Source organism: Scyliorhinus torazame, chromosome 4 (assembly GCF_047496885.1).
Source record: "Scyliorhinus torazame isolate Kashiwa2021f chromosome 4, sScyTor2.1, whole genome shotgun sequence".
Classification (NCBI taxonomy): Eukaryota; Metazoa; Chordata; class Chondrichthyes; order Carcharhiniformes; family Scyliorhinidae; genus Scyliorhinus; species Scyliorhinus torazame.
In genome coordinates this window covers 177,527,943-177,600,031 of record NC_092710.1, presented here as the reverse complement: position 1 = coordinate 177,600,031, position 72,089 = coordinate 177,527,943, and positions in this window count along the sequence as shown.

Here is a 72,089-nt window from a genome sequence, read left to right as displayed (position 1 = left end):
TCCATCAGAAGATCCCACAGGAAATTCATGCTGGCATAAAACCAATTTTTGGGCACCCAGCCAAATATTCTATCCACCCACCATTGAACCTCCCAGCAGGAGCATGGGAGACATGTGCCTGTAATTTCTGTAGAGAAGGACAGCATAGACAAGTGCTGAATGAAAACTGAGTATTTTCCTACAACTGGGAAGGTGAACAGTCACCCTGGCTTGGACTCAATCACCTTGGCAGCTTCAGATACTGGAACAGTTCAGCAGACAGGGAAATTGTTTAGAAGGGTTATTTTTGTTTTAACTCAAATTATCGAGGGAGAATGATGTGGCCTCTATTCAAAGATCTATTATTGTACTTAAAGCCTAGATTCCACCAGCTGCCATTTCCCTGCAATCTTCACAAGGACTGTGCATAGACCTGCCTGAATCAGGCTGAGCCTCATTGAACTGGGAAGAAAGGTGAATATATTGCCTATTCACCTTCATCCTGTTGTGCAAATCACCTCACACCACTCTGCCTTGTCAAGCTTATTCCATCACATCCCTCGCTGTACCTTCTTAGCTTATATATGCACCCATCCTTATCATTTAATGCACTCCCACAGATAGCCATCTTTTTATTCACCACTCTCACTCACGTTCAATATTATGCTATTTGATGCCAATCCAATCCATGATCATTACCCTCATCAAATATAAGGCATTCATCGGGCGAGCACTTGCCATTATAGTCACTCCTAGGTTTTTTTAGTCCCCTTATTGAAGAGAGTACTGAACACTAGGGAGAGGATGAGAACCAGAGAGAGCTCTCTACAGATTTTATAGCTCACAACTATCAAGGAGGAAATTCTGGAAATCAGTGCTGACTTGGTTTCCTGGCCATGGAGATGAGAATCTCCCAGCTAATGGGTGACAAAATTAAATGTTGAATGGAATGTGATCATCTTCACTATGATAAGTTGCAAGATTGTCAATATAACTTTCCTGACGTTTTCTCCACCTGGGTCATCTTGTCTTCATCAGGAGTCGAAGGTCCTCATGGACAACGAATCCTCAGAAGAACTGATCCTTCTGAAGGTACACCATCACAATATTTATTTTTCCCATGCAGCAGAGCAGGCTCTCACAATTTGGTGGATCCAGCAGGGCAGATAATTGAGTTTTCACCTGGTGATTCACACTATACAAATCGGGAAGGGCAGGAAGTTGCGGCAGAGAGAGTTGTGGAGATTGTGCCCAAGTGCACAGTAATCTCCAAACTCTGCTTATAGTGTACTCTGGAGACTCACAATGAGAAAAATAATTATTGAGTAGCAATAGAAAACCTGTGATGTACTAAGTGATCTTCCAAATACTGCCCACAACTGCAGAGAGAATGAAAGTGTCCACCTCAGGCATGACTGTGTTGATGTCATAGGGCATTGTGAAGATATCTTCATCCATGGCAAAATGGCTAACATCAATATTGGCACTTTTAATCCATGAAGGCCTTGACTAGGGACATGTTGACTTTAGATGCCAACATATCAGATGTTTTATGTAGGATGATAGGATGACCTATACCTTAGACTCAGCCTTACTGTGTCTCTCTGATCTGCACCAAGTTGCTTTCCAGTGGCTAGCCCGTGAGAGGGGTGATACAAATGGAGAAATGAAAGTGAGGAATCCATTCTAAGTACTCCCACTTCTCACCATTTGCCCTCTTCTACTTAATCTGCACCTGGAATGCCACTTCTCACCCATTGACCAAGTCTGTTCTTGCACAGATACAGATTGTACAATCCTTTATGGTGCTAGAATGTGATCCGAAATTCAAGGCCACCAGCCAAGACCATCTCAGGAGCCAAAGCAGGGATCTAAACTTTGCTGAAGCGACAGGGGTTGCGCCAAATAGGAGCAGCAAAAAAAGGAAGAGTAGGGATTTGTAATTGCACAAGAGTTTGCACATGGATGTAGAATTTGCACAGAGTGATCACAAGGGACGAAGGGTAAGATGCAAAAGGAATATTTTCTTAATACATGCTTTTAACTACTTCACTCCCTGAAGGGTCTCCTAACCTAACCTACACTCAGGTCGGGGCTTTTATACACAATGGGCTCCCTCTTTAAAGGTGAAGCCCCGCCCTGTTACCGGGAAGTCGTGCTCGATAGATGTCACGGGAACTGGGATGGTCCACACTTCGTGACCTCCGTAGAGGTAGTAATAGGCATGTGAGAAAACTGTTGGCTGAAATTGTCCAGCTTTTCCCGACAGCGGGATCTTCCATTCCCACTGACAGTGACCCCCTTGCCATGGGTTCCCTGCTGGTGGAGGGTGCGAACAACTGGAAAACCCGTTGACAGCTGTGGGACCAGAAGATCCCACCACTGGCCAATGGTTGGCCTGCCCTGCCATTCCAAAACAGGCCTCCGGGCAGAACATCCCACCCGTTATTTTATGGAATTTTTGTTTTCAGTAGAATCACATGAATTTTATTGTTTTCCACCACTTCCCCATATTGCATTTTCTCGGTCACCTATTCAGTTGCTTGTTGATAAATGAAGAGATATGAATTAACAGGGATCAATGGGGAGATGAGCAATGAGTAGTTTCTTGGTAGTAAGACTTCTTTTTGCCAGTGGGATTGGCAGGAGATTGCTGGTGAGATTGCATCCATATAGAATGCAGACACAGCTGTTTAAAACATTATTAAATCTATCTGTCAAACTCCATGCATTCAAATCTAGGGGAGGGGATTCTCCAAAGCCGCGCCGGCTGGGAGACTTGGCGTTCGCGCCATTTTTTCACGCGATGCCAGTCCAATGCCGGCGCGTGATTCTCCGAGGTGCGGAGAATCGGCGGAGTTCGCGCCAGCGCATTTGGCGCGGCGCCGGTCGCTGCCCGCTATCCGCGGCCAGGCCGCCGATTCTCCGGCCCGGATGGGCAAAGCGGCCGCGCGTAAACGGCCTAGTCCCGCCGGTGCCGTCCACACCTGGTCGGTGCCGGCGGGTACTCGGCGCGAAGGCTTGGGAGGCGGCCTGTGGGGGGGAGAGGGGGGGCTCCGTTCCCGGGGGGGGCCTCCAATGGGGTCTGGCCCGCGATCGGGGCTCACTGATCGGCGATCCGGCCTCTTCCCCCCCCCGGGCCTTCTTCCTTGCGTGACCGGCCCCAGAACCCCGGCGCGTTGGTGAGGGGCCAGAGTGCTCCACGAGGCTACCGCGCATGCATCGGTTGGCACCGGCGCCACTGCACATGTCATCATTGGCGCCGGCACAACCACGCATGCGCGGATCCCCCGGCGCCCAGTTCGCGCCAGGATCTGCGGCTAGAGCGTCGCGAACCACCCCAGCGCCGTGCTGGCCCCCTGTAGGGGCCAGAATTCTACGTGGGAGCGGCCTGTCCATGCCGTCGTAAAACGCGACGGCGTTTGCGACGGCGTGGACACTCTGCCTCCATTTCGGAGAATCCCGCCCAGGTGTGGTATTTTCTATAGCTAAGACCCAGGGAACTACAATTAATTATTGGCCTACGTAAAATATAATCATCTTCCAAAAAATTTAAAGTAACTCTAAAAAAATAAAAAGACATATTTCACATCAGAGAACACTGATAAAGGCGAAATACTCTTCACATTAAAACAATGTTATACCTCCAAAAGGCTTTGCAGGGAAAGTTTCTAAAAAATGCTCAAATATCTAGGACTGTTTTTTTGTGTGGGAGATGGGAATTGGGAAAGGTCACGGCTCCACATATCTTTCCTTGTTAAGGAGATCTCCGGCCAGCATATTTTCCTTCCGGGAAGGCAGTGGCAGGATAGAGCTGGTCGTGCTGCCTCTGGAGGCTGCCCTGAAGCATCAACAAAGGCCGGCAGGCTGGAACACCCAGCTTTGTTTACTGGGATATCGGCCCAGTTGTAGCGATAAATATTCGGTGCTCAAACACTCACCTCCCCACCCACCCTGCATGCCACCTCATTGTCCCTCCATGCCCCATGCTCCTTCCATGTCTGCAAATACCCCAATCCTCTCTCCATTTCCCTCTCCATGTCATTTCATATCTTCCACATCCCCTTCAATGCACTCTCATATCATAGAATCAGAGAATCATAGAATTTACAGTGCAGAAGGAGGCCATTTGCCCCATCAAGTCTGCACCGGCCCTTGGAAAGAGCAACCCACTTAAAACCATGCCTCCACCCTTTGGACACTGGGGGGAAATTTAGCATGGCCAATCCACCTAATCTGCACATCTTTGGACTGTGGAAGGAAACCGGAGCACCCGGGGGAAACCCACGCAGACACGGGGAGAACGTCCCATACATCCTCTATATTCACTCTCCCACTTAGACCTCTTAATATTTTTAGAAACAAACACACGAGGCAGTGAAAAAAAACTCTTCAAGGAAACAGCAGCAGATTGCAAGGTGATAGAAATGTCAGTCAAACAAAGCTTTGCCTCCCTTATGCAGCTGTGTATAAACATTTCTTGTTGAGATCTGAGCATACTCTTGATGCCAGCCACGTACTCATGAGGTCACCTGTTGAGCCTGCTTTTGTTGATATAGCTGCCAAATGGAATAGAATCCTTACAGTACAGAAGGAGGCCATTCGGCCCATCAAGTCTGCAACGGCCCTTGCTCTGATAGAGCACCCTACCTAGGCCCAATCCCCCACTCCCAGCCTCGTAACCCTACCTAATTTATGGGCAATTTATCCCGGCCAATTTACCTAACCTGCACATCTTTGGACTGTGGGACGAAACCGGAGCATCCGGAGGAAACCCACGCAGATACGGACAGAACGTGCAAACTCCACACAGATAGTCACCCGAGGTCAGAATTGAACCTGGAACCCTGGAGTTGTGAGGCAGCTGTGCTAACCACTGTGCCACCATGCCGCCCCATCTTGTACACCTCTATCACAACCTCTCAATCTCCCCTTCTCCAAACAGAACGGCCCGAGCTTTTCCAACCTACCTTGTGACTAAAATCCATGAACCCTGATATAATTCTGCTAATTCTTCTCTACACTGTCTCAAAAATCCTCACATAATTCGTGAAGTGTGGAACAGAACCAGATGCAATACTGCAGTTGGGACTTAACCAGAGCTCAATAATTTTCAGCAAAATACCCTGCTTTTGTAGCCAACGAACACAATCTACTGGCCACGTTGGGTCCGAAAAGCGGCACAGCATGGCCGGCAGGTGCCGGGCGATCTCTCTTCCTGGATCTACACGGCTCACCAAGCCTCGCGTGATCTAATTGGATCTCACAAGACTTCCATTGTGGATGGGATCAGTATCTGGCAAATCTGCATATTCTAAAATGCTCAGCCCCTTCACCTTGGAGACCTCAGGCGAGAATCTTTCAGATGGAACAGCACTTGAGAGGGGTCTCCCAGGGGATCGGAGGCCCCCAGGTGGCTCTGAGCACCTTGGCCAAGATGCCAGGCTAGCATTTTATCTTTGCCGGGGATTAGGCCCGGGCATACCCTGCCCATGTGAGGTGGGCGTGAGGACCCCTTTAAAGGCAAGTTGGAGATTTGGGGGAAGGATCCAGGCATCGCGTTGGGGAGGGGTGTTCAGAGGTTGGGACGCCATTTAAAAATGGCGTTCCGATCTCCGAACGGAGCACCTCAGTGCAGGAAACGAGACTAAGTGCAGCCTCGGCGGGGCATTCCCCGCTGAGGCCCCAGATTGCAACAATGTGGGAGGCAGTAGTATTATGGTATTGCCACTGGACTAGTAAACCGGAGACCCAGAGTAACGTAGATTGTGAAATTTCAATTCAATAAAAATCTTGGATTAAAGTTCTAATGATGACCATGGAACCATTGCTGATTGTCATAAAAAAGCATCTGGTTCACTAATGTCCTTTAGGAAAGGAGATCTGCCATCCTTACCTGGTCTGGCCTACATGTGACTCCAGATCCATTGCAACACAGTTGACTCTTAACTGCCTCCTCAACGGCAATTAGGGATGGGCAATAAATGCTGCCCCAGCCTGCAACACCCACATCCCATGAATGAATAACAAAAAATCTTGTTAGATATCGTGGTGTTTTTCAGTGCTACAAGCACCGGGAAACACCCAGCTAAACGCACTCGACATTGGACTCTGTTGCAATTTGTTTAGAACGTGCCCAATACCTCTATTTATGAAGCCCAAAATCCCATATGCTTTTGCTCACCGCTCTTTCAATGTAATGCCACCATCACAGTTCAATGTACATGCCTAATCAGAGGCCTTCTTGCCATTATGTTGCTTCTCCCTATCCCTGCTTCCAAAATGCCTCTCCATTCACCTGAGGAAGGAGCAGCGCTCCGAAAGGTAGTGATATCGAAACAAACCTGCTGGACTTTAACCTGGTGTTGTAAGACATCTTACTGTGCTCACCCCAGTCCAACGCCGGCATCTCCACATCCAAAATGCATGACCTCATACTTCTCTATATTAAACTGCATTTGCCACTTGCTTGCCCATTCGACCAGCTTACCTAGGTTCTACAAACAGAGAAACAGAGGAATAGACCATTCAGTCCCTCGATCATGCTCTACCATTCAACAAGATTACTACCGCAACACAATCTTCCCTCGCCATCCCCGTATTTCTTGATGTCATTCATATTTAAAATTTATCAACATTTGGTTTGAACATGCTCAATCTCTGTGCCTCCACAGCTCTCTGCAGTACAGTATGCTCAAGATCACTAACTTCTGAGTGAATAAATTCTTCACCTCAGTTCTAAATGCCCTGACTCTTATTCTGAATCTGTCTCCTGGCTCAACACCTCCCAACACCCTACCGGCATATACCCTGTTGAGCCCTGTAAGAATTTTGGACACTTCAATGAGATTACCTCTCATTCTTCCAAACTCTAGAGCAGTGTTCTTCAAACTTTTTTTCTGGGGACCCATTTTTACCAACCGGCCAACATTCAGGACCCACCGGCCGACCTTGGTGACCCACGCCGGCCTTCGCGACCAACGCCGGCCGAACTTCATGACCCACCATTTTCTCTTACCTTGTTTGCTGCTGACAAAAATGAAGGAAATGGTTCTGGGTCCCTTTAGCCCTTGTACACGCTCCTCCAATGGAACCTGTTGGATGAAGGTGAAGCCTTCCGGTGTCGGAAAGTATGGAGTCTCCATCTGTCCAAAGTTCTGTATTTTTTTCCTGTAAAATTTTATCAAATAAACCCCCCCCCCCGAACTTTAAAAAAATAAAAATAAAATGAGTAAAATAAATGAAAAAAATGAATAAAGCCCCCCTGAACTTGTAAAAAAAATAAAATTTACAAAATGATTGAAAAAAATGAATAAAATAAATGAATAAATGAATAAAAACCACTGCAGAACTTGTAAAACAAAAAGCTGCAATCATTAAAAAAAATAGCGGCCGCACTGCGCATGCGTACCCGATCATCATGCGCAATGCGGCCGAATTTCGTTTTTAACGTGTTCGCGGCCGCTTGCAGCCGGCGTTATGAAAACCCGGCTGCTGCGCGGGGATTTGTGCAATCGGGAGCACCGCGGACAACGGCTCCGCGACCCTTCCGACACCCGCCCGCGACTCGCCCACGGGTCACGCCCTCGACTTTGAAGAACACTGCTCTAGAGAATACAGGCCCAGTCTCCCCAATTTCTCCTCACATGACTTCCCATTGCAGGTGATTCGTATCATCCTCACTGTGCCATTCCCCTCAGTTTGGTATCATCGACAAATGGTCAAATTTTATTTGAGTGTATGTGTACAGTTTTTGTCTCCTCCGTTAATAGAAGCGGGTCAGAGAAAGTTCACTATGCTGATTTCGGGGATGAAGGCATTGGCTTATATTGAAAGGTTGAGCAGGTTGAGCCAATACTCAATGAAGTTTAGACTGATGAGAAGTCATTTTATTGAAACAAGCAAGGCTCTGAGAGGATTTGACAGGGTCATACTGAGAGGATGTTTCCCTTGTGGGGAATCTAGAACAAGGCAACACAATTTGAAAATAAGCAGTCTCTCATTTAAGAAGTCTTACAACACCAGGTTAAAGTCCAACAGGTTTGTTTCAAACACTAGCTTTCGGAGCGCTGCTCCTTCCTCAGGTGACCTGTTTTCGGAGCTTTCGGAGCACTGCTCCTTCATCTGAGTAAGGAGCAGTGCTCCGAAAGCTACTGTTTGAAACAAACCTGTTGGAATTTAACCTGGTGTTGTAAGACTTCTCACTGTGCTCACCCCAGTCCAATGTCGGCATCTTCACATCATTTCATTTAAGACATAGATAAGGAGGAATTTCCTTTCTCAAAGGGTTGTTAGTCTTTGTAATTCATGTCCACAGAGAGCAGTTGAGGCGGGGTCGGTGAATTTATTCAAGGTTGAGTTAGACAAATTTTTGACCGACTTGGGAGTCATGGATTATAGGGACAGGCAGTAAAGTGAAGTTAAGGCCACAATCAGATCAGCCATGACTTTTGGAATGGCAGAGCAGGATCTGTGGGCAGAATGGCCTAATCATGCTCCTATTTTTCATGGTCTTGCAACATGAATAAGTTGTCAGAATACTCTTGTAACTTCATCTGAGTATCAGGACACTAGCTTATTTCTATTATATGTTCAATTAATTTCACCACATCGTTTTATGTCTGCCAACATGTATTATTCCTTCGACAAAACATTGAGCAAGTGATGGCTCTCTTCAAGAAGCTAATAGGAAATGCACCATAGCATAGTAATGTAATATACTGTCTGGATCCCCTCCCAAAAAGAAGTGGCTGCCATCCATTTTGCATCTCTCCCTGATGGTTCTTTATATTAGCAGCTATTTACAACTATTAAAAACCCATCTCTAAAATTGGCGGCAGGAGGTCAGAGACTCCCAAGTGCCATCTACAGTTTCTGCATCCCTGTAAACAGCGTTGGCATAAAATCTGAAGATAGAATTGGCACAAAAACATGACCACTGCAAAAGTCCTCCTGTTCCTATTTATTTATGTTGTGAAGTGGTTTCATCATGCCTTACCAGTATAGAGCATCCTTCATAATTGGAGAACTTATTGGAATCAAAGAAAAGTTTCAACAAATAACTATGAAAGATGTTTTCCACTTTTGGAAGTTTAAGATATTTTACCAGTGCTTTATTAATTTAACCACATTGGATAAAAATGCAAATAATTTAATTTTCCACTGGCTGAGTTTGTTCTCTCAGAATGTGTTAGTGTAACTAGTAAGGGAGGGGTTGTCTCCGGCATTGTTTTTTTCTTTCCTCTCAAGTCATTTACACAGAATAATAAGTATCGATATTGGTCCAGCTCTGGGGAGTAGGAAATTCTAAGAAATGAAGCAAAGCAGCAAATTTGCTGTCCAGAGATTAGGGCCTAGACAGTTGGAATTATGGTCACCAATAGTGGGGTGATGGGAATAGGGAATGTGTAAGATGGCAGATTTGGAGGAACGCTGAGTTCTTGGAGGGTTGTGTCACAATATCCACTCATGTATATAATGAGATGCAGACAGGCAGTGATTGATACACAGGATAACCAATGAACACACATGACACATAACAACCAATCAGCAGACACGTCACCACCACTATAAAGCACACAGGGCATTAAGACTCTCTCTCTACAGGACACAGCTACTGAGATAGAGTGCACAAACCAGTGAGCACTATCACCATGAGGTAGAGAGTTAGTCTGGTCAAGCCAGTAGGAGGTTATCAGTTAGATTGATAGAGTGTCAACTCACAGCAGATTATGTACAGCAATCAGGAAGTTCAATAAAACAGTGTTGGACCATCTCCTGTGTCAGAAGCCTGTTTCTAGTTTCACTGCATCCAGTTGCAGTCAACATTGAACCAACTTACTTAACACATCAGGTTGAGGTTGTAGGGCTGGAAGATGTTTTAGAGATGGGAAAAAATTACGTAATGGGAGGGATTTAACAACAAAAACCTTGAAGTTACCATGACAGAGCATATAATTTACAATTGAACAGTAATGATGGTTTTTCAATGTTTACTGCTAACTTTTAAAGGTGCACCAGAGCCAAGCATTGTTAGTTGGTTCAGTATAATGCAGCTGGAAATTTCCAAACTAAAGCTTGCTGATGGTAGTCTTGTGATTTGGTGGGAGGAGGGGTTGGGCAGGTGCTGTCTTGGTTGTGTGAATAGCCTTAAATAGCATAAGGAAAAGTGAACCATTTAACAACTGCCACAAAACTCATGTTGAACAAATAATCTTCCGGAGTTAACACTGCTTCATTGCTTGAATGACACTAGCTGAATGGAGTAGTCTAATCGGTACTTACAAAAAAACCCAACTACTTTGGATGTCAGAAATCGGAAAATGTGTAAAACATCTATTTCTAATTGTCACCTAATCATTTAATTTTCTCCGTTGGAAAACTGGTGCACGTCTGAATGCTCCTAAACTAGCAATAGCAAGTTGTGCGAGGTAAATCGCAGAATCACAATGTTACAGCTCAGAAAGAGGCAATTTGTCCCATTGTGTTGGCACCGACTCTCCAAATAAACAATTCATTTACTGCCAATCTCCAACCTTCTTCCCCATAAGCCTGCATTTCTTCCTTTATAGAAAACAGTCTAATTCCCTTTTTAAAAATTAATTTAGAGTACCCAATTAGTTTTTTCCTTTCAGGGGCAATTAAGCGTGACCAATCCACCTACCCTGCCACATCTTTTGGGTTATGGGGACGAAACCCACACAAACACGGGGAAAATGTGCAAACTCCAAAAGGACAGTGACCCAGAGTCAGGATCAAACCTGGGACCTCGGCACCGTGAGGCAGCAGTGCTAACCACTGCGCCATCATGCTGTCCCTAATTCCCTTTTGAATGCTTTGATTGACTCTGCCTCCACCAGACTCTTAGGCAATGCATTCCAATCACTGCCTGAATAAGTTTTTCCTCGCATCACTTTTGTTGCTTTTGTAAAATACTTTAAATCTGTGCTCTTTTACTTACGATCCTTTCACAAGTGGGAACAATTTATCCCTACTTTCCTATCCGGACCCCTCATGATTCTGAATACCTCTATCACACCTTCTCTTAGCCTTCTCTTCTCCAAGGGAAACAGTCCCAACTTTTCCAATCTATCTTCATAACAGATATTAATTGTATCAATGACTGGCCTCTTTTTAGAGGGTAGAGGTTTGGAAAACATTAAATAATATAGAAAAGGAAAAATAATCTCAATTTTACATTATCTCACAATTTTGATGCCTGTTTCTGACAGAAAACAAGACTGTAAAGCGTCCCCCTACACAAGCATACACACGCATGAGATCAGGGACATCACAGGCATAACCCCATTTTTTATCCTTGAAATAATGGATGACCAGCATGATTCTCCTTGATCTCAATAAGAAAATAAAACTCCCAACAGTTAGAACTGCAGAAACCACTACAGAGCTTTAGTGCCCAATTCACTCTTTCTGATGAACAAAAGCACTTTAAACTAGAATGGTCCCCTTCAATTATCTTATCTGGAAACAGAAGCATAATCCTACCGATTTCAAGATGTATGAAATGCTTAATCAGAGGTGGCTAATCATTATGGTAGTAGATCAAATGGTCCTGTTGAAACTTTATTTGAAGTAAGGCAGAACAGGTGATAAAAAACATTATCTAAAGAAAAGATGCTTACATGTTGTTGATCATTACAAACAAATTACCCTTACCAAAAATGAAGCCTTGAGCTTTTAATTAAATAGCTGCCCTAATGGTGAGCTAATATTGAAAACATCTAAGCAGCTAATGTCAGACCATTAACAAATGGTGTAATAAAGTGGTTTGTTTGTTTGGAAAGGGTGTGTTTTTACTCCCAAGTCTTCTGGAGAAGCTTTAGGAATGTGTGATGGTAGCCACTCCATGTTTTATCTCCTGATAAGACACTCCAGCATGATCTGAGTGACAGAGTTTAAACAAATACTTGCAACTGTCCCATTTGTTATTAGACATGAGACAGTTGAACTGAAATACACTGAAATATAAAACTTGTCATAGTATGAAAAGCAACACACAAGAATTGATTCAAACTTATCTCCACTTCTTTAAGTAATTTCAGTAATTATAATTGCTGCTGCCTATTAAAAAGAACTCTTATAAAAGACCACACAAGTAACATAACACATAGGGAAACTATTAATTTAACTTAATTTTTGAATGTAACAAAGACCCCTTTTATTTAGGATTCTTTAAGGTGACTATTTTAACTGCATAATGCAGGTACAGTATATCACTCACCTCTTTTGATCATCACATTTGAAAAAAATGAAATGAAAATGAAATGAAAATCGCTTATTGTCACAAGTAGGCTTCAATTAAGTTACTGTGAAAAGCCCCGAGTCGCCACATTCCGGCGCCTGTTCGGGGAGGCTGATACGGGAATTGAACCGTGCTGCTGTCCTGCCTTGGTCTGCTTTAAAAGCCAGCGATTTAGCTCAGTGTGCTAAACCAGGGCACTATTTTAGCAATAATGTACCAAACATTCCTGCAGTGCAATATTTCCTGTATTTAAAATTACCATACAATTACTACAGTGCAGAAGGAGGCCATTCAGCCCATCAAGTCTGTACCGACCCTACCTAGGCCCACTTCCCTATCAGCATAACCGCTTAACCCCTATTCACCAAGGTGGCCAATTCACATAACCTGCACATCTTTGGACTGTGGGAGGAACCGGAATACCTGGAGAAAACCCACGCAGACTGTGCCACTGTGCCGCTATTTCAACTGTTAGTGCTTGGAGTGATTTGCTGTTTAAAATTATGTACAAGTTTTGTTGTTTTCAACCCACCACTTTGCCGTTCTTGTATTGCAGGCATCTTTATGGTATCGTTTGCGACCCAGCGGCTACAGGCCCATGCATCAAATTTGGCAGGTAGTGTAACCATTATTAAAGTGTATCCGCTGATTTCTCTGTCTATTGAGCAGGCCATCTCCAGTGGAAGGAAGGAAAGGATCTGATTATTTTAGTGAAGTACTGATTTGAGTTTCCTAAGAGAGAAACTCATTGATTTATTTCAATGAGTGTCACGTTGTGATTTGATCGTGAACATTTCAGAGATTTGGTGTAGGGGTTTATCTGAATGTTCATCCTTAGTATTTAATACATTCTGCTACAGTAAATAAGAATATGTAAACAAAGTTAAGTCCGACAGTTTTAGAGAAATAAGAGAAGTTTTAAATTTAAAAATGCAATGGTTAGGTGTGTATGCGGACCTTCAAATCAACTTTGATTAAATGTTGCATTTGAGGTTTTAGATAAAATTAAAGCGTGCAATACTGAAATAAATGACAGCGTGGACAGGAAGTGGGCAAAAGGACAATAACCACACAGTAATGGCTCATGATGCTTGTCAGACAGTATGGGCAGAATCTTATCATATTTTTTCAAAGCCTTGGTTCCTCGCCAAAGCCCAGACCTGCCAGTGGAATGGCACCCCCCCCCACCCTGACTGTGGCAGCACTGGACCAGTCCGCAGCCGCCAGGTGAGATTCCCGAACATTGTGCCCCACGTCATCGGGGACTCAGCCCATCGGGAATGGAGCATCGGGGAGGGCTACACGTGACGTCCTGAGGCCATCCCGATGGCATGCGGTGTACTCCTCGAGTACGCCATTGTTGAGGGGGCGGAGCATCGGAAAAACGGCACTGCCCCTGATTCCAGTGTAAAAACGCATTCTCCGGCCGATCGCTGAACGCAGCTTCGACGTCGGCAGTCGAAGAATCCAGCCCTAAATCTCTGAAATCAGTGTGACACTCCTTTTAAACGCCTCCCCAGCACTCCCCTACACTTGTCCCAAGTGTAGTCGGGGCTGACTGCCAGGAAGACAGCACCAAGATTTTCAGAAGGCGCCCTTACCAAACTCCTGGATTGTGTGGAGCAGAGGCTCAAAACCCTCTACACGCCTTCCCGCAAACATCCACCCCTGCTTGGGTGGCAATGGCCGCAATCGTGAGCGCCAGCTTGTTGCATAAGGAGGTGGTGTAACAGGATAAGTGTGCCTCCTAATGTCTTCTGCTGCACCCCTTCACATGCCCATCACACCTCCTTGGTGGTCTCTCATCATTCACTTCACGGATTCCCAACTTGACATGACACCCTGCCAACCCCCCCCAATTCCCCTCCCTGCCTCCCCCCCCCCCCACCCCCCCCCACCCCAGTCCCTCTCCATGGGTCCCCTCAGTAGACAATCTGCTCCTCAGATTCCCACTCCCACTCATAATCTGCTTTTCACATCCCTGCTCCCATTCACATCCCATGCATGCCAGACTGTATCACCACCTGACCAGGCTGGACACCCGCTTACACGCTCTCCATCTTTCATTGCAGGACAAATTTGAGCACAACCGCAATGAGCAAGCACAGCCTGCAGAGCCATGCTCCAGCTGAGAACCCTAACCGCCTTTGTGGAGGGAGCCCTTGAGCTGGCACGTGAGGAGCAGGACCGCACCTGTGCAGAGGATAAATTGGGGACAGCAAGCAAAATAATAACTGTCAAGGCATGCAGCCATGGTGCAAGCCTCACATGAATTAACTTTCTCCCCTCATTTATCTGGCATGATGCACTAATGCAATCTCACTTCCTTTGCAGATTAATTATTTGACCAGCCCGGACCATCCTCGTGCTATCTGGAGAGTACAGGCCCAATCAGTACTGAGGGAGAGACCTTGGAGACAAGTATCGAGGAGGCATTGCAACTGTCACCCACAGCCTCCACCAGCACAGATACTCACATCTTGGTAGGATTAACTAGTAGGCAGGCTTCTGGGTCACTGGCAGATGAACACCTCACAGCTGAAGATCCACAGCAGGCAGAGGAAGGAACATCCCAGGGAATGGGCACTCAGAGGGATGACGGAGCCCAGGACTCAGCTGAGCCACTGCCAATGATGTGCATCCCCTTGTGTGCGTGGGTTTCCTACGGGTGTTCCCACAGTCCAAAGATGTGCAGGTTAGGTGGATTGGCCATGATAAATTGCCCTTAGTGTCCAAAATTGCCCTTAGTGTTGGGTGTAGTTACTGGGTTATGGGGATAGGGTGGAGGTGTTGACCTTGGGTAGGGTGCTCTTTCCAAGAGCCAGTGCAGACTTGATGGGCCGAATGGCCTCCTTCTGCACTGTAAATTCTATGATATTCTATGATAATCTATGAAGTCCTGTGGTAAACCACTGTGTTCTGATATTCGGGGTTGTACGGTAGAACCTGCACTACAGGTTCACATGTGGCCCCTGCATGCTAGCTCCACCCAGGAGGTGGGTTATAAATATGCGTGGCCTCCAGCTCGCAGCCATTTCTTCAGCTGCTGTAGGAGGCCACACATCTGATACTAATAAAGCCTCAGTTTGAATTCAACTTTGTCTCCAGTTAAATTGATCGGGCCTCAATTTATTAGTATCAGATTCAGAAGATGGACTCCGGATCAAACCAGATCGCCTGCAGCTGGATCCACACGCAAGCGACGCCAGAAAGGACTTTCAGCACTGGCTAGCTTGTTTTGAAGCGTACATCAACGCGGCTCTGACCTCTGTTCCAGAGGCTCAGAAGATTCAAATCTTGTACACCATACTCAGCTCCAAAGTCTTCCCGCTGATCCAGGATCCGCCCAATTACACTGATGCCATGACTCGACTCAAAGAAAATTACGAACAGAAGACGAACACGCTCTTCGCCAGACGCGCTCGCATCGCGTACTCAACTACCTGGTGAGTCAATCGAGGACTTCTGGAGGACTCTGATCCCACTAGTTCGAGACTGTGACTGCCAGGACGTAACAGCTAAGGAGCACTCCGATCTCCTTATGCGGGACGCTTTTGTAACTGGGATTAGTTCTGATGTTATCAGGCAGCGGCTCCTAGAAGGGGCCACCCGTGACCTCGCAGAGACTAAAATACTAGCGCTCTCCATGACGGTCGCCCTGCGCAATGTCCAGTCCTACACCCCGAATCGCGCGCCCCACTCCTCCTACGCTTCATGGGCCCCACAGGCAGCCGCCCCAGCGGGGGCGCTACCTACCCAATACGCCCGCGCTACGCACCAGCCAGTGATCTCCGGGGGCCACCGATGCTATTATTGCGGCCAGCAAATACACCCCTGCCAACGCTGGGCCCGCGCTGCCCTTTGTAAGGCCTGCGGGAAGAAGGGCCACTTCGCTGCGGTGTGCCAAGCCTGCACAGCGGCCGCAGTTGCCCCCAACCCCCCCCCGGTCACCGACAATGGGCGCTGCCATCCTCCTCCTCCCCCCCCCCCCCAGGCCATGTGCGACCGATGGGCACCGCCATCTTCTCCCCTGCACAACATGTGCGTTTCATGGGCGTCGCCATCTTGCTCCACCCCCGCAACGTGCGTTCCATGGGCGCCGCCGCCTTTTTGTAAACCCCAGGATCTCCGGGCCCCGCCACCTTGTCCACCCGCCGGCACATGGATACCAACGGCTTTCCAGGACCTCAACTCAACGGCCGCCTCACTACCCGACGATCAACCGCGGCTCGCCTCCATGGCAATCGACCAGTCCCGACCACATAATCTGACCAACGCATCCACCAGCGTGAAAGTCAACGCGTAGAGTTCCACGGCTTTCGCCTCTACGTCCTCCCTAACCTCTGTGCTGCACTTATCCTCGGCCTGGACTTCCAGTGCAACCTCCAAAGCCAGACCTTTAAATTCGGCAGACCCTTACCACCCCTCACTGTGTGCGGCCTCGCGACCCTAAAGGTCTATCCTCTGTCCCTCTTTGCCAATCTAACTCCAGATTGCAAACCTGTCGCCACAGGAGCAGATGGTACAGCACCCAGGATAAGGCCTTCATTAGGTCCAAAGTCCAGCAGTTGCTTCGGGAGGGCATCAACAAGGCCAGCAACAGCCCCTGGAGAGCTCAAGTGGTAGTGGTTAAGTCTGGGGAAAAAAATTGAATGGTCGTGGACTACAGCCAGACCATCAACAGGTACACGCAGCTCGACGCATACCCCCTCCCACGCATATCTGACATGGTTAACCAGATTGCACAGTACCGGGTCTTCTCAACGATGGACCTGAAATCCGCTTACCACCAGCTCCCCATCCGTAAATCGGACCGGCCATACACCACCTTCGAAGCAGACGGCTGTCTATATCACTTCCTTCGGGTCCCCTTCGGCGTCACCAATGGGGTTACGGTCTTCCAAAGGGAGATGGACCGAATGGTTGACCGGTACGGCTTGCGGGCCACGTTTCCGTACCGAGACAATGTGACCATCTGTGGCCATGATCAGCTGGACCACGACGCCAAACTCGCTAAATTTCTCCGCACCGCCGCTCTCCTCAACCTCACGTATGACGAGGAGAAGTGTGTGTTCTGCACAAACCGCTTAGCCATCCTCGGCTACGTGGTCCAGATCGGAGTTCTGGGGCCCGATCCCGACCGCATGCGCCCCCTCATGGAGCTCCCCCTCCCCCACCGCCCCAAGGCCCTCAAACGCTGCCTGGGGTTCGTCTCATATTACGCGCAGTGGGTCCCAAACTATGCGGACAAGGCCCGACCACTCATACAGTCCACTCATTTCCCCTGACGGCCGAGGCCCAACAGTCTTTCGCCCGGATAAGAGCTGATATTCCCAAAGCTGAAATGCACGCTGTAGACAAAACACTTCTTTCCAAGTAGAAAGCGACGCATCGGACGTCGCCCTTGCCGCCACCCTCAACCAGGCAGGCAGGCCCGTGGCATTCTTTTCCCGCACCCTCCATGCCTCCGAAATTTGGCACTCATCCGTTGAAAAGGTGGTCCTGGCTATCGTTGAGGCTGTGCGACATTGGAGGCATTACTTGGCCAGCAGGAGATTCGCTCTCCTCACTGACCGTCGGTCGTCTTCATATTCAACAACACACAGCGGGGCAAGATCAAAAATGATAAAATCTTGCAGTGGCGAATCAAGCTCTCCATCTTTAATTACGAGATTAAGTATCGCCCTGGCAAACTCAACGAGCACCCAGACGCCCTATCCAGAGGTACATGTGCCAGTGTACAGGTAGACCGACTCCAGTCCCTGCACGACAGCCTTTGTCACCCAGGGGTCACTCGGTTGTACCATTTCATTAAGGCACAAAATTTGTCCTACTCCATCGAGGAAGTAAGGACAATCACCAGGGACTGCCAGATCTGTGCGGAGTACAAGCCGCACTTCTACCGGCCGGACCGCGCGCACCTGGTGAAGGCCTCCCGCCCCTTTGAACGCCTCAGCGTGGATTTCAAAGGCCCCCCCTCCTCCGACCGACACACATATTTCCTCAGTGTGATCGATGAATACTCCCGGTTCCCCTTCGCCATCCCATGCCCCGACATGACGTCTGCCACCGTCATTAAAGCCCTTAATTCAATCTTCACTCTGTTCGGCTTCCCTGCCTACATCCACAGTGACAGGGGATCCTCATTCATGAGTGATGAGCTACGTCAGTTCCTCCAGCAGAAGGTATCGCCTCCAGCAGAACGACGAGCTACAACCCCCGGGGAAAGGACAGATAGAAAGGGAGAATGAGACAGTATGGAGGGCCGTCCAGCTGGCCCTGCGGTCCAGGAATCTCCCGGCCTCCCGCTGGAAAGAGGTGCTCCCTGATGCACTACATTCCATTCGCTCATTACTCTGCACTGCTACCAACAGTATACCACATGAACATCTTTTTGCCTTCCCCAGGAAGTCCACATCCGGGGTATCGCTCCCAACTTGGCTTACAGCTCCGGGAACCGTGCTTCTCCGTAAACATGTGCAGCTCCACAAGGCGGGTTCCGTTGGTGGAAAGGGTGCACCTGTTCCACGCAAACCCACAGTACGCCTACGTGGCGTTCCCCGACGGCTGCCAGGATACCGTCTCCCTGCGGGTTCCACCCCCACACCACCCCCGGCGCCACCCTCCCCTCCCCGCCGCCCCCATCACCCCACCTAGGACCGTCCGTCCTCCCCCTACCCAGCCCCATTGATGAAGAGGATTTCAGCATGCTCCTGGAGTCAACTTCAACCATGACAGCGCCAACATCGCCGTCACCACTTCGTCGATCTCAAAGAACCATCAAGGCACCGGACCGGCTGAACCTCTGACCGGCCCACCGGTTGACCAGAGACATTTTTTTACTGCTCTGCAAATATTAAAAATTGCTAATTGTATATAGTTATCCACCACCCCCTCCGGACTCAATTTTAACAGGGGTTGAATGTGGTAGAGCACTGTGTTCTGATATTAGGGGTTGTACGGTAGAAGCTGCACTACAGGTTCACCTGTGGCCCCTGCATGCTAGCTCCGCCCAGGAGGCGGGTTATAAATATGTGTGGCCTCCAGCTCGCAGCCATTTCGCCAGTTGCTGTGGAGGGCCACACATCTGATACTAATAAAGCCTCAGTTTGGATTCAACTTCGTCTCCAGTCAAATTGATCGTGCCTCAAGTCCAGTCTTCCCTGGGGTGCTGCAATAGCAAAGACAGAGTTGTGAGCATCAGGAAAGGATGACAACATTCCTCCTTCGACTGCAAGGCCAACTAGGGGTGTCGCATCACCTTCTGTCCAAAGACAGGTCTATCATTCCTATGCAGCGAGGTTAACACTTCGAGGGTGGTGTCCTCGGTAGAGACCTCGACACAAAACATGCACTCCATGGTGGGGAGGATGCCCGCTCATTGTTCAGCTCATGACCTCCATGGCTGAGGGCATGAGCTCCATGGTGCAGGGCTTCATTTGCATGGTGCAGGTACAAGTGAGAATAGTGAGAATGAGTGTCAGTGCCAGAGGACGGCAGGGCTTCTGGATCTCACACTAGCTGCTGCTCCATCCCATAAAGGAAGCCAGGGGCCACCGGGCACCAGAAGTGAAGAGGATCGCCATGGGCACAGCCCGGGGCCTTCCACTCAGCAGACCCTGGGGGTGTCCAGCCCAACTGACACCCCCTCCCTGAGGGCAGCACACCAAGGAAGGTAACACTGCTACATCCTTGCTGTTCAAAAAGCGGGCTCAGACCCTCAAGGCCCATGTCCCCCAGGGAATGCCCACTAATGTCATCTCAGGCAACAGGGCAAGGAAGGCATCAGACCACCTCAACCTGAGCTGTGCTTCCTGGGGAAACACCTAGACGGAGCAGGAGGGTGAGGAAGAGTAAGGAACTACAGACACCTAGTGGACACAGTGAACCTAGGCAGTAGTAGAGAAATGTCACTATTATAATAGCGCACTTGAATCAAAAATCACTTTCTTCACCCATACAGATCTTCCACATTGTCAATTCATTGCACCATGCTCCGCAAACCCGTCTTGCAAACTTCATTTCTGTTGAGTGTGAAAATTACAGCGCTATGTCTCTCTCATCTTCCACATTGACGAAGCAGAAAAGATGTGCCGCTGCTTTTACAGGCCCCCTCCAGTAGCCCCACCCCCAAAAACCCTAACAACATCACTGCTCAGGCCTCTCACGTCTGTCATGCTCCTCTGGTAATGAAGATGCCAAGGGCTGACAAAGTGTTGAGAGTCTGCCCATATGTAAGGTGCAGAAATAAGCCAGCACCCCTGAACTCGGAGGGTGCATTAGTAACTAAGATTCATCATCCAGCATCTTTGAGCCCCATGATAAGCCCATTCATTGGCAGGATGTGTTCAGCTCTCTGGCAGGAATCAGACATATTGTTGAGGATGAGAGGGTCATTGCTCGATTCTCAATGTAAGTCATCGTCATTCTCCTGCACTGTGCAGCCAATGGCTTTAGTGCCCTGCATATGAATGTATGAATCATCAGGATGACTCCCGCAGGCACCAGATTAGTGAGTTTTCGTCAGACCCACTTCGTGCTAGTTTGTGCAGAGTGCAGCAGATCACAATGATGAGCCATCCCTCCCGTTGTTGCTCTCCCTCAAAACCGGCTGGGATCTCCAAGCGCCCCAAGATGTAACTACCATGGATGGTCACCGGGAAGCGGGCATACACCTGCATGATACGCGTGTGTGGTCACAGATGATCTGGATATTTAAGATGTGATATCCCTTGTGGTTCACAAATGGTGCATCATGCCGCTGTGGAGATCGCAGAGCTATGTGGGTGCAGTTGATGACATTCTGCACTTGGGGCATGCCTGCAAAATCTTGAAGGCCATGGCCCTGACATCCTGGCTTGCCTAGTCCTGGTTCAGGCTAATGAGCATGTGGGCCCTCGCAAATATCGCGCGTGTGACCTCCCTTATGCACTTGTGCACTGCTGACTGGAAAATGCCACACCGGTCACTCATGCAGCCCTGAAATGAGCTGCTGGCATAGAAGTTCAGAGTGACAGCAACTTTCAGGGCCACAGGCAATGGGTAATCTCCTAGTCCATATGGTGCCAACTTTTGCATCAGGTGGTCCACCATCCCCAGGACAGATGCAGTTCTTCTTCGGCACTGGACCTGACATCCTGTGGTAGGAAGTTTTACGTCGGAATACCCGTGGCCAGTAGTGTCTCCTCTGAGGCTCCACTGTGGCCCTGCTCCCTGAAGATCAATGGGCCCTGTCACTCGTCCTCTGCAAGTGCTGTTCCTGGCCACTTGCAGCGGTACATTGATGTTTCTCGTGCTGGTTGATCACAATCAAAAGAATTGCCACCTCGACTGGCCCCATGGTTCTCCAGAATCATAAACTAAAAGGAAGAGAACCCCAAAGTGAGCGATGAGGATTCCTGACAGTGCCCTCATCCTCTGCCCTCTCAGCATCTGGGACATCCACCTACACTTCCTCCTATGACTGCACCCTTCCACTAAGCCTCCCTCCCTGCCTGTCACACAATCGGCGCTATCCCCAGTTCCCCCCCGAAGTGGTCGGGCAGTCGAGTGCATATAATCTCATCGGGGACTTTGATGATGCCCTCCATCATCACTTTGAACGGGGTGACTGATGGGAGACTTCACCAGCCACGTCGGTGTCACCTCTCTGTTATGTAGATGCAAATATGAGCCTTAGAGTTCAATGCTTGGGGGAAATGGTTCCAACTATTTTGATTAACTTAAATAACCAATTAAACTGAATCAAATAAACTGAGGGACAAATTAAAGGGACAGTTCCTGAAAGAAAAGGCGAATTACAAATGAGACTTAAAACATTCACAATTCTAAGGCTTTCAAATATTTTAAACAGTTAAACTGCCCTTGGATGGTCTTGAACCACCAGTCAACAACAGCTGAATGTGTTGACCAATTGTGTCACAGAGACTGTGACCAAATAGAAGCAATTGGATTCAAAATTGACCATCTACCATGGTGGGATTTAAGCTACCAAAATATTTATGTTAAGGATTAACAGAAATAACCAAGTAAGCTAAATCAAATGAACTGAGAGACAAATTAAGGAACAGCTCCTTAAAGAGAAACTTCCTTAAACAAAAAGTGATTCAAAAATAAGACTTACAAAATTCAACCAAAATGCGATTAACAAGGTCAATAAAACACCCCAGCCCCTGTGGAAGCAGAAGTGGGCGCCAATCAGTGGCACACTAATGAATTGCAATGCTGATTTAATTGGCACAATTGACACATCAAGGAAGTGTCTAATCAGGCAACCGTTTTCCCCTTGTGGCAGGCAAGGCACATCTGATTAATGCAAAGACTGCAATTAATAATAAGCTTTATCAATGTCACAAGTAGGCTTACATTGACACTGCAATGAAGTTACTGTGAAAATCTCCTAGTCGCCACAGTACGGCGCATGTTCGGGTACACAGGGGGAGAATTCAGACTGTCCAATTCACCTGACAAGCACGTCTTTTGGGGCTTGTGGAAGGAAACTGGAGCACCCGGAGGAAACCCACACAGACACGGGGAGAACATGTAAACTCCGCACAGACAGTGACGCAAGCCAGGATTCGAACTGGGTCCCTGGCGCTGTGAAGCAACAGTGCTGACCACTGTGTAACCATGCCGCCCAGTCAACTTCGTACTTAGAGGACACCCTCATTCCCCAAGCTCACATGCGCTATGGGTTAAACAATTGGAACAGTCAGCCGCCCAGAAGCTAATCCCTGATAGCCTGGCCTCCATAACTAGTGGCCTTGAACTTCCATACAGCTCATGTCCCCTGGCCTCATCATGCTGCCTGACTATGGAGGTTCATTTTCACTGCAGTCACTCTCCCCTGTGTGAGGGCCTTCAGGCCTCATAAAGCTGGAAAGCACCCCTTGTCAGAGTCCCCACTATGCCCATGCAGCCTCGCTTCTCATGGGACCCTACCATTGGACCTCACAGTCGCTCCCTATGCTGACCTGCTCCCACCCACTTTCCAGCTGTGACTCTGGAAGGGCAATCCCTTAGTGCTTATATTGCCACAAGCACAGCAAGGAGGACACAGGAAGCACTACCAGCATATCAGCCACTAGACTCCTTTACACTTTCACTGATATGAAGGGCCGCTAAAGCCTGCGAGCGACCTCACTCCTGAGATGCCGAGACTGAACCCTCCCCCTCCTGGCCTCGAGTTGAACCTATCCAGGTCTCCTCTGCTGCCACCTCCGCGACTGGCACCCTGGATGGTAATGGCAACTTATTGGAGCTCTCCTCCAATATCCCCTTGGGATCGCCAAGGTCTCGTTTTTACACAGCTGTTGTAAATCGCGCCGGTGTAACGTCACGCCGGTGACCGATGAATATTCAGTGAGTGGGGACGACCTGGAGTGTGGGCTTGCTGATGATATTATAATGTATTAAAATGAGGTTTCCAGCTTTACGCAGCCAATTTCTCATCACGCTTTGGCAGGAACTTGGGGCACTGATGAGGGCTGGTCAGGGGGTGGCGAGCCTGGCCAAAGAAGGACACAATTTGGCAGGGCGGGTCCGTGGGCGGCCGGCGCCCTGTTGCACAGCGCGGCCGCCACCGTGCGCATGCGCGGCCACGGACCCGGCAATTCTCCGGCCGTATCGGCAGCTAGAGACGGGTGCGTGCCTACTAGCCCCCACCAGACGTGGGATTGGTGGCCATTTTGCGGCATTTATTCGGTTGTAAAAGGCCACCATTCCCACGCCAGCGTCAGCACTTAGTCTCAGGATCGGAGAATCCAGCCCACTGTTTCCCATTCTAGTCATTTTTCCCGCCCACGTTGTCACTGTCATGGACGGCTAAAGTCGTCTCAAAATCGCCCCCATAGAGTTGCGGACTTCAGAATCTGTAGAAACCAAGGTCCACGTAGAAAACCAGCACTTTGAGGCAGCTTGCTAATTAGGGATAGCTGGAAATGAAACAGCTCCTATTTTTTTTGCCCATCCTTATTCCACAAGTTAAAAGTTCTGAATTTATTTGGGCCACTATTGATTTACCTCAAAAAGTCCTTTTTTCTCAGCTGCTCAACACGTGAATGGAACGTCGGTGATACATGTGGCTACTGACAAGGTGCCACACAAAAGGTTGCTGCATAAACTAAAGATGCATGGCATTGAGGGTAATGTGGTAGCATGGGTAGAGGATTGGTTAACTAACAGAAAGCAGAGAGTGGGGATAAATGGGTGTTTCTCTGGTTGCCAACCTGTAACTAGTGGGGTCCCTCAAGGATCAGCGTTGGGCCCGCAGTTGTTCACAATTTACATAGACGATTTGGAGTTGGGGACCAAGTGCAATGTGTCAAAGTTTGCAGACGACGCTAAGATGAGTGGTAAAGCAAAAAGGGCAGAGGATACCGGAAGTCTGCAGAAGGATTTGGATAGGTTAGGTGAATGGGCTAGGGTCTGGCAGATGGAATTCAATGTTGCCAAGTGTGAGGCTATCCATTTTGGGAGGAATAACAGCAGAATGGATTATTATTTAAACGGTAAGATGTTAAAACATGCTGCTGTGCAGAGGGACCTGGGTGTGCTGGTGCACGAGTCGCAAAAAGTTGGTGTGCAGGTGCAACAGGTGATTAAGAAGGCTAATCGAGTTTTGTCTTTCATTGCTAGAGGGATGGAGTTCAAGACTAGGGAGGTTATGCTGCAATTGTATAGGGTGTTGGTGAGGCCGCATCTGGAGTATTGTGTTCAGTTTTGGTCTCCTTACCTGAGAAAGGACATATTGGCACTGGAGGGAGTGCAGAGGAGATTCACTAGGTTGATCCCAGAGTTGAGGGGATTAGATTATGATGAGAGGTTGAGTAGACTGGGACTGTACTCATTGGAGTTTAGAAGGATGCGGGGGGATCTTATGGAGACATATAAAATGATGAAGGGAATAGATAGGATAGATGCGGGCAGGTTGTTTCCACTGGTCGGGGAAAGCAGAACTAGGGGGCATAGCCTCAAAATAAGGGGAAGTAGATTTAGGTCGGAGTGTAGGAGGAACTTCTTCACCCAAAGGGTTGTGAATCTCTGGAATTCCTTGCCCAGTGAAGCAGTTGAGGCTCCTTCTTTAAACGTTTTTAAGAAAAAGATAGGTGCCTTTCTAAAGAATAGGGGGATATGGTGTACGGGCCAGAGAGTGGAGCTGAGTCCACAAAGATCAGCCATGACCTCATTAAATGGCGGAGCAGGCTCGAGGGGCCAGATGGCCTACTCCTGTTCCTAGTTCTTATGTAATTCTTATGTACTGCTTGGAACTCAAAATTGTGATCGGAGTCTTATGTACATCTCAGAACTCTGATTTGCACACCTAACGTGGCCTTTCAGCTGGATCAGGTGGGCACTTCAGTAACTTTCTCAGGACACTACCATAAATGACGGTTGCCAGAGCCCATCATAGACAGGGCAGTAAGTGACCATGTTCAGGCCACGGAGAGGCAGTCAAAATTGACCCCGAAATTAATGTTGAAAAAGACTGTAAAAGCTGCAGCAAATTGCGGATTTGTAGCAAAGCTATGATGATAACCTGGTTGAAATTTGCCAACTGACCCATTATGGAAAAAGTATCAAATCTGATCATTAACTCTGATTTGATATCTGCTGTTATCTAATGCAACCTTGTCACAAAGATTAATCAGAAATCATGGCAAAGCGAGCCATTAAAGAAACAGGGTAAAACACTTAATTTCATTGTGATTGATCACTGATGGCAGTCAGAGTTAGTTGTTCCTCTTATATTAGCTGCAAGTGTTTAACAAAATGTTGACTCCCCATAGGTGTTTTTGAATCCCCGTAACCAGGGAGGGCAAGGATTACTCTAGACCTGCCCATCTAATAGCATTGATGAAAGCTTAAGAGCATAATGTAGCTTTCCTATTGCCTCCACTGGGGTCTGAGGATTAAATATACCATTATTATATGTTGAAGCATTAAGTGCATATTCATTATATAGTCATTCTTAATGGAATAAAATGTCCAAAAACTATTTGGCACAGCCCATAGATTGAAAGCAGTAATACAACACTTTCATGAAGTTCAGTGGAAAATTGCTGGACCATTAGGGTTTCCTTACGGTAAATATTGTTTTGTTAAATCCTTTGTGGATTTCATAGTTGAAGCAAGGAACAGTTTAAAGCCAGTAATTTGACAGGTCCCACTTGGTATAGGGTTGTCAATCCAGCCTCTGTAGAAGCTCTTGTACTATATTTGGCAAAGATATTCATTGATGTTGATTACATCCATCTGAAATGTAACATATCAAAGCCACTTTGGAAATGGCAGGCTTGCGCTAGAACAGCATTGAGGAAGGGCTGGAAATACCGGTGATGACCTAAAAAGGGGATAGACCTATATACAGTTAGCTGTTGCGTGGAAACTGCATGTTATCCCCAATTAAAAGCTATATGCATTCAAAGATTTTGCTGTACAAGTAATTGCTACATAATGTTCATAACTGTCAAAGGATTTTGGCTCGCCAGATATGATTTGCTCATATTTCTTGAAGGAAATATCCAGGTCCTGATAATAGTTAACAATCTCAGTTGGGATGCCAAGGGAAATAATAACTAAAAAATGAATAAAATAGGGGAAAATGGGTTTCGATACAGCAATCTGACAATCACTGACAATCTGAGGTTGCTGCAGTATTAGGAGTCTCTGGAGTTATTTTACTTCTACACTTTCCTTTCCATTCACTTTTTTATCTTCCTCTATTGTCAATTTACTCCTTTCGAAAGAGTCCGTTAACTTTGTCTTAGTGCTGACTCACGGCGCCGAGATCCCAGGTCCGATCCTGGCCCTGGGTCACTGTCTGTGTGGAGTTTGCACATTCTCCCTGTGTTTGCGTGGGTTTCGCCCCCACAACCCAAAGGTGTGCAGGGAAGGTGGATTAGCCACGCTAAATTGCCCCTCAATTGGAAAAAATGAATTGGGTACTCTAAATATATTAAAAAAACTTGTTCTTAGTGAATAGATAGTTTTTTGGAGAATAAAAGAATAAAGGGTTATGGTGTTCGGACCGGAAAGTGGAGCTGAGTCCACAAAAGATCAGCCATGATCTCATTGAATGGCGGAGCAGGCTTGAAGGACAAGATGGCCGACACCTGCTCCTAGTTCTTATCTTCTTAATTGTGCTTCATATCCTTCAGTAAACCGTATAATGGGTAATTCATACTTCCAGCATTGGGAGAACACTGACAATTGCAGCTGGCTGCCTATCATGAAGCCAATGAGAAGAGACAGTGGATGAAGCCCATATGGGTGGACGATCCCCTCACCTCTCGTATTCCACCTGCTGAAAATGAAAATGACTCTCATAGCATAGCTCTGGCCTTGTTGAAGAGCATGACTAGCAACTACCCTAGTCTTAGTTAAGTATTTTTCTTGCATAGAATGTATTGTTACAATCTCCATTGAGACGGACAATTGTTTATTTAATATTATAGGATGATAAAAGTGTTCACATTTTAAGACATTTATTTCTGCAACAAAAAAAACAAAAGCACTATTGACATGGTCAAAATATATAAAATTATGAGGGGCATAGATAGAATAGATTGGAAGAAACATTTCCTCTTGGTGGAGGGATCAATGACCAGGGGGCATAGATTTAAAGTAAGGGGCGGGAGGTTTAGAAGGGATGTGAGAAAAAGCTTTTTCACCCAGAGGGTGGTGGGAGTCTGGAACTCACTGTAAGGGTGGTGGAGGCAGAGACCCTCATACCATTTACTGAGTATTTAGATGTACACTTGCGATGCCAAGGCATACAAGGCTACAGGCCCAGTGCTGGAAATAGGATTAGAATACCTAGGTGGTTGTTTTTGACCAGTACAGACGCAATGGACTGATGTTTTTGATGCTGCTGACCTCTATGACTCAGTACTATCATTGTTGATCACTTCTACTTTAAACCACAGTATAGACTACACCCCTTCTTATTTTTAACGTAACCAGAAAGAAAACATACTTCACAGGTATAAATTAAAGTGGGCGGAGTCTTACCAGAATTTGGCAAAGTGTCAGGCTCAGACTGAAAACTGGTGTGTAACTCTCCAGCTGCACAGACCAGTTTTATCTCCAGACCTTGAGCCTCTTTAAAGAAAGGAAATGAGTGGGCGAGGTTTACCCCATCAATCTGGTGGGGCAGGGTCTGATAGAGCCGGCAACTGGCTCCACATAGCTTGGGCGCAATCTTTTGTGGCGCAATCTTTAAAGCGCGCCCCAATCAGCACTGAAGCCTAACGTCCCTCAGCCAGCACCAGGGAGATATAAGGTGACTTCTCCTCCTCCCTCCCCCATCGATAATCATCATCGCCATTCCGCCCCCTGCCCTCCCCATCATCGCTAGCATCCCACCCTGCCACGACGCAACAATCATCGCAAGCAATCCCCTCCACCCCCCGACAATCATCGCCGACACTCCCCTCTCTCCGATTCTTTACGGATTTTGCGTTCAAGTCGCCGATCCCGCGCACGGCTAGTGCAGGCTCAAAATCACCTCCCCTATCTTTTAATTGGACTTTCAACTGTCTCAGAATTATTCAGAATTGACTCTTAGCTCACAGGAGTTTCCTTCTGCTCTTTTCCTTCCTCAGTTTGGTAAATTTTAACCCCCGAGCTGACCTTCAAAGTAAGAAAGTTCCTGGAGATACTTCCTCCAGCACAAGATAGCAGCACAATGGCATAGTGGATAGCACTGCTGCCTCACAGTGCCGGGGACTTGGGTTTGATTCCAGCCTTGGGTGACTGTCTGTGTGCAGTTTGCACTTTCTCCCCATGTCTGTGTGGGTGCACACCTTCCTCCCACTTTCCAAAGATGTGCACTTGGGTGATGTTGCAGGGATAGAGGGGGGAGTGGGCCTACACAGGGTGCTCTTTCAAAGGGGCATTGCGACTCGACAGACCAAATGGCCTCCTTCTGTACTGTAGAGATTGTATGGAATCTTCCAGCTTCATTTTAAATCATCACAAATTTGGGCTGTTCAATCTGAGCACAGGATTTCACCTGCATTTTGATGCAGTGAACCACAGACATTCAGCTTCTAGTTGCTACCTCTCTCGCTCTCTCTCTCTCTTGATCCTTGTCTCTGATAGACAGTGACATTTTCACACTGACGTCCCCTGTACCCTTCCCATGCCAAAACACGCACCATGGCAATGTGAATCACATGGGATTTGTAGCCGCACTGATTATTTATCTTTGTGAGCTTAAATCTCTTTCATCTTAGAACTATGTGGACAGTTTAAAGCACAATTGTTTACAACCTGACACTCTCAACACTTTTCTGGGACTTTGGAGACTCAGTGGGGCAGAACAGTTGTATTGTGGTTAGCACAGTTGCTTCACAGCTCCAGGGTCCCAGGTTCGAATCCTGGCTTGGGTCACTGTCTGTGCGGAGTCTGCACGCTCTCCATGTGTCTGCGTGGGTTTCCTCCAGATGCCCCGGTTTCCTCCCACAGCCCAAAGATGTGCGGGTTAGATGGACTGGCCATGCTAAATTGTCCTTAGTGTCCAAAAGGCTTAAGTGGGGGCTACTGTGTTATGGGGATAGGGTAGAGACGTAGGCTTGAGTAGGGTGCTCTTTGTTAGGGCCGGTGGAGACTGGGTGGATTCAGTATAATAGAGCAGATTCTACATAGAGTGTAAAGGAAATGGACTTGAAGAGTTGAAAATGAAAAAAAAATGAAAATCGCTTATTGTCACAAGTAGGCTTCAAATGAAAAGCCCCTAGTCGCACATTCCGCGCCTGTTCGGGGAGGCTGGTACGGGAATTGAACCGCGCTGCTGGCCTGCCTTGGTCTGCTTTAAAAGCCAGCTATTTAGCCCTGTGTTAAACCAGCCCCTAGGTTGGCTTATATGGAGTACTCATACACAAAGTGCCACATTAAAAACTTTTGTTCTTTTCAAACATAATCGATGTACGAACAACATTTATTGTGTTAATCCAACTGCACATGTGGATAAAAAATTCCACCCTTGGGAATTACAATCCGCAGTCTTAACTACATTTTCCATGCATTTGTGAATGTTAAGTTAAATCAATTTTTGCATGCACCCACACAAATAATGAGCTTACTACATAGGATGAAGAGTGAAGAGTCAATGAAGAGTGCAGGAGAGCTTGCCAGGAGTAACACTCTGCATATCTAAAAATGAGGTGTCAACCTGATGAAGCTACAACACAGAACTACTTGCATGCCAGATAGCACAAGCAGCAAGTAATAGAGCTAAGCGATTCCACAACCAACGGATCAGATCTAAGGTAGTCCTGTCACATTCAGCCATGAATTGTGGTGGACAATTAAGTAACTTACTGGAGGAGTAGGCTCCACATATATCCTATTCTCAATGATAGAGGAGCCCAGCACAAAGGAAGGTGGTTATGGTGGTGGAGGTTGATTATCTCAGTTCCAGGACATCACGGCAGGAGTTCCAATGAGTGGTGCCTGAGGTCCAACCATATTCAGCTGCTTCATTAATAGCGTCCTTCCATTGTAAGCTCAGAAGTGGGGATGTTGGCAGGAGATTGCACAATGTTCAGCACCGTTCATGACTCCTCAGGTACTGAAGCAGTTAATTTCCAAATGCAAAAAGACCTGGACAATAGGCTTGGGGTGACAAGTGGCAAGTAAGATTCATGCCACACAAGTGCCAGGCAATGGCCACCTCTGCCAAGAGAGGATCTAACCATTGCCCTTTTGCCCTTTGACATTCAATGGCATTACCAGCGTTGAATTCCTCACTATCAACATCAGTTACCATTGACCAGAAATTGAACGGGACTAGCTGTATAAATATCGTGGTTACAAGAGCAGACCAGAGTCTAGGAATCCCACGGTGTGTAACTCACTTCCTGACCCCCCAAAGCCTCTCCACCATCTACAAGGCACAAGTCAGGAGTGAAATGGAATACGCTCCACTTGCCTGGATGAGTGCAGCTCCAACAACACTCAAGAAGCTCAACACCATCTTAGACAAACGAGCCTGCTTGATTGCTCCCCCTCCCACAAACATTCAATCCCTCCACCACTGACACACAGTGGCAGTCGTGTGTACCATCTACAAGTTGCATTACAGGAACTCACCAAGTTTCCTTTGGCAGCAATTTCAAAACCCACTGCTACTCCATCCAGTAGGACAAGAGCAGCAGATATCTGGTAACAATACCATTTGGAGGTTCCCCGCCAAGTCACTCATCATCTTGACTTGGGAATATATCGTGGTTCCTTCACCATTGCTGGGTCTGAATCCTGGAATTCCCTCCCTATCAGCACTATGGGTGTACCTATACCGCAGGAACTGCAGCGGTTCAAGAAGGCAGCTCACCACAAATGCTGACATAGCCAGCGACGCCCACATCTCGTTAAAGAATTTGAAAAATAATTATACATGTTTTTAGGCAAATCCTTCCTACAATTAGTTCAGTTCCCTGCACTTGAACTCTAACCTTTTGAACTTTAAAGTGTACTATTTTTATGTATAGACATTGAAAGATTTGCCTCACTTTGGATTCTAACCAACAAATTTGGTTTCTCAAGACAGTGAATTTACAAACTGTTCCTGAAAATACATCATGTGATCCTCCAGATTCCCTGTCTGACCAATCTCAATTTTTTATCACACATTCCCAGTCACTTTTTTCTTTCACATGACATTGACAAGTCCATTAATTCAAAACCATGATTTTTTGAACCGACTATATTTATCACTGCCATCCTCAAACCTCCGCTTAACCATTGATGGGAATATAGTTCTTCTTTGATAGCAAAATGCTGCGGATTCTGGAATTTACAGTCCTTCTGAGACACTTCCACAATACGTTCAGCAGGACTGCAGAGTAAAGAGTGGGAATTAGAACAGGACCCAGCATTATTTGCCACTTTCCGAAGGATGCTGTTGAGACTGGAACCTCCCCCCACAGAAGGAAGGATGTCACAATGAGTGAGCTGGGAAAGGGACGTCCTATTGGGAGTTATCATTCTGCCAGTCCAGAAGGTCATTAACAGACTAATAGGCTGAGAGAAGCCAGTTATACTTGCTTGTCAAATGACAGATAGAAAACCCTCCTTGGGTACAAACTTGGAAGTTGCCCTCTTTCCAGTACACATATCCTCTACTACTAGGATATACACTAATGGTATGGTCAGCCATTGGTATATTTAAATGAGGTGGCCTCCTGCCCAATTCTGCATCTTTTGCCAATGTCAACAACAGAATTGACCAGCAGATGGATCCTAGCATTTGTGTCAGGATCGGCAGCCTGGGGGGTTTCAGCTATTTAATTCAATTTTCCTCCCTCTCCCCCTTTTCCATTCTTTCTTATTAGTTAAAGGCAGTTATGGCTGCAATATAATCATTTCAAAGTTTCAGATGGTTTGTGGTCGATTTTTTATAGCCGGGAATTCCTCAGACCAGCTCCCATTCTACCCGTGTTGCTTTGCCAGGAAGTGTTTACATGTCTAAACAGGGTTTCCATAAAACTGCTGGGAACTGAACACGGGTAAAGAGGGAGCAGCTGTGAGGAATTTCCTGGCCTGAACCAATCAATTTAGTCATGTGCTTCATAAGTGGGTTATTTGAGTCTCACAAATTCCGAATAAATGGCCATGACAAAGTAGACAAATGCTCGAGGAATCACAGGGCGGCATTTTGAGGCTGTCCTTGCCGCCCGCGGGCGGGATCAGTGGCAAGGGTGGAAAAACCCTCAAGAATCAGGAAACGTGATTCTCACTGGATGGATCGTATTTCCCGGTTTACCCCACCCCTTGCCGGTGACGTCAGGAGATTCATGCCCATAAAGGACGTGAACCTCATTTTAATAAATTTGAATTCCTTTCAATATACTTAGCTGTCCCCCCTTCACCAAAGTGACGTCATGTCAGCGAGTTTATAACAGGTTGGGCCAGGCATGAGACAGCCGAGGGGAAGCTTCCAGGGGTGCAGAGGTAAGTGTATCACCGGGAGTGTAAAAGGACATGCTGGGCAGTACCCTGGCACTGCCAACTTGCACAGGTTGGCACTGCCAATCAACCCTAATGGAGACCCTTGGAGGTTGCTTTGATGTGTGGTTGGCGGAGAGAAGAGGAGGGAAGCGTGGAGATTGAGGGGTGGAAACCAGTGATGAATGTCACGGGGGAGGGGGGAGCGGCAATGGATGTCGCATGGGCTGCTAGGAATGAATGTCAGAGTTGGGGATGGGGGGCCCCCGAGAGCTCCATTATATGTGCTGGGGCCGTTGTATTGCAGTGTTGGTTGGAGTGCCATTTAAATTTGCAGCCCTGATCTGTGTGGAGCCGGTACCCGCCAGAGTGATACCACATACACTCACTTTTCTGTGGCAAAGAGGTTCGAGATTCAGTTAGAAAAGTGTTTGTGGCACTGGAGAGTCACACACCAGTTTTCTGTGAGAGCCTGACACTTTTCCAAATCCTACTAAGATTGCCCCCACAGAATTGTTACAGCGCAGAAGGAAGCCTTTTGGCCCATCGTGTATGCACCGGCTCTCCAAACGAGCATTATGGTTTAGTGCCATTTCCCTGCCTTTTCCCCATACCCCTGCATATTGATTCTATTCAAGTAATCATCTAATGCGCTCTTGAATGCCTCAATTGAACCTGCTTCCACCACGTTTCCAGGCAGTGCATTCCTGAACTCCTGCTCCTTCCACTTTCACATTTAAGGAAGTACTTCCCTTTGACAATGGATGAGTGTTATGGCATGTTACAATCTAGTAATCAAGTAGACAATAACCCTAACATCTGTTTAAAGTGGACTGGCTGGATAGCCACAGAACACCCTAACCAATATTCCATCGACAGAAGACATATTATTGGCAGGGCGCTATCTGAAAAAACAGCATTGTGCAATCCAACTATGAGACTGCCATTTCCCCTGTAATGCAGGCCAAGACATTTCTCCATTTAGCTCAAATTAGGTAGCTCTTTTTCCACACAAAGCGCAGTAGAAATCTGGTACATTCCCTCCCAAAAAGCTGTGGATACTGGATCAATTTAAATTTTCAACACTGAGTCAATCAACATATGTAGGTGTCAGAGTAAAGACAGTAAAGTCGAAGCTGCTGGTCTTCCTGTGGGCTTGGGGTGGGTTGTGGGGGACTGATCGTAGCCTATGGAGAGTCAGCCCCGCTGAACCTGACTGCCTGCTTGACTGGCCCCTGTCAGCCCAACCATACTTGCCTGGACTTTGAGGCCATTTTGCCACGCCTGGTTGAGTGCAGTCACTGCAGTGGCCACCACTCCCTGTGGCGGTGCTGGGACTTAAGAATTGCCAGCCTCCAATTGGCTGGCAGCACTTGGAGGCAGCATGTCTGCCCTTAAAGGGATGGGAGCACTAACACCAAGCAGTTAACTGTCTCACAGGCATGGAATTACAACAGGTGTCCCAGAAATGGCCATGGTGTGGCTTCCCCTGGTTTTCTCGACCATCATTGGGGTCACTGCTGCCAGCATTAAATTCAGCCGTGAGAGTGAAACCCACTACATTGCAGAACTGTGAATTGATCTACAAGCTGCACAACGAGATTGCCTATCATTTTACAATGTAAATACCTGCAGGCGATTTTCCGAATATTCACTGAGGATATGGATATAAGGATTATTCCAATGAGGCACAAATGCAATGCACAGACACAGCAGTGCTGCTACTGTCACTTCAAAGTAATCAACAACCCGACAAGACAATAAAGCTCACTCACATAATTATTGTATCTGGTGCACTGTATGATTTATTGCAATATATGTCAGTAGGGGTGGTAGTTAATTATCAACAAAATTTGAATAACAAATAATTTCTAGCTTTTACTTGCATTATTATAATATTGCCTACTATTTTTGTACGTGAAAGATCACATTAAATGTTGACAGGGCTATTTTCTAACACAACTCTTCTGAGAAAGCAGTGGTAATGGGGATTAGCATTTCATTTTAGGTATGAGTTGGCTAGATATAGAAGCCCAATAAAAATGCTTGGCAGACAAGAGGTTTATAATTTATTGCAGGCAGCGATAAGCAACTTGTGAGTCTTGATTTGAATTATGTGGAGTTGATTGCTTCTAGTAAATGTTTCATTGATAGAATTGAACCTATATGAAGAAAAGGCTGAGGATAACTTGTTTTAAAAGGAAACTGCAATTTGACCCTGGAGACCCGGGAGTGATAAGGGTGATCAATCTGATAGTAGTTATTTTAAAAGCAATGAGTTTACACAATGGTCCCCACTGTTCCCTCACACGCACAAATATATATATAACACTGATCTCATGGTAACCTCTCAGTAGAACTGTTCCTCGCACTTTGATCTCAGGGCTTCTTGTATGACTGGGAAATGTGGACTGTAGCCTGAGTAAACCATACATGAGTAGTAGGACACACAAAGTGGCTGTTCAACTCGATCCTGTTTGTGAAGCATAGTGTACACTAAGGTGAAAAGAGCACACATGAACCTTGACCAAACAGTGTCTCTACCTAAGTATTAAAGGAGGATTAGGCATTGTCATTGCTGGGTTGAAAGCTTTGAAATCAATGGATGATTTGTGACTATGGTGAAAAACAAATATTAATAAAAAGGCTTCTGAACAATTTTATTTTTGACCATTTCTGCTCTCAGACAAGTTTGTTGTTAGTACAATTACACGTTTAGCAAAACACTTTTTTTCATGATGATGCATTGGTCTAAATAGAGGAAGTCAATAATAATCATTTCATTTTTCTCTGCTGAAATCCCGAGTAGTATTCCCCGTTTGGATTTTATTGGTAGCTTTTCTTTTAAATGGAATGAAGAACAGTTATCAACAAATGTAATCATTCCAGGTTAAGCAGCATTTCACTTGCACCTCTTTCAATCTGGTCTATTGCATTCGCTGCTCCCAATGTGGTCTCCTCGATATCGGTGAGACCCAAACGCAGACTGGGTGATCGCTTTGCTGAGCATCTTCAGTCTTTGCGCATTCAGGACCCTGACCTTCCTGTTGCTTGCCGTTTCAACTCAAGACCCTGCTCCCATGCTCACATGTCCTTGGCCTGCTGCAATGTTCCAGTGAAGCTCAACGCAAACTGGAGGAACAACGTCTCATCTTCCGGTTAGGCACGCTACAGCCTTCCGGTCTCAACATCGAATTCAACAACTTCAGATGATTAGCTCCAGCCCACCTCGACCCATTTGTTTTCATCCCATTTCATTTTAATTGTCTTTTACCATTTCTTTCAATCTTGACTTTCTTTATATATATATTTAACCCCCTCATCTTATCCACCTTTCCTTATCCTTTCTCCCCATTGCTTCCCCCTTCCCCTCCCCCCACATCTGCAGCTGTCACAGTTTATCCTCTGATGTTAGTTTCTCTGCTGTTTAGCCTTTCACACATTTTGTTCTCTCTGGGTACTGCCATTAACAGTCTTTCCCCATGGCGATTAGCACCCCGTTTCCCTGGGTTTCTGTGGCTATGACTCACCTTTCATTCTCACTCCACAGTATAAATATTTCCCACTTTCTCTGTATTATAGCTTTAAAAAGGGCACCTGGACTCGAAATGTTAGTTCTTTTCTCTCCCTACAGAGGCTACCAGACCTGCTGCGATTTTCCAGAATTTTCTCTTTTGTTTCAGATTCCAGCATCCGCAGTAAATTGCTTTTATCCAATGTAATCTGTTAATGTGTGTAGAAAGCCACGGTAAGTGCACAATACGCCACCATGAAAGACTATAACATGGGAGAATTTCCTTGGCCCCAGTCGTCTGCTGTAGCTTCTGCACCATGTGATGACTGTGGTGAAACACATTAATGGTTCTTAATTAGCAAATCATACCATTGATTTGTTGGGTGCTCTGGATCCGTGGAACACATACAGGCCACCAACACTTAAAATAGTGCAACACTATTTTATTAAGTTAGAAACTGTTGAACATACTTTCACTGTGGGTTAACACGGTGTTAGATTAAACTAAAGACCGATGCCTGTCAGAACCAGTCTATGCACTCAGCACATGGTGAGGATCTGTGCTGTAAGCTGTAAGCTCTGTCCTTGTAGGAGGCTGCATCCCAAATAAGCGGGAACTCTGATGCCCCCTGTCTTTATAGTGAGTGTGTTCTAACTGGTGATTGGCTGCAGTGTTGTGTGTGTTGATTGGTCTTGCTGTGTGTCCATCAGTGTGTGTGTATCTGCACCATGACATACTGGTGTATATTATGACATCCCCCCTTTTATAAAAGAATAGGTTCTTTACGCAAAGAGTAGTGAGGCCGTGGAATGCCCTACCTGCTACAGTAGTGAACTCACCAACATTGAGGGCATTTAAAAGTTTATTGGATAAACATATGGATGATAATGGCATAGTGTAGGTTAGATGGCTTTTGTTTCGGTGCAACATCGTGGGCCGAAGGGCCTGTACTGTGCTGTATTGTTCTATGTTCTATATGTGTGTGGCAATAAATAATGCATGGTGAGAATGTTCCTAACTACGTGTGGGGTGCAAAGACATATTTACAGGACTACGTACATGAAAACTAAGCTATTTACATGGGACGGTGCCTGGTGCAGGAAGCAGTATGCAACAAGAATAATGAGATCAACACTATATACAAACGAGGGAAACGATCAAACAAAGCAACAAAACAATTCGGAGAGTCTATACGTCCGCAAAGTTCATAAATTAAGTCTCTGAGGTTAGCGACGAATTCTGGTTGACCGCCTCAAGGGTGGGTCGAGAGGCGCCGGTTCAGGAGCGGGCTGGACTGCGTCAGAGTCAGGGAGAGGCCGAGTGACAAGGAGCTCTGCATAGTTCATGGCAGGGTCAGCAGGAGGGCGAGGCGACAGTGGAGGATCACGTGGCAAGCGTGGAACGAGACGAAGGGTGCGTTGATTGCTGCGCAGAATAGAGCCATCTGGTAGACGAACTAGGACTGAGCGGGGGACCACCTGCCGAAGGACAACAGCGGTTGCAGACCAGCCCCCATCCGGAAGATGGACGCGGGCGTTGTCATCTGGAGCCAGAGCAGGGAGAACAGCTGCATGGGAGTCATGAGCCGCCTTGTACTGTGCACGAGACAGCTGCATCCGCTGAAGGACTGGAACGTGGTCGAGGTCTGGGACATGGATGGACGGCACCGTCGTCTTCAGGGTACGACCCATGAGTAACTGGGCTGGCGACAGGCCAGTGGACAGCGGGGCAGAGCGATAGGCCAGTAAGGCGAGGTGGAAATCGGACCCAGGAGCCGTTTGACTATATGTACTCCCTTCTCCGCTTTGCCGTTGGATTGGGGATACAGGGGACTGGATGTCACATGGGCAAAATTGTACCGCCTGGCAAAGCTGGACCATTCCTGGCTGGCGAAGCAGGGGCCATTGTCCGACATAACCATGAGCGGGATGCCGTGTCAAGCAAATGTTTCTTTACATGCACGAATGACGGCAGACGAGGTGATGTCGTGCAACCGTATCACATCCGGGTAATTTGAAAAGTAGTCCACGATCAGGGCATAGTCTCTACCCAGTGCGTGGAACAGGTTGATGCCCACCTTGGTCCATGGTGACGTGACCAACTCATGGGGCTGCAGGGTCTCACGTGGTTGGGTCGGCTGGAAGCGCTAACAAGTGGGGCAGTTGAGCACTGTGTTGGCTATGTCCTCATTAATGCCGGGCCAGTACACTGCCTCTCGGGCCCGTCGGTGGGACTTTTCCACGCCAAGGTGTCCCTCGTGTAGTTGTTCCAGGACAAGTTGGCGCATGCTATGCGGGATTACAATGCGGTCCAGTTTTAGAAGAACCACGTCTACTACCGCCAGATCATCTCTAACATTATAGAACTGAGGGCATTGGCCCTTGAGCCACCCGTCCGTTAGGTGGCGCATGACACGCTGTAGCAAGAGGTCAGCCGCCGTCTCGCGGCAAATTTGGACAAGGCGTTCATCCGTGGCTGGTAGATTGGAGGCCGCGAATGCCACATGGGCATCAACCTGGCAGACAGAACCCGCTGGGTCAAATGGAGCGTTGACTGCCCTGGAGAGAGCGTCAGCAATGATGAGGTCTTTGCTGGAGCTTGAGAAGACTATGCTGGAGGCGAGGCGTCATATCGTTCAAGTCTTTCTATATTATATTGACCAGCGGGCGATGGTCGGTCTCGACGGTGAATTGAGGAAGTCCATAGACATAATCGTGAAACTTAACAACACCGGTCAGAAGGCCCAGACACTCCTTTTCTATCTGCGCATAGCGCTGCTCTGTGGGGGTCATCGCACATGACGCATACGCAACGGGGGCCCATGATGAGGCCTCATCACGTTGAAGGAGCACTGGCCCAAGCCGGATTGACTGGCATTGGTCGAAATTTTGGTCTCCTTTGCTGGATCAAAGAAAGCTAAGACCGGGGCCGTGGTCAGTTTTGCTTTGAGTTCTCTCCATTCGCGCTCGTGGGCAGGGAGCCATTGGCAGTCTGTCGTCTTCCTGACCAGGTTCCTGAGAGCCGTGGTATGAGAGGCGAGGTTAGGGATAAATTTCCCTAAAAAATTGACCATGCCCAGAAATCGGAGGACCACCTTCATGTCCTCTGGTGTTTTCATAGCTGTGATGGCAGCTACCTTGTCCGCATCCGGCTGCACACCCAATTGGGAGATGTGGTCCCCGAGGAACTTGAGTTCCGTCTAACCAAAAGAGCTTTTGGCCCTGTTGAGGCAGAGGCCATGCTCATGTATACGTCTGAATACGCGCTGGAGGCGACTAACATGCTCCTGCAGGGTGGTGGACCAATTGATTATGTCATCGACATAGACGCGAACACCTTCAATGCCTTCCACCATTTGTTCCATAATCCTATGGAACACTTCTGATGCAGATATGATCCCGAACGGCATCCTGTTGTAACAGTATCTGCCAAAGGGGGTATTAACTGTGCAAAGTTTTCTGCTGGATTTGCCAGAATCCTTTTGAGGCGTTGAGTTTTGTGAAGAGCTTGGCGCGAGCCATCTCACATGTGAGCTCTTCGCGCTTGGGAATTGGATAATGCTCCCTCACGATATTGCGATTTAGATCCTTGGGATCAATGCAAATTCTCAATTCGCCGGAAGGCTTTTTTACACATACCATGGAACTGACCCAGTCGGTCGGTTCCGTGACTTTGGAAATCACTCCTTGGTTCTGGAGGTCCTGCAGCTGCTGCTTGAGGCAGTCCTTAAAGGGTCCTGGGACCCTGCGAGGTACATGCACCACAGGCGTGGCATTCGGTTATAATAAAATCTTGTAGGTGTACGGGAGCGTGCCCATGCCCTCGAAGACTTTGTGATACTGGTTGATAATGGTGTCGAGCTGCGCCCTGAAGTCAGTGTCCTGAAAGGCAGACGCGTCAGCAGGAGAGAGAGAGTGAACTCTCTGAACTAGGTTCAACAGCTTGCATGCCTGCGCGCCAAGCAGGGAGGCTTCGAGGAGCCCACGATTTCAAAGGGAAGGATGGCTTTGCGTGACTTGTTGTCACTTCGAGCTGACACGAGCCGCTGGCAGCAATGGCATTGCCATTATAATCTAATAGCTGGCAGGCTAATGGGAGGATGGCTGGTTTGACACAATGGCTTTGGGGGTCAGACCGCGCAATGAGATTGGCGGAGGCACCAGTGTCCAGGCAGAATTGTATTTGGAACCGGTTGACCGTAATGGTGGCACACCACTCATCGTCTGGATCTATGCTGTATACCGACAGCGGCTGGTGTCTTTGCTTCGGGGAAACCCTGTTTTTTGTAACGATACCGATTCGAAAAGGTGCCTTCGGGTCCTCGGTGTCGATATCGGGTAGTAGGTCTGCATCGGACTCGGTGACCGTGGGTTGAATGGCCCGGACATTCCTGCGAGTCTGGCCGGAGAGATACGAATTGGCAGGCCGAGCTGATCTGCATAAAGCAGCATAATGGCCACGTTTGCCACATCTCAGGCATTGTCGGGATTTGGCAGGGCATTGCTGCTTTAAGTGAGCGGAGCCACAGTTGCCGCACGTTGTAGCGTCAGTACATTTGCTGCGCTACCGTGCATGCGCGGTGCGGCCGTACGTGGTGCGCGCCCGCACAGTACGTTCGTCGATGTCGCCGCCCCATAGTTCGGTGCGCGCAAGCGCGGGAGTACGCGAAAAGCGAGCGAAATGGCCGCCCTCATCCAGGCTGAGGCCCTGGAGCTGCTCGACCACTTGGACCCGTTCTGCCTCGTGGGGACCTTGCCGCGCCGTTTCAGCCGCTTGGATGTGGGAATACTGACTAGTGGCGTGTTCGTGCAGCACGCAGGTCTCGATAGCAGTTGCTAGGGTGAGCTGCTTTACCTTGAGGAGCTGCTGGTGTAGGGGGTCCGACTGAACACCGAAAACGATCTGGTCGCATATCATGGAGTCGGAGGTGGGCCCGTAATTACAGGACTGTGCAAGGATGCGGAGGTGGGTGAGAAAGGACTGGAAAGGTTCATCCTTACTCTGCAAACGCTGTTGGAATACATAGCGCTCGAAACTTTCATTCATCTCTATGTTGCAGTGAGTGTCAAACTTGAGGAGGACCATCTTGAATTTTGAATTATCTTCATCATCAGCAAAGGTGAGAGAATTGAAAATGTGGATGGCATGTTCCCCGGCCGTGGATAGGAAGAGACCGATCTTCTTTGTGTCTGAAGCATCTTCCCGGTCTGTGGCTTCAAGGCAGAGCTGGAAGCGTTGTTTGAATATCTTCCAGTTGGCCCCTAGGTTACCGATGATGTGGAGCGGCGGCGGTGGGCGGACGCTGTCCATTTTGCAGGATGACCGTATGCTGGTGGAAGGCAGATCACTTGCAAGTAGGTCTAAGAAGTTCTAATATCCCTCAACTCCTGGTATCATGATGTGTTGGGTGCTCTGGATCTGTGGAAAACGGTGTTGTGTGTGTTTATTGGTCTTGTTGTGTGTCCATTCATGTGTGTGTATCTGCACCATGATATACTGGTGTATATTATGACAACCATTTCTTTGGCCATTCAGTTGATCTTCCTTTGAAATTACTGTCCATTACTGGGAGAACACCATTAAAAATTCCAGGTGAATTTTAAAAATCTATACCACTTATTCTAGTGATCGTCTCAACCGTGTATGTTGTCATTGATTCCACAAACTACATTGTGTCATGTGAGAGTACCTCTAAGAAATGGGTGTTTATAAATGGGTATGTATATAAATATCTGTAGTGAGAGTACCTTTAAGAAATGGGTGTTTACTACTGCAGTGATGTCAGAGGGTGGGTGGAGCTGGACTGTGTCAGCTTTTTACTTTCATTTTATGCTGTTTGCTGCAGGGTGTGTTTTAGTTTCATTTTCAGTGTTGGAGCTGAAGCCAGCCAGAGCAGGTGTACTGTTGATCTCTCTGCCATGAAAAGACTATCTCTTGATCATTTGGTGAATTCAGAATTATAAATGTTCTCAGCAGTGAATGTAAACCTAATGTGCTTCTGTTAAAAGGTGTTTCTTTTGTCTTCTGGATGTTGTTGGGAAGTTATTAAGGATTACTTAGTGTTGTATTCTTTGAGGGTTGTATTTGAATTAAAGGTTGCTAAGATGTTCAATGTATGTTTTAAAAAGGTTAACTTGAGTCCATAGAATAAACATTGTTTTGCGGTAAAAAAAACTTTTCCATTTCTGCTGTAGCACACCTGTAGAGTGGGCCGTGTGCTCCCCATAACACAATCTGTTAAAAGTTGTAGGTCAGGTGAATTCCATGATACACTTTGGGGTTCTTTAAACCCTGGCCCACAACAATGGTTTCATTATCACTATTCTTAAGAAACTCACACTTACCTGAAAGGTCGGGAACACCAATTCTCCGAGTTCACTTGCATGTGCACGTTGTAAGCAGGCTGCTCATGAGTAGCTTGGCACATTCTTCAGGCCCAGGACGGGCTCTGTGCATTGGAAAAAAGAAACACAGCTTGAAAAGCCTGGGTCAGGTGACTAGCTGCGGAACACCACCGTAAGTGTCCCAGGAAGAGAGACAAGGGAGGGGGAAAGGGAGAGGTCCCAAACAAGAGGCAGGGGGCAGGGACAGGTCCCAATTGAGTTAAGAAACTCAAATAGTCTCAAATTAAAGAAAGAGCTGTGGGAGTAGACCTTTAGTGAAATGGCCTGGAAGTTGTGGAGTATTCAGAAGAAGCATTGAAGATCCAAGAGGGCAATCAAAGGTTGGTGACTCTGCGCTATGGACCATTAAAGCAACTATACCCCTTTGGAGCAGTGATATTCTGCTTGGCACAGCTAAGTATCTGAAATTGTGTTTATAAGTTGATGTTTGAGTGTTCTCGGAAATCCAGGGGAACATAATCTTGGAAGGTGAGACTAAAACTCTGAGGTGAGCGACTGTTGAACCTGTCTGAGGTTGAGTACCGTTTGGAGAGAATTCCAAGGCAGAATCTCCAAAAGGGAAAATTGGAAACTCTCATGAAAGAGACAACGTTTCAGTGAGATTGGTTGATTGATCATGTGACTACTGTCTGGGTGGGTTGTTGATAAATCCATGGAATCTGTTTTGGTCACATCTGTTATTTATTGTGCAGTGCGGTGTGCTCAACCATAGTTTGCCTATTAATTTTCATGTCCTGATACGTAACCTGAATGCTACAGTATAAGATAGACATTGTAAATTGGTTTATCTTTCTGATTTTATATAAAAAAAGTTTATTTTTGTTTGTTCGAAACCTGTGAAAATTAGTGGCAAGTGTCTTGAATCTCAAACTTTATCTAATTTAAACAAAACATTATTGGTCCTCAACTGGGTCACAGCAACAACTTGGGGCCTGGACAATTATCGTAACACGAGACATTAAAAAATCTATTGCCAAATATGTACTTTTGTCTTCAAACCATGAGTGCCACAATTGATATACGAAGCATGCATTTCACTTGCATGTGACTGTCTTAATTGTCATCTCAATAAATAAAAAAACAAATTGCAACTTAGCAAAACATGCCAGTGACCAGATGGCAAAGGAGAAGAAAAACTGCCATTCACAAATTACAAAAATTGACCTTTTAGAATGGGCAGTCACCTTTTAGAAATGGCAGTCATCTTTTATAAGAAGCAAAATGGAAGTCAATGAAATGACTCCAAATACATTAGAAAATCTTTTCAACACGCAATTTGGTTTCTCACTATGTGTTGAAAAGTGTATTGCAGGAAAACTGCGGATGGAAATATGCATTCTACTACCAATGTCTTAAGATGACAATTAGACTGGAACGTTCCTCCAAGTCAGTTTTTTTGGTAGCGTGAGCTTCCTGGGTTGTGGTTCTCACTCATTATGATGGCAGATTCCTGGTATGACTTACACCTTTTTAAAATTCATTTATAGGATGTTGGCATCACTGGCTAAGCCAGCTTTTATTGCCCATCCCTAATTGACCTTGAGCACGCAGTGATGAACCATTGCAGTCCCTGTAGTGTAGGTGCACCCACTGTGCTGTTGGGAAGGGAGTTCCAGGATTTTGATCCAACGACAGTGAAGGAATGATGCTGCCTAAGGAGTCTTGGTGAGTTCCTGCGGTGCATCTTGTCGATGCCGGGGGGGGAGACTGACGGCAGCACAGTGGTTATCACAATTGCTTCACAGCTCCAGGATCCCAGGTTCGATTCGCGGCTTGAGTCGCTGTCTGTGCGCAAAGTTTGCACTTTCTCCCCGTGTCTGCGTGGGTTTCCTCCGGGTGCTCCGGTTTCCTCCCACAGTCCAAAAATGTGCAGGTTAGTGGGTTGGCCATGCTAAATTGCCCTTAGTGTCCAAAAAGGTTGGCTTGGGTGGGGTTACTGTGTTATGGGGTAGAGTGGGGGTGTGGGCGTAGGTAGGGTGCTCTTTCCAAGGGCCGGTGCAGACTCGATGGGACAAATGGCCTCCTTCTGCACTATAAATTCTATGATTCTATGATGGTACACACTGCTGCCACTATTGGTCAGCGGTGTAAATGTTTGTCGAAGGGGCGCCAATCAAGCAGGCTGCTTTTTCCAGGAAGGTGTCGAGCTTCTTGCGTGTTGTTGAAGCTGCACTCATCCAGGAAAGTGGAGATTATTCCATTACACTCGTGACTTGTTACTTGTAAATGATGGACAGGTTTAGGGGAATCAGGAGGTGAGTTACTTGTAGCAGGATTCCTAGCCTCTGACCTGCTCTTGTAGACACTTTATATGGCTAGTCCAGTTCAGTTTCTGATCAATGATAAGCCCCAGGTTGTTGATAATGAGGGATTCAGCAATGGTAATGCAATTGGACGTCAAGGGGGGGATGGTTAGCTTCTCTCATTGGCGATGGCCATTGCCTAGCATTTGTGTAGCGTAAATGTTACTTATTACTTGTCAGCCCAAGCCTGGATACTGTCCAGGTCTTGTTGCATTTGGACATGGATGGCTTTAGTATCTGAAGAGTCATAAATGGTGCTGAACATTATGCAAACATCAGCGAACATCCCCACTTCTGACCTTCGGCTGGAAGGAAAGTCATGAATGAAGATGGTTGGGCCTAGGATAATACCCTGAGGAACTCCTGCAGTGATGGTTTGGAACTAATATCATTGATGTTCAACAGCCACCAGCAGCTTCCTTTATACTAGATATGACTCCAACCAGCGGAGAGTTTTCCCCCTGATTTCCATTTACCCCAGCTTTGCTCGGGCTCCTTGATACCATGCTTGGTCAAATGCTTCCTTGGTATCAAGAGCAGTAACTGTCACATTGCCTCTGGAGCTCAGCTCTTTTGTCCATGTTTGAACCAAGGCTGTAATGCATTCAGGAGCTGATTGACCCTGGCAGAGCCCAAACTGAGTGGCAGTGAGCAGGTTATTTCTAAGTTAAGTAAGTGCCACTTGATAGCACTGTTGATGATGCCTTGCATCACTTTTCTGATAATAGAGGTCAAAATTCTCCGACCCTTTGCTGGGGGCGGTTTTCTATGGTCCTGTCGACGGTGCACCCACACCTGTGGGTTTCCTGGCAGTATGGGGTGGTTTCAATGTGAAATCCCATTGGCAGTGGTGGGAGCGGAGAATCCTGCTGCCAACGAATGGCTGCCGCCGAGAACCACGCGTTTTTTTTTCCCCACGCATCTGGGAGGCCGGGGAGATCCCGCTCAGAGAGTAGATTGGTGGGACAGTTATTGGCTGGATCGGATTTGTCCTGCTTTTTGTGTACAGGAAACGCCTGGAAAACTTTCCACATTGCTGGGTAAATGCCAGTGTTATAGCTGTACTGGGACAGCTTGGCAAGGGGCACAGCAAGTTCTGGGACACAATTCTTCAGTACTATTGCTGGAGTATTGTCAGGGCCCATAGCTTTTTCAGTATCAAGAACCTTCAGCTGTTTCTTCATATCACGTGGAGTGAATCAAATTGACTGAATATAAAAAGTGGGCCTTCAGAAAGGCTTATTTGAGACATACGTCATCAATGGTCACATCGCCGTGTGTCAGAGCAGATGTCATTACTTTGTCCGGTCACTGTCAAAGTTGTAAACAGATGAGAAATATACAGTAAATGGCAGAACCCTTGAGAGAATAGATAGGCAGAGGGATCTGGGTGTACTGATACAGAGGTCACTGAAAGTGGCAACGCAGGTGGAGAAGGTAGTCAAGGAGGCATATGGCATGCTTGCCTTCATTAGCCAGGGCAATGAGTTTAAAAATTGGAAAGTCATGTTGCAGCTGTATAGAACCTTAGTTAGTCCGCATTTGGAGTATAGTATCCAATTCTGGTTGCCACACTACTAGAAGGATGTGGAGGCTTTGGAGAGGGTACAGAAAGGATTTACCAGGATGTTGCCTGGTTTGGAGGGCATTAGCTATGAGGAGAGGTTGGAGAAACTTGGTTTGTTCTCACTGGAACCAATTGCCTACTCAATGGTACTCCTGATGATGACATATCTGGTGTTGTAGAGGCACTTTGCCTCACTTTTTGACTGCGAAAGGGGGTCATTATCCAAGCTCTTATTGGGTAAGCCTTCTTCCCAACAAGCTAATTACAGATCTGCATTGGTGGCTGAAATAGCTGAGGGAGTTGGACACTACTTAGTATGACAAAATGATGGCAGCTGCCAGGGAACCTTGCATGCACATGAAGGAAGGCCTTGTGTGATCACAAAACACATGTACATTGATTGAGTGGAAGGACTTCTGGTTGAAAATTGTTTTCAAGCGTTAGTCTGGGAACTTTAACGTGTGTTCAATCAATAGCACCCTCTACCTGATGGAAGCCTGATATTTGAACAAAAGCCAGACACCTGAGACGCCAAATCTATAGTGAAATTAATGTGATTCCCCCACACGAGCAAACAGGGCATTAGTTACGCCCTTCATGCAGCTGTGTGCTGCTGACTGGGATATAGCAGACTGGTCTCCTAATGAGCTCAAGATAGATCCTGAGGTATAGAGGTTGAGAGTGATGATTACCTTTACAGCCACTAGCTGGGCATGAGGGTCAATGGAGTGCGATTCGAATTGCTGCTGAGCCATGTGACATCTATCTGTCACTCTCGACGGCTTAGCCTCAGTCACCTTCAACATTGGTTTTCCCATCATATTGAGGTAGGATTTCCCTCCCATAGTGTTGCGCCTGGTTGTCCTGCCTCTCCTCCTCTTCCTTCCTGGTGTACCAGCAGATGCTTCTTCTTCATTACCTTATTCCCTCCCTCTAGCCTCCAGCAGCTCACAGTGACTGGGATGTATGACTTGTATGTGCAAGGGTGCAATTCGCACTCACCAGACTTCCTTCTAAGAGGGGCGAAGCATCGCGCAAGGGTGGAGCATGACGTGTCCAACTCGCTAATGATATTGAAATCAATGCAAATGATGGTTTTTCATGGATCCGCCGAAACGGGCTGCCAACACTGATATCGCCAGCAAGGGACTGGAGCATGGCGTCAGAATCAATGCTGGGCGCAAACCTCAATCTTTGGATTGCCGGCGATTGTCCTCCCAATCACGATTCGCATTTTCGGCATTACAAAGCGGAGAATCCAGGCCAAAATAATTTCTGGTCTGGAAATGGGAATTACCAAATCATAAAGTATAGGAAAATGAACCAAAATACCATTTAAAAAAAAATTACATTCTGAGAAATGAGGTATGTCCTCAAACTCTGGAGAAAGTAAATTTGTCTTCAGCAGTCACCCTTCAGTAAGTTCTGAATCCATCACTACAAATGAATCTTGCATAGTTCACACATTTGTGATGGAAAGTTGCGTATATCTACAGCTCCAGTTATGACAAACGTGTGCTGCAATTCAGTCCAATGCTTCGGCATTCATTTTTCAAGTTCATTTCCAGGCAATAGGCATCAATGACAAGACCATCATTTATTGCCCATTTCTAGTTACTCTAGGGAAGGTGTTGGTGAGCCAAATTCTTTCATTGCCGTAATATTATTCCGAGTCCCAGTCGCTGTGTTAGCCATGATTGGTGTCCAGCAGAGTTCTACATTTCCATTATTTTAATGTTGTCTGAACAAAAACATCGAGAAATTCCACAAGCTGCACAGGGAACTGAAAAATTGTTTTTCCTGTGATCTTTCACTGAATAATAGAAACAATTTTAAGGTTTGGCATTTCCAGTCTTCTACAATTTCCTGAGATGTACTTCCTGCAATCACTGCTCTCCTTCCTCATCGCCACAAATGTCGGAGTGCAGAATCACCCAATTACGTTTAATCATAATGCAATGGAAGCCTGTGCCACAATACTTTTATTAAAATTAGAGATTACAATCGGCTTGAGTAGGTTCTCATCAGGAGCGTATGGGGGGGGGGGGGTGGCTTGGGCGCGCGTGGGGCTCCGGCGGGCGCCAGGTCCCAAAGGGAGACCGTATCTTGGCGTCCGTCGGGGAATGCTACGTAGGCGTACTGGGGGTTTACATGCAGCAGGTGGACTCTCCCGACCAGCGGGTCCGACTTGTGCGCCCTCGCATGTTTCCGCAGCAGGACGGTTCCGGGTGTCGCTAGCCAGGTTGGGAGCGAGGTCCCCGAGGAGGACTTCCTGGGGAAAACAAGGAGACGTCGTGAGGTGTCTGGTTCGTGGTAGTACATAGCAGTGACCGAATGGAGTGAAGGGCCACTGACTTCTTGCCAGCGGGAGACTGGGCGATTCCTGGACCGAAGGGCCAGCAGGACGGTCTTCCAGACCGTTCCGTTCTCCCTTTCTACCTGCCCGTTTCCCCGGGGGTTTGTAGCTGGTCGTCCTGCTCGAGGCGATGCCTTTGCTAAGCAGGAACTGGCGCAGCTCGTCGCTCATAAAGGACTATCACTGTGGATGTATGCGGGGAAACCGAACAGTGCAAAAATACTTTGGAGGCCCTTGATGACGGTGGTTGTGATCATGTCTGGGCAGGGGATGGCGAATGGGAACCGGGAGTACTCGTCAATCACGTTAAGGAAGTATGTGTTGCGGTCGGTGGAGTTTTCTGCGTGAGGGCTGAGCTTAAGGCACGTCGGCTTGATGCGGAGATCCATCCTTCAAAGTACTTATCTGATTAAATTGATGCACAATCAATACTCTTGAGACCACGAGGAGTCATATCGATTCAGCTTTAATCAGATAGAACTGTACCCAGCAGCGATGTTACAGAAGTGAAGGCTGCTGGGACGGCATCAGTTCTTGTACCCCGCCTCTCAGGGCGGGGCTATGGACATTACCCTATGGTAGACCCAGCGGTCTAGCCAATGGTCATTCCTCTCTCGGGTACTGCAATGCCTGGTATTACCACATACCTATACGATGGACACATGACCACAAGTTGGTTAATACAAGAATACTTTACTTCAAACACACAAAGTTAATGTTAATCAATCACACACACGTGCAAGTTGAACTCTAAGCTAACACTCAAGAAAGACCTTAACTTAAGTTCCAGGTGACTGGCAAGTACAGAGCAGATATGGCCTTATCTGGGATCCGTTGTTTGGCAGTGCTGGAAATACGTTACTGGTTGTCTGTTCCTCGCCTCTGGTCCCTCTGTGAATGGCGTGGATGGACTTCTTCCTGACTGGTGAAGGGGTCACCGTTGGTGTCATCTGTCGAATGCTGCAGTCGAGAGAGCGAGTTGTGGGCTGCGCAGCACCTTTTATCCCTTGAAAGTTTTGCGAGCTTTTGGGCGGCCCCAGATAGATGTACTCAAGGCTTGATCAACCTAATCGATCCCAACCAATTAAGGGTTGCCACTTTAATGGTGGGGTGGGTCCCGGACGGCCATGGCCATTAGTGTCCGATGCATGTAGGCCTTCCCAAATAAGAAAAACAGACACCACCAAGTCTGCCACTTATTGTCAGTTTCTACCTGAGCCTATTGTCCCGGAATGGCCTTTTGACGCTCTTTTACCTGTGTTGGTTTCTGCAAAGTCTGGGCTGCAGCTTTCTGTACATCTGCAAGCTACAGCCTGTCTGTGTCTGTCTTTGACCATTTTCCCTGCAATCTTTGCGGGCAGCCATTTTAGGTGGCCACAGATTTTAGGCAAGAAAAAATTGTGCGAGCAGGATTCTCCGGCCCTTCCCGCCAGTAGGATCTTCTGGTCATGCTGAAGTCGACCCCATGCGACGGGTTCCCCAACAGCGGGACAGCTGAGCCACAAAAGGGCTGTAAGCATCGGCAGGCCTGGAAGGTCCTGCAGCGGCCAATGACCTTCGTCATCGGGAAACATGCCATGTGGGGCTGTAAATCCTGCCTTTCATGTCATAAGTAAAATGTGACATAATCCGTTATATTTTTCATAGGAGGATAGTCAGTCTCCTTGATCATCATAATATGTGGCACCAAGGTGAAGGGCATGAGGCTTGGTCCAGTAAGACTGGTTTAATCAGTTTCTGCATAAAACGGACATGGTACAAGTGACCTGTGATAATGTTGTATGATTCGGTAAAGTTTTACCGGTGGAATTTGGTCAGATTTTGTTGAGTTGATGCGGTTAGTTGAGTGGAAGCTGCAACAGCTTTTGTGTTCCTGGTGTAAACCTGGAGATCTGACCTCAGCGTCAGAAACCCTAGTGATGCAGTTCTAGCCCTAATTTTGCAGTGGGCTGGCAGCCTGGCCAGGTCCTTTTTGTCTTGTACGATATGCATTCTGGCACAGAGTAGCCCATCCCTCATCAAGTCCAGAGACTTAGTTAGCTTTGGAATGTACTAAATCCAGGAATAATGGATACATTTTCTCTGTAGCCTAGCAAGGTAGTTTTCATAACTTTATAGTTGTCGATGATTGAAAATAGAACCAGTTCTTTCCCAGGATTTAAATATTTAGCTGGTATGTAAGCCTTGTCGAAGGATTACAAAATTAAAATATTTTCTTTGAAGACAGCAATTTGGAAACAAATGTATTTTCTGACCATATGATTTGATCTGGGCCGGAGTTTTCCAGCCGCTCATGCCAGCGGGATCGTCCATTCTCACTGATGGCGCATCTCCGCTGCGTGTTTCCTGGAGGCTAGGGGTTCAACAGGAAACCCCGTTGACAGAGGCGGGACCAAAGGATCCCACCACCGACCAATGGCGTGCCATCTCTTCTGCCAGAAAACATGCCATGGAAAGTTGGAAACTCCGACCCTGCATCTATGCAACAGGATATAGAGGCTAAAATGCAAGGAGTAGCGAGCCACCGAAGATAAAACAGAATTGAAATGACTCTCAATAGTGTTTGTAATGACTTTGTCAATGCATTAGTATTAAATTGTTCGGTGTGCTATTTTCTTGTGCTCATTCACTCATTTGTAAAGTAACTGGATTAATGAGAGAACTGCAGTAGCATTCAGAAACACATCTTACAGATCCAGCTGAAAATAAAGTAAAACTTGCATTTAATATATATACTGCTAACAATTTCTGGATTTTTCAAAACGTTTGATAGCCAAAGTAATGCTTTCAAAGTGTAGTCACTGCTGTGAGAAACACAGCAGCCAAAATGCACACAGTTAACTCCAACAAACGTCAGTGTAATAGATAATCTGCTTTTGAGATGCTGATTGAGGGACATATATAAGTGAAGACATCAGAATTAACTCCCTTTTCTTCAACGCCATGGGGGCCAGAATTCTCTGGTTGTTGGGATTCACTTTCCCCGCTGGTAGTGCACCCCCGGCGGCATAGGGTGGCTTCAATGGGAAATTCCATTGACAAGCGGCAGAAGGATAGAATGCTGCAGCCAGCGAGTAGCGTGCGACCGAGAAACATGTGGTTAGGGGGACCGGAGAATCCTGCCCGATATTGTCATAATATCCACTCATGTATATAATGAGATGCAGCTAGGCAGTGATTAACTCACAGGATGACCAGTAAGCACACAACACAGTGCAGCCAATCACCAGACAGGACACTACCACTATAAAGCCAGAGGGCACTAGGTTTCCCGCTCTCTCGGGACCCAGCCACTGAGACAATCAGAGTCCACGAGTTAGCAAGTTCAAACAACATGCTGTAGCTAGTAAGTCTGGTCAGGCTACTAAAAGGTCTCCAGTCAGTTCAGTATAGTGTCGACCCACAGCTGAATATGTATCTCAATTATATCGTTGAATAAAACAGTGTTGGATTTTCTTCAGTGTTAGACGTCTGATTCTAGCTTCCCTGCATCGGGTGCAGTCCACATTGAATCTACCTGCCTAACACATCAGATATCTTTTGCATTCAGCCGAGCAAGCAGATGGAGCCTCAGTTTAATGTATCATCCAAAAGACAGCACCTTGGATAGTGCAACACATCCTCAATGCACTGAAGTGTTAACCTTGATTTTTGTTAAGGCTTGATTTTTCAAGCCTTGAAGTGAAACTTGGTCTCACACTATTAGAAGATAAACACCTATGTGAGGGTTTTCTTGTCAAGCCCACAAACTCATGTCTGAACATTATTATGCATTGCCAAAAACAAATGTCACCATCAAAAGAGAAAAAGTGAATCCACCAAAAATGTACACCGCCCATTCAAGTTGTTTTTCAGCATTTTGAATATTCTTTCCTGAATGGTTATGTCCTGAAAACAAATAATTGTTTTTCTGGAAACGATTCTTCTCCTTAAAATTGATTGCAATAATCTTTGCAATTTCAGAACTCTGGAATAAAATAGGATTGCGTAAGTTATGAGCCATTTTATACATTACTTTATCAGCCCGTTTTATTCTTCAGATATTTTTGAAATGTCCAGAGCTGTAGTTTTTCGTTAATCTTCATTTCAGAGTTCAGGAGAGCTTGTTGTCCAGGTCGTCGTGCATTAATTATTCTAGTGGAAATATCACTATTGAAAGAAATAATTAAAAAATACCTTATTGTTCTCATGTTCAGAGGAAAAGAAACTGGCTGTCTGTTATTTATTATGAAACCTACATGATTTATTTATGTGTTTCTGAGTTTTACTGAGAGAAAATAATTTCCAGTTTTATTTATAAGCAGAAAAAGAAGGAAATGCTAAAACATATGTGTCTCCTTCATCAAATCACTTGAGGCAAGCAAAGCTAAGGAAAATAATTATGTGCCTGAACCGCTGACAAGGTGTATTATAATAAAGCATTAATGATAATCTCACATTGCAGATTTAGGATAGTTCAGTGCATAGGTCCAAATTTAAGTACGTCCCAAGCTGCCTCAGCTTGTACCATATTTCACTTTATAGCATTGTGTGGATTCAAATTAAAATTCTTGACCCCCTGCAGCACATCAACAAGTTAACCTTTTAATGAGCATTTGAACAAATGATGGGGCACACTTATGGTGAAATTTTGGTACTGTTTCTACCATATGTTCAGAATGCTGAAGTTTAAACCTCTCCTACTCTGCTGTACAAGCATGAGGAAAGGTCGATATTATATAACTGTTGAGTAGTTCTCTGTAATGCACAAACATGTTAATGCTAATATTATAATGTAGGAAATATATTTTTTGTGGAACTGCAGACCTGCCATGTTAATGGTGAGTATAATGACGATAGAATTCTTATGCCATGTAATACACAGCATTATGAGGGATATTGGTTTGCAGTGAAAAAATAAATCAAATTATGCATTTATTACAAAGGACTGTTGGAATTTTTAATCAGTTGTTTAAGGATTGAATTCCACCAAAATTATTCTATGAAAACAATACTTTTGAGTATTCTTGCATTCCATTATTTACCTTTCCTTTTTGAAGCTGAGGGTACATAACACAACTGTTTGCAAAATGTGTGAGGTTAGAGTTAGGGACGTGTCATTTAATGGGATGGGGAACTATTATGTTTAGAAGGTTTGGGGTATGGGGGATTGGGAGGAGGACAAGCCTCGGCTTTTACAGCTTGCACGAATGTCCTGGTGTTGGCATAACCAAAGTAGAGGTTCTCAACAGTCACTGTAGGACGGTGAAAGACCTCTTTGGTTTTGAAGATGGAGTCAGTGGGGGATTGCGATTCTGTCATCCAACAGATTGAGAATGAATAAACTGGGATTGTTCTCTCCAGAAAGACGGAGGCTGAGGGCGATCTGATAGAAGTTTATAAACTTATATGGGGGGGTATAGACAGGTGAACAGTTGGAGGCTTTTTCCCAGGGCAGAAATGACAACTACAAGAGTCAAGGGGGCACTCTTCCAACTTCTTCCATCGGGCAGGAGATACAGAAGTCTGAGAACACACACGAACAGACTCAAAAATAGCTTCTTCCCCACTGTCACCAGACTCCTAAATGACCCTCTTATGGACTGACCTCGTTAATGCTACACCCTGTATGCTTCATCCGATGCCAGTACTTATGTAGTTACATTGTATATGTTATGTTGCCCTATTATGTATTTTCTTTTATTCCCTTTTCTTCTCATGTACTTAATGATCTGTTGAGCTGCTCGCAGAAAAATACTTTTCACTGTACCTCGGTACACGTGACAATAAATAAATCCAATCCAATCCAAGGTGAGGGGGGATAGGTTCAGTGGAGATGTGCGCGCAAAGTCTTTACACAGATGGTGGTGGTGGTCTGGAATGCACTGCCAAATGAGGTGGTTGAGGCAGATACGCTAGCGACATTTAAGACATATCTAGATAGATACATGAACAGATGGTGTATAGAAGGATACAGACGGTTGGTCTAGATAGGACATGTGATTGGCGCAGGCTTGGAGGACCGAAGGGCCTGTTCCTGTGCTGTATTGTTCTTTGTTCTTTGCTAGGCTGGGGGCACAATTAGTTCTGGAGCACAAACTCTTCAGTGCTACAATTGGGATATTTGTCAGGATCCTTAGCTTTTACTGAATCCAGTGCCTCCAACTATTGCTTGATATCACTGGAGTGAATCAATTTGGCTAAAGACTGTGATATATGGATTATGTGAGAGAACCCTGGGTGGGATTCTCCGACCCCCCGCCAGGTGGGAGAATCACCGGGGGTCGGCATGAATCCCGCCCCCACCGTCCTCCAATTCTCCCGCCCCCCAAAATCCGGCCCGGCGTGAGTCGTGCCGCCCGCCTCGGAGAATGGCGGGGTCCGGCGCGACTCAATGGGTGGCCCGACGCCGGAGTGGTTAACGCCACTCCATCCCGCCGGGATCCCCTGCCCTGCCGGGTAGGGGAGAATCCCGCCCCCATCTCAATAAGAACTGCCATGAAACAATTTGAATGCATGTCATTAATCTAAAGCTGTATGTATTACTTTACGGAGAAAGTATGTCCTGGTGCAGCAATTATGTAATTGTGGCTATGATAGTTTAATTTACGGTATCAGTAACTTCTATTTTTTTAAATCAACATTCCTTGAATTGACATCCGACTCTGAAGATTTTATGTTGTTTATTATTTTTTACAGCTTTCTTCAACAAAGACATTGTATGTGTCACAAATGATACAAAACAGTCCATTGCTCATTACAAGCCAAAACACAATGGAGCTCGAGTTTCCCCACAGAGATGTTTAATTGTTAACAACCAAATTCCTTTGCACTTGCAACATACCATTGGCTTTGTAGCTTTCTTTTCACCTGCAGACAAATATACGAGCAAAACTGCAATCCTCCCAAATTGGGAGGTTCTCTCAACTCTGTATCTGTAACAATTAAGTTTAATTTAACCTAAGTTTATAAGCTTGACCATGTATATCTAGTCATTTGAAAGAATTTCCCAATCTTTCCTGTGTTTGTGCATAACCTTCTTTTTCTCTGTCATGGGCTGAGTTTCTTTTCATTTGCCGAGTTTCAATGAGAATCGGTTTTCTGCTGTCAAACCAGTGAAATCGGGCAATTGATAATTAACTGCAAGATACCCCAGGGTAAGAAGTAGAAAAAAAAGCTGCAGGAATGCATGTCTGAACTGGGTTGAACACAAGCTTGCCTGCGTGCACTTTTGCAATCTATTCTAATGTCATCTCCTGAAAACACTGGGAATCATTTTCAATTTTGTCTCTGGGGCATTAACGTGGTAGAGTAGAGCTCCGATCTATTGTAGAACCATCATACTTTTCTTTTGGTTTCATTCAAATCAGTGGGTAGGAGATCTGCTCTACCAAGTTAGAGCTGAAATAGTGAAGAATATTTTCACAGTACTGACTCTGATTGTGCTTTGATACTGTGGACTGTGGAAGGTGTGCACTTTCGTTCGTAAGGAGCCCTTCATTACTTGTAAGCTGTGACAGTGAATATCAGTGGACTATCTCCCCATTTGGGCCACCGGCATTCTCCTTGTCCTCGTTCAGCAGTAATCTGCAAGCAGAACCTGGCTGATCCCTCCACTTTTTAGGCCGAGTGTGCTGAAGCCAATTTAAGATCCCCACTACTAGAAAAGGTGAGATCCTCTGAACACAAGCCCGGGACTGAAGCACAGGCTCACTTAATGATCTGCATCAGTTGGCCCCATACCATATGATGCAGCATCTCATTCATCCGGAGGGATGCATCTATGGTTTGTGCTGATATACAAATACATACAAGATGAACACTGACAAAGGAAGTTAATTGTTCGTTAGAAGTTATAAGGAATTCATTATGCAGCACAAGTATACCTTTGGGTGTTTTATGTGTTGTTGTGTGAGCTCGCTATTGTTTCCATTTATAAGATCGATTGATCTACTCTTTAGGTTTAATTTTTTTTACAGCAGATGGCCAGATAATCAAGCAATTGAATAACCTTTATAACTGGAGGTTTTAAAAAATAATTTCTGATCTAGTTGCACTGGGTAAGATGTTGTAAAATTACATTCATATTGCATTCACCTGGTATTATTTAGTACTCAGCATGTATGTTGGAAGTAAGTGCAATTATAACCATTTGTCATCTTTACAGTTATAATTGTGGGTACAATTGCTGTTTGATTAATAATCCCTACAACAGTAGTCATGAATATTTATCAATGAATCAGTTCCTTATAAAGAAATCATGTTTTGCCTTTGGATGATTGAACCACTTTGAAGACTTAACCACAGACATGTTTTTGCAATTCATTAAACATAATAATTGGCAAATGTACAGACCCTTTGGTGCTAGCAGGCAAACAATTTAAGCTGAGTTGTATGTTGCAGATACAAATGAGTTTTAGAAATTGCATAACACGGCACTTGTCATCAATTGTGGCTGCAATCAACCATGACCTCGTAAAATTTATGTCAGATCAAAAGTTTCCCAGAGCCGAGAGCCTATACTCGATGGCCGACACACCTCTCACCCCTTCGTAAAAAAACCCTTCTTCGAACAAAAATGACATAATGCAGTAAAGGACCTCGCACACTTGAAATAGATACACTATAACGATTCAATGATATTAACAACAAGACATTTTTACAAACAAAGTAATTTTGCTTCTGCTTCTGACATTTGTATCTCTCTGAAGAAAGCCAGACATCCCATGATTTTCTACTGCTGTGTATAAGTGGATGGCTGCTGTTTCGCAGTGCCTTGTAATGAAGTGCAGGACTCATTTGGTGGTCTACACTGTCTGAAATTAATCATGAATATGCTGTTACAGTGTAATATCTTCCAAAATGCTCATACTGAGTGTGCTTCATCAATAATACTTCATAGGTAATTTCTAATGGGTTATATTGCCTTTACATCCTGTGATATTTATAGGATTGAGTAAAATTCAAATTGGCAATTGAAACTAAATTGGTGTTGCTTCACATAATGATTTAGATTAAGTCCAGAATGTGTTACTTGATAGAAAATTGTACCACATAGATCAATTGTTATAACATTTAGAATAGGTATAACCTTTGATTTCGGCAGAAATAAATGTAAAGGTAATCATCGAGTCTTGGCACATTAAAAAAAAAGCAATGAGCAAAGGTGAACCTAAGAATTCTAAAACTTCTGCAAACAATTGTTGACTATCTGCATGTAGAAGTTGCTTTAGAATTTTTCAACATTTACATTGAAGATTTGTTCACCCGACCATTTGCCTTCTTTAATTATTTGATAATATCCTTTAGGTTGCAATTTCTCTGTGTGTTAGAGATAAGAGGTGTTCTAAGTGTGCTCGATTTTAAAAGCCCAGGCTGGCATCAATGGAGTACGATGAAATATGACTACAAAGCTGTTGGATTGTTATGAAAATGTGTCGCATTCACTAATGACCTTAAAAGGAGACCTACTGCCTTTTCTCAGTCTGACCTACAAGTGATGGCAGTCCCACAGCAGTACGGGTTACTGTTAACTGCCATCAGAACTAGCTAACAACAAGTTGTTTGGTTGTATCTCAAAATGTCAGCATGCAGGCACAGAAAGTGCGTAGGAAAGCAGATGGAATGTTGTTATTTATTGCAAGGGGAATGGAAAATACAAGTAGGGAAGTTTTACTCCAGTTGTACGCTGGTAAGACCACACCTGGAGTACTGTGTACAGTTTTGGTCTCCTTGCTCAATAAAGGATATAATTGTATTAGAAGAATTGCAGAGAAGATTTAAGCGACTGATCCCTCGATGAAGAGGTTATCTTATGTGGACAGGTTGGGTCTGGATCCACTGGAGGAACAGGCACATTTAGAAGGTTGAGAGGTTATCTTATTGAAACATATAAGATCCTGACGGGGCTTGATAGGGTGATTGCTGAAAGAATGTTTCCCATTATGGGAAAGACAAGAAATAAGGGACACCGTTTTAAATAAGAGACCTACCTAAGATGGAAATAAGGAGAAATAATTTTCTCTCAAGAGGGTTGTTAGAATGTGGAATTTCCTTACCAAGAGTTCAGTGGAAGCAAGGGCATTAAATATTTTAAGGCTGAGTTTGATAGCTCCTTGACTGACAAAGGAGTCAAAGCATACATGGATGGCAGTGGCTGTAATAAGGCTGAGGAGGTTCAAAGTAAAAGTAAACAACATTTATTTTGCAACAATTATATACATGAGAACCTGTCCAACCTCACCGGATACTCTCTGTCGGGTAGTTCCACATTGACCGATCTTTTATACAAGTACGGGGGGTAATCTACCCCGCCGCTAGAGGGGGAGCTTGTACTCCTCAAGGAGCACAGGGAAAACAAGCATCCTCACACCATGGGCTGGATTCTCCGCCACGCCACATTTCTGCCTCGACCTGCTGGCGGGATTCTCCGTTCCACCGGCCACTCAATGGGGATTCCCTCTGTGGGGCAGCCCCACGCCGTTGGGAAACCCCCGGGCGCTGGCAAAACGGAGAATCTCGCCGGGGGAGAATCCCGCCCCATATGTCCCATGCTGGTCATTACGCTGGTGGTGGTGGGGGGTTGGTGCAGAAAAATTGAATCAGCATTGATCCTGCTCCTATAATTCATATGTCCATAAATATCTGTTGTTCAGCAGTTCATGAAGAATGCTCATTACCGCCTTCTCAGCTCATTAACGTTGATCAGTAAATGCTGGCCTTGCCAGCAATGTCTACATTCCGAGAATGAATTTTAAATTCTGCCTTTTAAAATAGTTGTGCAGTTGGGGCTTGAGAGTGCCAATTAGAGCCATTATTTATTTCAGGCAAGAGGCAAGTGTAGTGTTGAAATGTGGCTTCTATAATGTATATAAGATCCCAAAGGCAATGATGAGGTATAGCTCACCAGCTGCATGTAAGTAAGGTCCACGCATCTCGTGACAGTAACAGGTAGATGCTGGGTGAACTGTTCCTGTCAACTCTCCATTGTACAACTCTGAATAAAATTAGCCCCAGTAGTGGAACCTGTAGTAATAATGTGCATGAGGCAAATGAATTTATTTTGCACAGGCTCCTAAATTTCCTCTGTGGAATAATCTATTCACAAACCCAATGCTAAACATTTTTTGGAAGCTTTGTAAGCATACCAGCAAAGGGACACATGTTTACCTTTCACAGCACATCGCTCGATTATAGCTGCGATAAACGTGATGATTAAACCAGTAGGGAGAGACACCAGAGGTCCAGTATGGGAAAGAGTGGGAGTCATTATATTCAGCCATCCGATAAGGAAGGGGCGGTTTTGAGCCTGCACTCTCCGCCTGTGATAAAATTGGCGCGAGTTCAAAAAGTGGGGAGAAATTGAAAAACGTGATTCTCTCTGGCGTGATTGGGTTTCGTAATTTTTACCCCCCCTCACCGGTAGAATAGTGCGAATCACACTGCGGGAGCCCGGGAACCTAATTTTAATCATGCCATTAGCAAGCACTCCCTCTAGAACTCCCCCTCACTGAATATTCACTGGGCACCAGTGTGACATCACGCCAATGCCATTTACAACAGGTCGACAAAAGTGTGCAACCGGCGATCTCACCCCCGTGATGGATATCGAAGGTGAGCCCTCAGGCAGCCATGATTCTCCAGGCTCTTCACTGCTCAGAGTGCACCAGAGAAGATGTGGGGGTCTTCTCTGCTATAGCTGCGACAAACGTAATGATTAAACCAGTAGGGAGAGACACCAGAGGTCCAGTATGGGAAAGAGTGGGAGTCATTATATTCAGCCATCCGATAAGGAAGGGGCGGTTTTGAGCCTGCACTCTCCGCCTGCGATAAAATTGGCGCGGGTTCAAAAAGCGGGGAGAAATTGAAAAACGGGTCGGAGAATGGCCGTTGGCCGCCGTGAATCCCGCCCCCGCCGGTTGCCGAAGTCTCCGGTACTGGATATTCGGCGGGGGCGGGAATCGGGCCGCGCCGGTTGGCGGGCCCCCCCGCTCGATTCTCCAGCCCGGATGGGCCGAAGTCCCGCCGATAAATTGCCTGTCCCGCCGGCATAAATTAGAGTACCTATTTACCGGCGGGACAAGGCGGCGTGGGTGGGCTCCGGGGTCCTGGGGGTGGCGCGGGGCGATCTGACCCCGGGGGGTGCCCCCACGGTGGCCTGGCCCGCGATCGGGACCCACCGATCCGCGGGCGGGCCTGTGCCGTGGGGGCACTCTTTCCCTTCCGCCTCCGCAACGGTCTCCACCATGGCGGAGGCGGACGAGACTCTCCCCACTGCGCATGCGCGGGAAACTGTCAGCGGCCGCTGACGCTCCCGCGCATGCGCCGCCCCGACATGTAATTTCCGCGCCAGCTAGCGGGGCAACAAAGGCCGTTTCCGCCAGCTGGCAGGGCGGAAATCCCTCCGGCGTCGGCCTAGCCCCTCAATGTTGGGGCTCGGCCCCCAAAGATGCGGAGCATTCCGCATCTTTGGGGCGGCGCGATGCCCGTCTGATTGGCGCCGTTTTGTGACATCGTGCTGTTTTGGGACAATTTCGCCCCTGATTCTGGAGAATCATGGAGCCTGTCGATTTGTTGTTTCTACTCATAGGAATAGAGCAGCAGCAGAGGGAGAGACATGGCACAGCATGTGGTCCAGCTCCCTAGTGGGGAAAGGGATGCTGGGCTCATAGTTATACAGGGAGCAGCACCTCAGAGGGAGCAGCCATGTTTGAGACCTGCAAAGGGTCTTCCGCTGTCAGACTTCCTGGGCGTCATTCTCCGCTGGCGGGAGTCTCGGTTCTGCCGGCGCCCGGGGGTTTCCCGACGGCGTGGGGCTGCCCCACAATGGGAAACCCCATTGACCGGCCGGTGTTACGGAGACTCCCGCCGGCTGGTCAGCGCAGAAATGTGGCGGGGCGGGTAGGAGAATTTCGCCCCCTATCTCCAGATGTCGGAGCCACAGTGCTGGAGAAGACTGTCTGTCCCGGAGGACCACCTTTGTCATGTCCTGCAAGAGCTGGCACCACATGGAATGGGAAGACACCCACTGCCTGTGGCCCTTCAAGCTACTGACACTCTGAACATCTATGCGAGGGGCTTGTTTCAGGTCAACACCGGTGATCTGTATGGCATCTTGCAGTCAGCTGCACACAAATGCATTAGGCAGGTGAAAGATTTCCTTTAGGCTAGGTCCCACATTATATCAACTTGTGCTGGGACCAGGGAGCCAAGATGCCAGGGCCATGGTCTTCCTCCAGTTAGCAGGCTTGCCCCAAGTGCAGGAATCATTATACTGCACCCCGTGGCCCTGCGGTCTCCATGGTATCATATAGGGCCATTCATCAACCACAAGCGATTCCATTCCATCAATGTGTAGATCGCCTGTGACTACATGATATGAATCATGTGTGCCCGGTCCCGGGGAGCGTCCATGACAGTCACACCTTGGAGCGCTTGCAGATCCCAGACATCTTTGAGGGATAGCGGAGTCTGGAGGGATGTCTCCTCGGGGACAATGGGAACCCACTGAGGTGGCTGATGACACCAGCACTGTGGCCACAAATGTAGGCTGAGATGCTCTACAACGCGGCTCAATGCGTTTGGAAAGCTAAAGATGCAATTCTGGTGGGGGGGGGGGGGGGGGGGGGGAACCCTCCAGTACAGCCCCCAGATGGGTGTCCCAGATAATAGTGGTCTGCTGCGCTATCCACACCTTGGCGCTGCAAAGAGGAGACCATCTGGAACAGGAGATGGAAGAGCGCCACATCTCCTTGGCTGAGGAGGAGGTCGAACAGGGTGGCAAAGGGGAAGCTGCAGAGAAGGAACGTCCTTTGTCACGGGTCCACTTAGTCAGTGGGGCTAGACCTTTAGGTTTGAGGATGAGCAGGATTAGGGGTGAAGATATTTCAACCGTGGGCTTCCTATCTCAGCATTAGTGTGGTGTCAGCGGTCGGATTCCATGAAGGTGCCTTAGTCCATTGGCCGGAATCTGTCGGAGAATGATGATTTCATAGAATTTACAGTGCAGAAGGAGGCCATTCAGCCCATCGGGTCTGCACCGGCTCTGCCCACACCTCCACCCTATCCCCATAACCCAGTCACCCCACCCCACACTAAGGGCAATTTTGAACACTAAGGGCAATTTAGTATGGTCAATCCACCTAACCTGCACATCTTTAGACTGTGGGAGGAAACCGAAGCACCCGGAGGAAACCCACGCACACACGGGGAGGATGTGCAGACTCTGTGCAGACAGTGACCCAAGCCGGAATTGAACCTGGGACCCTGGAGCTGTAAAGCAATTGTGCGAGCCACTATGTTGGGTGGGGTTACTGGGTGGTGGGGATAGGGTGGCGGTGTTGACCTTGGGTAGGGTACTCTTTCCAGGAGCCGGTGCAGACTCGATGGGCCAAATGGCCTCCTTCTGCACTGTAAATTCTATGATAATCTATGCTACCGTGCTGCCCCACGATGACTTACATCAAGGACAGAGCGATGCTCCTCTCATCCTCAGCGATATGTCTGACTCCTGCCTGACAGAGAGCGGAACTGTCCTCCCAATGAATGGGCTTATCTTGAAGTTCAGAGAGGCAGGATGAGCTCTCATTTGCAACAGCCCCATTTAAGCTCAGGCACTCTGTTGTGTTCCTCTAACTAACATCCAGGTGGATCAGCCTCTCTACACTTTGTCAGCCCATGGCCTCCTTCTCACTGGAGAAGACTGGCTGCAATGAGAGACCTGAGCATTGATGCTAGCAGCAGCGCATCTGTACGGCACCATCAGTGTAGGAGGTGGGAGACACATGGGGCGGGATCCTCTCAGCCCGTGCCGGATCGGAGAATCGCTGGGCCGGGCGTGAATAACGCGACGCCGCCCCGACGCTGGTCTGCCGATTCTCGGGGGCCACTCCACACGGCCCCCCTGCCGACTCTCTGCCCGGGATGGGCCGAGTGGCCGCCCAAAAAAGCCCGAGTCCACCGGCGCCGTTCACATGTGGTCTTACCCGACGGGACCTCGGCATCCATCCTGCGGGGGGGGCGGCCTGGTGGGGGAGGCGGGGGGTCTGACCCTTTGGGGAGCCGCCACCGTGACATGGCCCCGATCGGGGCCTACCGATCGGCGGGCTGGCCTCTCATGGTGGGGGCCTCTTTTGCTCCGCGCCAGCCACTGTTGCCCTACGCCATGTTGCATCGGAGCCGGTGCAGAGAAGGGAGTTACCGCGCATGTGCGCATTCGCGCCGGTCGCAGTGTGCATGCGTGCATTTCCGCCGGCCGCAGCGCGCATGTGCAGACCCGCAGCACCCATTGGACGCCGGTATCAGCAGCTGGAGCGGCAAAGGTCACCCCAGAGCCGTGCTGGCCTCCTGTAGGGCTCAGGATCGCTGCTCCTGGGGGCCTGTTGACGCTGTCGTAAAACTCAATGGCGTTTACGACAGCGCCTTAGGATCAGAGAATCCCGCCCATGGTTTTTGCGCACATTGTCAAGGATCAAATGTTAAGTGTACGTGGGAGTTCACGGAGTATGGTGTCATGAAATGAAAAGGAGGAGGATCTGCTGATGAACAAAGTGATGTTTATTTACAAGTTCTTTTTTAATTCTTACTTTTCCGTAACCTCCCACTATGTCTAGGCGTATTCCCAGGATCCAAAGCTGAGGTGAGGGAGTCTAATGCCTTCCATGCCCCATTGCCTGAGATAGCTTTGTGGGGGACTTGGACCTTGAGAGTCCAAGACTACGTTCAGGCAGCACGGGTGTTGCAGTGTTATCCTCCTCAGTGTTCAGGGCTGGAGGGGTGTCGTTCACAGGGAGGACGTGTCAGATGGACTGGTAACTCCGGGGTCCCCTGCCGAGAGGGCCCCAGGCTGTGCTCCTCTTGTTGGACTTACAATCCAAGAATGGATACTATCATCTCTTCCTGATTCTCGTGACTCTGCCTTTGCAGTTCTCTCCGCACTGGGATGACCGGATCCAGGGGGCACTTCATTGACTAGAGGCACAGCAGTGTCCTGGAGTGGGATTCTTCCCTACCGGCGGGGCGGGCCATACGGGCGCTGAGGAGTGGCGTAAACCACTCCGGTGTCAGGCCGCCCGGAAGGTGCAGAATTCTCCGCACCTTCAGGGGCTAGGCCAGCGCCGGCGGGGGCCCGCCGGCCGGCGCGTGTTGGCGCATGTGCGGGAGCGCCAGTGTGTGCTGGCGTCATCCCAGCGCATGCACAGGGAGGTTCTTCTCCGCGCCGGCCATGGCGAAGGTTGACAGCAGCCGGCGTGGAGGGCAAGAGTGCCCCCACGGCACAGACCCGCCTGCGGATTGGTGGGCCCCGATCGCGGGCCAGGCCACCGTGGGGGCCCCCCCCCCCCACCCCGGGACCAGATCCCCCTGCACCCCCCCCCGAGGACTCCGCAGGCCCCCCGCAGAGCCAGGTCCCGCTGGTACGGACCTGGTTTGATTTACGCCGGCGGGACCGGCCAAAAACGGGCGGCCACTCGGCCCATCGCGCGGCGGAGAATCGCCGGGGTGGCCGCTGCCAACGGCCTCAGACTGGCGCGGCACGATTCCCGCCCCTGCCAAAATTCCTGCCCCCGAGAATTCAGCAGCCGGGGCGGGATTTACTCCGTCCCCCCGGCGATTCTCCGATCCGGCAGGGGGTCGGAAAATCCCGCCCATGGACTCTGGAATCCCTCTGAGTGCCAGAACCTGGGGGCAACTCTTCCTCCACCTTCTGTGGATCATCAGCCGTGAGATGCTCACCGGTGAGTGACCTAGAAACCTGCCTACTACTTAATCCCACCGAGGTGTGTGTATCTGCATGAGTGGAGGTTGTGGGTGACTGATGTGACTCTTCTTCTATGGTGGAGTCCAAGAAATTCCCCTCTGTGCTGCTCAGGTCTGAGGTTTCCAGGGCTGCTCTCCTGATTGCCTTGCAAGGGAAGGGAGGTGGCATTAGTGCATCACAATATTTACTCACGTGAGGTTTAAGAAAAGACTGTTTGTCCTTAGTATTCTCACTTTTGCTCCCTACTCCCACTTCAGCATCAGCACAGGCGAGGGCCTGCTCCCCTCCAGCCAGCTCAAGGGCTCTTTTCTCAAGAGGGGTGAGGTTGTGTAGCTCTCACATCGCTCCAGCTGACTGTTCCCTCTCATGCCAGTTGTGCTCGATTTTGTTCTTAAAAGATACAAATCGGATGATTGGAGTGGGAGTCCTGCCAGTTCAGATGGTTGAGGAGTGGTATGCGTAGAACTGGAGTGGAAGCAGGGATCGGAGGAGCAACATAGAGACTGGAGGGCACCTTGGGGATTGGGGGAGTAGGTCTCATGACAGGTCGTCAACCAATGAGGCGACTGGGTGAAAGATCATCTTGGCGGCACAAGGGGATGCATTGAAAGATTGGAGGTGGCAGAATTATCCCGCTCAAAGAAAGTCATTCAATTTGCCTGGCACTGCTGTCCCGTCCTCTTCTGCAGGGGAGTTGGCACTGATTAAGGCTGCAATACCCTCCCAGATGGGGTGGTCACTGTCATGAAATTCAAACACACACATCATGATAGACAGACCAACAGACCAATTAGCACACATAACACGACAGCCAATCACAGACAAGGACAGAGACAGTATAAGACAAGGAACACGACACCTGGTGGTCAGTCGATCTGGAGACAGGACAAGGACAGGACCTGGTTAAAAAGACACTCACATAGTCACCAATGAGTACCAAGACAGATCTGTAAATAACAAGTTGGAATAAAACTGCGTTGTACCAATCGCAACCGTGTTGGTTCATCTGTACCTCAGAGCACCCAACACCACAGTCACCTTGCTGGTAGGCTGCTTCCTGGAGTGTGGGTACAGGACATCCGGCATCTGCTGCACACCATTCAGTAGTCTGGTCAGGACTCCCTCTGATAAACTTGGAGCAGGCTTCCTGACTGCCACCTCACGCCTAAACAAGTGCTGGGGCGATGTTTATGTGGAGCTCCCCCAGTGATTACAGTGATTAAGTTTCCCCGCGGTGAATGAATCAGCGGAAGGCTGCCCAGAGCAAGGTGTGATTCACATGGAGGAAAAAGAGAGGCTCAAAATTCCGTGAGAAAGTTGGTGGGATTTGCACCATTTTTCTCACTGACACTTTGCCATTTTTTGCTAAGGTTCTGCCCAGGGTGTTTTACAAAGAACAAAGAACAGTACAACATAGGAACAGGCCCTTCGGACCTCCAAGCCTGATCCAATCACATGTCCTATCTAGACCGTCTGTCTGGATCCGTCTGTACCCCATCTGTTTATGTGTCTATCTAGATAAGCCTTAAAGGTCGCTAACATATTTGCCTCAACCACCTCACTGGGCCGTGCACTCCAGGCCACCACCACCCTTGTTGGGAATTTGTACTGAGTATTGTATAAGTATAGGTAACTTGTCCTAGATATGATATAACCTAGATATGGTATAAAGAATCATAGGGTTTAGTGAAATAATAAAGTAGAGTTAGGTGAGCAATGAAATGAATGTGTGACCTATGTAACCTGATGTAATTTAGAATAACCCTGTGTGAAGTAACATAATTAAACATAGCATAGACAACCTAAGGTAATCAAGTATAGTTGATATAATCAAAGCAGAAGACCCAGAAAAGTAGCTTAGCAATTACCAATTAATAAAAGCAACTACTAATCACTTGGGAATACAGTGAATACTGCTTCGTGACTTACTTTAATAATAAACCATAATAAAACAGAATAAAGAAAGCAGATGTTTCCTATACATTCGGCCTAAATCAGCTAAACCACGATTGTTGCACAAGCAGAAAAGTATAGATAAGAGCAGGAGTTATAACCACTATGGTTTAAAAGACAGAGAGAGGAAAAAGGAAGCGACCAATCGTGACTAAAACAGATAAAAGGCATCTAAAAATAATAGTGGCCAAAAGCGAGGTCCGGCTGTAGAGTAAGATAAGAGAGATGAGGACCTTGAGATATGGAACTAAAATGTATATAAAAAGCCTGTAAGCCTGAGGGCTCTTCGGATTGTTCCGGACATCCCGATTTTATTCTCTTGTACTAGCTGAATAAAATCTGCTGCTTGGAAGATCGCTGTTCAGACTCTCTGATTTAATCGATAAACACGAATTGTCGTCCTGGGGAACCACGACAGAATTGGCGCTGCGAGCAGGGTTGGAGCGAGATCGCCCAGAAAAACATCTGGAAGGAGTGGCGGAGACGGAGGTCCGACCGGGGCTGGACATCCCAAAGCCGGCATTCTGACAGCAAGGTGAGCAAATTTATATTGCGTGTAAATCCTTGTTGTCGGAAAAGGGATCTCGAGGCCCGGCGTACCCGGCTCTTTGCTGGTCCTGGATCTCCCCAAACCCAAAAGATATCCTGCAAAGGTGAAGCTAAATTGTGTAAAGTACTTTGAGAGACTGAGCCTGATCTGAAGAGTGGAGCATTGCATGCAAAAGCGCGCTGAGAATACTGTATTGTCTGTGAATGGGTAAAAAGTGAGACGGGAAAAAAGACCGAACGCTAAATTGATGCAATTAGGTTAAGTCAAGCGGTTTGGAGCGGGTTTTTCAGGTCACGACTTGCCCGGAAGAGAGTAAGTGTGGAAGAATCTGCCAGTCCAAACCTACCCAGGACCTCGGGAAACGGACGTCAACCGAGAGGGAGAGAGATCAGTGAGAGATCGCTCTCTGACCTAATACGGTAATTAAAAGCACATTACACTGACACAACCACCTAGTGGAGAGATTGATATAACAGGCTGAGAAGAAAAATCAGGGGATTAAAAATTAACAAAAAACAGAAGCAACCCTGGAGTGGGAAAAGATTACACATGTAACTAATTTAGAAGAGATAAAAAATGAGTGGCCGTATGTGAACTGGGAAGAAATAACTGACAGAAATTGGATAGACGAGATAGAATTAGAAACTCTAGAGAAATTAATAAAGGAATCTGACCGGTACAGGGTTTCTGTACAAATAGACAAACAAGTGAGAACATACTACCCCATAGCCCGGGAGAGGAAGATAGTACCGGGACAGGGGACTACTGGGAAGTGGATATCGGAACCCCGGTTAGAGTTACAGATATTGACAAAGGAAACCCAAGAGAAAGGTAAACAGGGGACTAAACAAGGGAAAATAATACAGCAAGTAATCATCACTGTGATACCTAACTCTGACGAATTGAGTGATAAAGATTGTGACAATAACCCAAAAAGACGAATAATGGAACACAAGTTTAGAACACCAGTGGAGAAATTAGGGGAGAAGTTCCCAGCCCTTAGGGGAGATATAGAACACGTTTCTAAAAAGTGGGCCAAAAGGACAAGTAAGACCAATACACAGTGGCCGGAGGAAGGCACATGGGATGTAGAGAGGTGTGAGGACCAGAAAGGAATGATAAAGAATTATAAAATTAAGGATAAATCGAGCAAAAGAAGGGAGAAGCGAGAAAAGGAGTTAGAGATACTAGCGCTATTTGAACAAGAGGGGAAAGAGAAAAGAAGGGCATGGAGGGGAGACAGGAGGCAGATGCCAGTACAATTTCGGGAAAAAGCAGAGTTGGAAGATCCAAACGAAGCCCCGCCCCCATATTTAGGGGAACAGAGCTCCAAGGGACTGTACCCAGTTATATCAGGTACAATGAACTTTGAGGGAGAATATAACATGGAACCAATGACAAAGGATGAATGGAAAGAAAGGGAGAGAGAAAAGAGACAAGATATAGAAGAAGCGGCAAGGAAAGTAGAAGAGGATTTGGATGAGCTGAGTCAAAAAAGAAAGGAATTGACAGAAGAAGTAAATATGGTAGAACTTTTGGAATGGGCAAAGAAGTCAATGAAAGAGGATAAGGAAAGAGAAAGGAAAGGAAAGAATGTTAGAGATGGAGGCAAGTGGAGGACAGAAGAAGATCTCTCCAAGTATGGGAGTGAGGCGGCACAGGAAAAAATAGAAGGAAAAAGAGTAGGATGGAACAGAGAGGAAAAAGAAGAGATAGGCTGGGAAGCACCCGAAGGGACAAATAGACAAAGATTGGAAAAACCATGGACATGGAAACACCCAGAGAGGTACCCGGAGAAAAGTAGAACAAAGGGAAAGATGGAAGAAGAGACAGAAGCAAGTAGTGAAGATGAAGGAGGACAATCAGTGTTAGGGGGACGAAGAAAGTCAATGCGGAAAAAACACAAACCTGTGAAGTTTCCAGCTGAGGATAGGAGAGAAAAGAGCGTGTTCCCGGTGATTCTGAAGGGTGGCAGACTGCAGTATATCCCATGGTCAGGACAGGATCTGCCTAGTTTAATTAATGAATTACCCAATATTTTGGATGGAGCTGGAAGGTGGATTGGACAGTTGGAGGCGGGAATGATGGGGAAAAGGATGGCACTGGGTGACATCAAAGCTCTCTTGACAAAGGTGCTAGGAATGGACCAAATGGCAGAGATAATGAGACGTGCAGGTATCCCGATGGCAGCTTATGACCCAGACGTAGATGGGACACCCATGGACCCGTATCGCCAAGACATATGGCAGGCATTGCGGGATACATACCCCAACCGAATGGATGTAAAAACCCTAAAGGGGGAGCCATTGGGTGAGGAGGAGAATGCGGCTGTGTATGTGGAAAAACAATTAAGAAGATGGAGAAGGGACACGGAAAGGGACATTCTAATAGACCCACTGACCAATGCCATGTTTCGGGCTACAGTGCTGGAGGGCTTGCCAGCCCCAGCTAAAACAAGACTGGAGGAGGTAGTGGGCTTGGATTCAAAAAGTTACCGAGAGTTTGTTGATTATGTTGCCCATGCAGTGGAGAGATATCGCAAAGATGAAAAGAATGCAGATAAACAGTTGAAGGAGATACAACGTAAACTCCTTCAAGCACAGTTGGAGGAGATCAAAAACAAGGATAAGATAAAGGCAAAAGAGGATCTCGTACCCAGAAAGATAGCACCGGTGGTGGTGGAACAAAAATTGGAGGAACAACCAGCACCAATAATATTAGGGGGGAGCGGAGATGGAGGCCAACCCATCGTAACCTATAACATTTCTGCCTTCCCGCTGTCCATGAACCCAGAAGCTTGTGGCCTAAATTATCAAAACCCATACGCCCTGCAAAGTCAAAATGACTGGAATAGAAATGGGAGAGGACAGGGAGGTGGTAGGCCACCCTATCAGAATCAAAGAGGACAGGGACAGGTTAGTAATCAGGCTCCAAGACAGGGACCATTGCCTGGCCCTCCAGGTGTGTGTTGGGGTTGCGGGGAAGCAGGGCACATAAAAAGGAATTGTCCGCGAAATTCCTATAGGCAGGGAGAGAACCAGCGGCAGACAAGCCAGCAAATGATCCAAGTGTCACCAAACAGCATCCCGACGTTTCAAGGGCCGGTAAATCATCAAATTTCCCCATAGGGAGGCCCAGAGAACCCCAAAATGGTAGGACAGTACGTACAAATAACAGAAACCGCAGAGCAAGAACCTATAGTTAACGTTAGAGTAGGAGGGATCGAGGTCCCCATGATGATAGACACCGGCGCCACATGTACGTGCATACAAACGAAATATGCGGATCACTTACCATTGTCAAACCAGTTTATAAAAACTGTGGGGTTCTCGGGAAAAGTAACATTAGCTCGAATGACGACGCCGGTGCCTGTTACCATTGGAAACAAGACTACCCATGTACCTGTTTTAATATATGATAAAACTCCTTTAAATCTATTGGGAAGGGATGCAATCCTAGGTTTGGGACTAAAATTAGAATGTACAGAACAGGGAATTGATTTGATGGGAATATATC